The sequence below is a fragment of the Bufo gargarizans genome, chromosome 6, assembly GCF_014858855.1.
Source record: "Bufo gargarizans isolate SCDJY-AF-19 chromosome 6, ASM1485885v1, whole genome shotgun sequence".
Lineage (NCBI taxonomy): Eukaryota > Metazoa > Chordata > Amphibia > Anura > Bufonidae > Bufo > Bufo gargarizans.
Window position 1 is genome coordinate 193115777 of NC_058085.1, and position 55169 is coordinate 193170945.

The 55169-nt window shown below is 43.7% G+C and overlaps 1 protein-coding gene across 2 annotated transcripts; it reads right to left on the reverse strand.

Moving 5' to 3' along the window:
- Positions 1–16815: 16815 nt before the first annotated feature.
- On the reverse strand, positions 16816–42023 carry LOC122941850 (DPY30 domain-containing protein 1-like). Of its 2 annotated transcripts, none has more exons than XM_044299315.1 (5): positions 41801–42023; positions 37218–37386; positions 33430–33552; positions 30725–30829; positions 16816–17488 (listed from the first exon to the last, which is right to left on the reverse strand). In XM_044299315.1, the coding sequence occupies exons 2-5, from the start codon at positions 37362–37364 to the stop codon at positions 17195–17197; spliced, it is 669 nt and encodes a 222-aa protein (XP_044155250.1). In that variant the 5' UTR covers positions 37365–37386; positions 41801–42023; the 3' UTR covers positions 16816–17194. The 2 variants fall into 2 exon arrangements, with proteins under 2 accessions (XP_044155250.1, XP_044155251.1); XM_044299316.1 differs by lacking the exon at positions 41801–42023 and adding an exon at positions 41771–41787.
- Positions 42024–55169: the final 13146 nt, after the last annotated feature.

Below are 55169 nucleotides of genomic sequence, written 5' to 3' on the forward strand. Positions count from 1 at the left end.
GAGCAAAAAGCGCAGCATGCTGCGGTATTTTCTCCGGCCAAAAAACGTTCCGGTCCTGAACTGAAGACATCATTCTCTCCATTCAGAATGCATTAGGATAAAACTGATCAGGATTCTTCCGGCATAGAGCCCCGACGACGGAACTCTATGCCGGAAGAAAAGAACGCAGGTGTGAAAGAGCCCTAATACTTTCTAAATGCTGTTAAAGGGAATCTGTCACTAGCATATTAGCAAAAAAAAAAATGTATGAATCCATGTGTAATAAAGTACCTTATTTTCATATGTCTTGTTCTTTTTATTCTGTGTCTTGTCATTTCTTCAAAAAAACGCTTTTTATGATATTCAAATGAAGCTGTAAGGAGCCCAGAGGGGCGTTATTCTTTGTCCACGGTGCCCAGGAACGCCCCTCTGAAGTGCCGTGCCCGCCTAAATTTGAAAACTAAGAACTCCTCCAAGATTGCCTAAATCTAGGCTAAGTGCTCCCTCTCCCCCCCCCCAGCGCCGCACTCTGCGGCAAACACCCCCGATCCTCCTCTCGCCCGCATCCGAAATCCCGCGCAGGCGCAGTGCCGGCGATTGCCTGCGCGATGATAAGACGACTGAGGGCAACAGTTTCCAGCTGGCTGAGGAAACAGCGAACACGTCACTGGGATCGGCACATGCCCAGTGACGCTGTTGAAGCTGTTGCCCTCAGTCGTCTTATCATAAGGTACTTTATTACACATGGATTCATAAAAAAAATGTTTGCTAATATGCTAGTGACAGATTCCCTTTAAGAAAAGCTCAGGCGAGATGGCCGCCCCCATAATCATGTTCAGGAAATAGAATATATAACTCTGAAATCAGAAAATAAAAACAGATTAGATAAAAAAGGAGAAGAGTCACTATCTGGTTTTAACTTGCAGAAAATATTTTTGGTGACACATTTCCTTTCCATCTCTGGCACTCCAGCTGTTGTGAAACTACAACTCCCAGCATGCATACTTGGTCAGCTGTTCTCAAAACTTCCAAAGAAGCAAATGGGGCATTCTGGGAGTTGTAGGTTCACAACTGCTGAGGTGCCGGAGGGTGCTGACCCCTGGCGTGGATGATGAGGTATTCCTATATTTTTTAGGATTTAGCACCTGCTGCCATCTGCTGGACACTTGATGCATTGCTTTCATTATAGCTCTTATTTGTCTTTTACTGGTAAGTGTGTATATATATATATATTGTAGTAGCCCAGAGGGGAGAATCGTGGATGGTCGGTACGTCTCACTGAGAATGTATGCCTCAGTGATATAATTCCTGGAAATAAGTATACCAGTAACATTAGGTTGCTGGGAGGTTTTCATTAACCCCTTAAGGACACAGCCCTATTTCACCTTAAGGACCAGGCCATTTTTTGCAAATCTGACCCTATAAGTGCTGATAACTTTAAAACGCTTTGACTTATCCAGGCCATTCTGAGATTGTTTTTTCGTCACATATTGTACTTCATGACACTGGTAAAATGAAGTCAAAAAAATTATTTTTTTTGTACCAAAAAATACCAAATTTAACAAAAATTTTGAAAAATTTGCAAATTTCAAAGTTCCAGTTTCTCTACTTCTGTAATACATAGCAATACCCCCAAAAATTTGGATGACTTTACATTCCCCATATGTCTACTTCATGTTTGAATTATTTTGGGAATGATATTTTATTTTTTGGGGATGTTATAAGGCTTAGAAGTTTAGAAGCAAATCTTGAAATTTTTCAGAAATTTACAAAAACTCTATTTTTAGGGACCAGTTCAGGTCTCAAGTCACTTTGCGAGGCTTACATAATAGAAACCACCCAAAAATGACCCCATCTAAGAAACTACACCCCTCAAGGTATTCAAAACTGATTTTGAATACGTTGTTAACCCTTTAGGTGTTGCACAAGAGTTATTGGCAAATGGGGAGGAAATTTGAGAATTTTATTTTTTTGTCTAATTTTTCATTTTAACCCATTTTTTCCACTAACAAAGCAAGGGTTAACAGCCAAACAAGACGGTATTTTTATTGCCCTGACTCTGCCGTTTACAGAAACACCCAATATGTGGCCGTAAACTACTGTACGGCCACACAGCGGGGCGTAGAGTGAAAGGTGCGCCGTTTGGTTTTTGGAAGGCTGATTTTTATGGACTGGTTTATTTACACCATGTCCCATTTGAAGCCCCCTGATGCACCCCTAGAGGAGAAACTCCCTAAAAGTGACCCCATCTAAGAAACTACACCCCTCAAGGTATTCAAAACTGATTTTACATACGTCGTTAACCCTTTAGGTGTTGCACAAGAGTTATTGGCAAATGGCGATGAAATTTGAGAATTTCATTTTTTTGCCTAATTTTCCATTTTAACCCATTTTTTCCACTAACAAAGCAAGGGTTAACAGCCAAACAAGACTGTATCTTTATTGCCCTGACTCTGCTGTTTACAGAAACACCCCATATGTGGCCGTAAACTACTGTACGGCCACACAGCGGGGCGTAGAGGGAAAGGTGCGCCGTTTGTTTTTTGGAGGGCTGATTTTTATGGACCGTTTTTTTGACACCAAGTCCCATTTGAAGCCCCCCTGATGCACCCCCAGATTATAAACTCCATAAAAGTGACCCCATCTAAGAAACTACACCCCTCAAGGTATTCAAAACTGATTTTACAAACTTTGTTAACCCTTTAGGTGTTGCACAAGATTTAATGGAAAATAGAGATACAATTTCAAAATTTCACTTTTTCGGCAGATTTTCCATTTTAATTTTTTTTTTCCAGTTACAAAGCAAGGGTTAACAGCCAAACAAAACTCATTATTTATGGCCCTGATTCTGTAGTTTACAGAAACACCCCATATGTGGTCGTAAACCGCTGTACGGGCACACGGCAGGGCGCAGAAGGAAAGGAATGCCATACGGTTTTTGGAAGGCAGGTTTTGCTGGACTGTTTTTTTTTACACCATGTCCCATTTGAAGCCCCCCTGATGCACCCCTAGAGTAGAAACTCCAAAAAAGTGACCCCATTTTAGAAACTACGGGATAGGGTGGCAGTTTTGTTGGTACTAGTTTAGGGTACATATGATTTTTGGTTGCTCTATATTACACTTTTTGTGCGGCAAGGTAACAAGAAATAGCTTTTTTGGCAGCGTTTTTTTTATTTTTATTTACAACATTCATCTGACAGGTTAGATCATGTGGTAATTTTATAGAGCAGGTTGTCACGGATCATGTGGTAATTTTATAGAGCAGGTTGTCACGGACGCGGCGATACCTAATATGTATACAATTTTTTTTATTTATGTACGTTTTACACAATGATTTTATTTTTAAAACAAAAAAAATGTTTTAGTGTCTCCATAGTCTAAGAGCCATTGTTTTTTCAGTTTTTGGGTGATTATCTTAAGTAGGGTCTCATTTTTTGCGGGATGAGATGACGGTTTGATTGGCACTATTTTGGGGTGCATATGACTTTTTGATCGCTTGCTATTACACTTTTTGTGACGTAAGATGACAAAAAATGGCTTTTTTTACACCGTTTTTATTTTTTTACGGTGGTCACCTGAGGGGTTAGGTCATGTGATATTTTTATAGAGCCGGTCGATACGGACGCGGCGATACCTAATATGTATACTTTTTTTTTATTTATGTAAGTTTTACACAATGATTTCATTTTTGAAACAAAAAAAATTATGTTTTAGTGTTTCCATAGTCTAAGAGCCATAGCTTTTTCAGTTTTTGGGCGATTATCTTAAGTAGGGTCTCATTTTTTGCGGGATGAGATGACGGTTTGATTGGTACAATTTTGGCGTACATGCGACTTTTTTGATCACTTTTATTACCTTTTTTTGGGAAGTAAGGTGGACAAAATTTCAATTTCATCATAGTTTTTTATTTTTTATTTTTATGGCGTTCACCGTTCGGGTAAAGTAACATGACCATTTTATAGATCAGGTCGTTACGGACGCGGCGATACCAAACATGTGTAGGGAATTTAATTTTTTTAATTTTTAATCAGTGATAAATGTGTTTTTTGATTTTTACCTTTTTTTCACTTTTTTTTTGACCCAGACCCACTTGGTTCTTGAAGATCCAGTGGGTCTGATGTCTGTATAATACAGTACTGTACTCTATATAGGGCTCTGTACTGTATTTTACTTACACTGAACAGATCTATGCTTTCAGCACAGATCTGTTCAGCACCATGGACAGCAGGACGCCTGAGCAGGCGTCCTGTTGCCATGGGAACCTTCCCCGTCTGCTCAGTTATGGTCAGAACTGCGCAGACGGGGAAGGGTAAGGACGGGGCTCTGGGGGGCTGTCTGGGGGCTCTCTCCCTCTCCATCGGGGGGCTGCAAAGGCACTGCAGCCCCCCGATCGGAGAGGGAGGGAGCTCCCTCTTACTGTTAACTTTTTCCATACAGCGGTCCGTACGGACCGCTGTATGGAAAGGGTTAAACGGCTGACATCGCATCACCGATGTCAGCCGTTTATACCAGGGTGCCAGCAATGTGCTGGCACCCTGGTATACCCACTGTACACCAACGATTACGCAATAGGAGGCGGGCGGGGGATCGCGATTCCGCCTGCCGCACCGCCCGCCTCCCGCACCGCCCCCACCGCCCGCAACACCCCCCCTGCACCTCCCACCGGGCTAAAATCATTCAGAGGTGCAGGGGGGGGGGGGTGATAAATATATATTTTCGCCACACTAAAGTTTCTGATCGCCGCGGTCAGGGACCGCAGCGATCAGAAACTGCAGAAAGCGCAACAAACCGCAGGTCTGAATTGACCTGCGGTTTGTTGCGATCGCGGACATGGGGGGGGGGGGGTCACGGGACCCCCCCGCGCATTTAGCCGAGGTGCCTGCTCAATGATTTGAGCAGGCACCTTGTTCCGATCACAGCCGGCCGCACGGCAGTGATCGGAACAACACATGACGTACCGGTACGTCATGTGTCCTTAAGGACTCGGGAAACATGCCGTACCGATACGTCATGATGTCCTTAAGGGGTTAAAGTGTATTTTGGGTCTGGGTTTTAGGAGTGACCAGAGAGCTTGAGTGGGACAGGTGTATGTGTGCACAGTGACGGAGTTAAAACCCCCACAATAATAAAAAATAATAATTATAATATATATATATATATATATATATATAATAATTTTTTTCTAGTTTAAACGATATACTGAAACAATTTTTTGTTCTTAATCTTATTTACTGATTGACTCTATTTTCCTTATTTTAGAGGCAATCTTGCATAAGTGTTTGTAACAACAGCTGCCTAGATTCACTTTACAGCAGGCATTACCTGGGCATCAGAAAATGGTTCATTAACTTGTTAGATGGAGGGCTATGAGCATGCTGTGTGACTTGTGCAGTAGTTATGGTGGAGGAAGAAGCAGAGCTGTCTGAATCATCTACTGCAGGGATCAGCAAACGTTGGCACTCCAGCTGCTGTGAAACTACAACTCCCAGCCAGGGGCAGATTGGCCATACACCTTACAGGGAAATTTCCTGGTAGGCCGATGCCCAAGAGGCCACCTGATTCCTCCACAGCTAGCAACTGGACGTTTTGGGGATGTATTTTGTGCTGCTGACTGTTGTATTCGGCTCGGGTGGTATAATGTGCCACAATATGGTATTGCTGGCTCGGCCTTCCAATTGGACCCGACTACAAGACTGGTCCACTTTTATTATTTTTTCCAGGGCCACTTTAACCCTTTCAGGACCGGACCATTTTTTTATTTAGCGTTTTTGTTTTTCACTCCCCTCCTTTCCATAGTCCTAACTTTTTTTTAAAATTTTTCCGTTCGCATAGCCTTATGATGGCTTATTTTTTGCAGGACAAGTTGAACTTTCTAATGGCAGTATTTACGGTTGAATACCATGTAGTGGGAAGCATAAAAAAATTCAAATGGGGTAGAATTGGGAAAAAACGAAATTCTGATAAAGCTTTATATTTTATTTGTTCATTACACTGTACAATATGCGGTAAAATTGACCTGTTAAATTCATTCTTCAGGTCAGTACGGTTTCAACGTTACCACGCTTGTATACTTTTTCTTGTGTTTTTTAATACTGAAAAAAAATTAAAACCTTTTGAGGGGGAAAAAAAAAAAAGTATAACCATATTCTGACCCCCCTATAACTTTTTTTGTAGTTCTGTGTACGGGGCTAAGCGAGGGCTTAGTTTTTGCGGGACGATCTGTTCTTTTCACTGATATCAATTTGAAGTGTGTGCAACTTATTGATCACTTTTAATAAAACAATTATTGGGTGGCAAGTTAGCGTTTTTTTTCCCCCGTTACGCCATTTGCCGTATGCCATTAATATTATTATATTTTAATAGTATGGGTATTTTCGCACGCCCATGATATTTATTTATTTTTTTCTATTGGTTAAGTATTTATATTTTAAGGAAAGGGGGGTGATTTGAACTTTAATTTTTATTTTATTTTTTTAAGTCCCCTTGGGTGACAATAACTGGCGATTATTAGATTGCCCATTGTGTTCACTGATGGCTGAGTAGCCATTATTGAACACTTCATTTGGAATATAGCAATACAATGCTGCCACCTGCTTGAGGCTTCGGTGTATTTCAGCGAAGTAACACGTTCCCTGGACTGGAACCGCGTGACTTCTGCTTCTGGACTGATCAGATGCTGTGGTCACATTTGACCACTGCATCTGAAGGGTAAAATGTGCGCGATCAGCCTCATGGCTGATCGCATACATGTGCCGTGGGTCTATGCTAGCGGGCGCCATGTTTAAAGACCGGACCAATGACGTACATGTACGTCATCGGTTCTTAAGGGGTTAACTTCCCAGTCGGCCCCTGCTCCCAGCATGCAAAGATGCTAGGCACCTCTTTTAACTCCTATAGAAGTTAGTGAAGCATTCTGGGAATTGTAGTTTCTGAACAGCTGGAGTGCCGGAGGTTGCTGATTCCTGACTTACTGTGTGTTATCTGCCTTCAGGTCAGTTCTCATCAGAACCTCTCATTAGTGCATCATCAGGGGTTGGACCTACAACTTCAAGCAATCACATCTCAGGATGTACGATCATAAAATCCAGAATGAGAGGGTTTAACATCTACTTCTGGAGAGTCTTCTTTAATTTAAAGGGGTATTCCGGTAAAGTAACTTAATTTTTGAAAAACTGCATTAAGGCTGCAAGCTGCGACCCAACAAGAACCTATACCTATACATATAACCAGAGCTCTAATTTACCTTGCAATCCATTTGTCTATCTCCTGTGTGAGCCTGCAAACACCCTGAGAGTATCGTGGCGCCTGATCTTCCCTCACAAAACTACAATCCCCACAATCCCTAGCTTTCCTGCTGTGAGTGTTAATGTTTGTTGATTAGCTGCCTGATATCACAGTCCAGTCACGCCCCCTCTAATCAGTAATCACCAGCACACTGACACGCCCTTTGTTTCACAAGACATTTGGCTAGAGCAGGGATGCTCAACCTGCGGCCCTCCAGCTGTTGAAAAACTACAACTCTCACCATGCCTTGCTGTAGGCTGATAGCTGTAGTCTGTCCGACCATGCTGGGAGTTGTAGTTTTGCAACAGCTGGAGGGCCGCAGGTTGAGAATCCCTGAGCTAGAGAATTGATAGCAACACACTGAGCATGCTCGACCTAACAAAGGCTCAGAACTACAGGTCAATGCCATGGTAATTTTTGAGGAAACACAGTGGGGTAGCAGAAGAAGAAAACTACTTTTATAACTATTGAATGGTATATATGTGAAATATACATTATATTAGGAAATTATTGATGATGAATTAGTCTAAAACATAAATTACATTTGGTAACCGGAATACCCCTTTAAGTACGTGACAGAATATATTTTAAGATGTCGTCAACAGATCATCCTACTGTATAAAATAGAGCTGCTCCTGCGCAGAGAATCTAAATGAACGAATGCACTGGACTATGTGAGGCCGGGTCCTCGCAATGAATTATACGTTGTTATGTGAGCCCTTGTAAGTTTGAGACACTTAGTAGATGAGTATCTGTGTACTTATTAACATGCGGTGACGTTTTCCATCACTTTTGAATCGTCCCCACAATACATACTGTATATATACTTCTACTTAGCGTAGCTGGTAACCGGTAAAGACAATTGGGCTGCAGAGCTCCTCATTACACAAAAGTATCGGTGTTCCCATAACTATTTCTCAGGATGGAGGTTACTTTTCTTAGGGCTCATGCACACGGACATATTTTCGTTCCGTTCAATATATTATTTTTTTTTGCGGACCGTATGCAGAACCATTCAGTCCACACAAAAAAAAAGAAGTTACTCCGTGTGCATTCCGTTTCAGACTGTTAAATTAGGGGCCAGCTCTTCCGCGAAATACGGAATGCACACGGATGTCATCCGTATTTTTTGCGGATCCGTTTTTCCCAGACCGCAAAGTACATAAAGTCGTGTGTATGAGCCCTTAGGGTCCATTCACACGTCCGTTTTTTCTTTCCTGATCTGTTCCGTTTTTTGCGGAACAGATCAGGACCAGATCTGGACCCATTCATTTTCAATGGGTCCTGGAAAAAATCGGACAGCACAATGTGTGCTGTCCGTTTCAGTTGTTCCGTTCCGCATGTCCGTTTAAATATAAAACATGTCCTATTCTTTTCCGCAAAATTCGGATCCTGGTACAATACAAAGTCAATGGATTCGCAAAAAACGGAAGACATTCGGATGTCATTCCGTATGTCTTCCGTTTTTTGCGGAATCCGTTCCTGGAAACACATAGCAAATTTTTTTTTCTTATTTTTTTTCAATTTTTTTTCAAAGAAATCCAAACAACTTTATTTGATTATTGAATGTATACATGTTTCCGTTTTTTGCGGATCCGCAAAAAACGGATGACATACGGAAACATTTTCAGGAACAACGGATCCGCAAAAAACGGACCGAAATTCGGATTATAGAAAAATACTGACGTGTGAATGTAGCCTTAGGCCTCATGCACACGACATTTTTTTTTCACGGTCCGCAAAAACGGGGTCCGTGGGTCTGTGATCCGTGACCGTTTTTTCGTCCGTGGGTCTTCCTTGATTTTTGGAGGATCCACGGACATGAAAAAAAAGTCGTTTTGGCGTCCGCCTGGCCGTGCGGAGCCAAACGGATCCGTCCTGAATTACAATGCAAGTCAATGGGGACGGATCCGTTTGACGTTGACACAATATGGTGCCATTGCAAACGGATCCGTCCTCATTGACTTTCAATGTAAAGTCAGGAGTCCCTTTACTTTCACACTTGTGTTCATAATGCAGACGGTGGCTCCGTTCAGAGCGGATCCGTCTGCATTATATTGTTAAAACATTTCTAAAGTGTGAAAATAGCCTCAGACGGATCCGTCCAGACTTTACATTGAAAGTCAATGGGGGACGGATCCGTTTGGAAATTGAGCCACAGTGTGTCATCTTCAAACGGATCCGTCCCCATTGACTTACATTATAAGTCTGGACCGATCCGCTTGCCTCCGCACGCCCAGGCGGACACCAGAACATAACTTGAAGCGTCCCCATCACCATGGGAACTCCTCTATGTTAGAATATACTGTCGGATATGAGCTACATCGTGAAACTCATTTCCGACAGTATATTCTAACACAGAGGCGTTCCCATGGTGATGGGGACGCTTCAGGTTAGAATACACTGAAAAACTGTGTACATGACTGCCCCCTGCTGCCTGGCAGCACCCGATCTCTTACAGGGGGCCGTGATCAGCACAATTAACTCCTCAGGTGCCGCACTGTAAGAGATCAGGGCTGCCAGGCAGCAGGGGGCAGCCCCCCCCTCCCCAGTTTGAATATCGTTGGTGGCACAGTGTGCGCCCACCATCGCCCCCCCCTTCCTCCCTCTATAGTTAAAAATCGTTGGTGGCACAGTGTACGCCCACCATCGCCCCCCCCCTTCCTCCCTGTATAGTTAAAAATCGTTGGTGGCACAGTGTGCGCCCACAATCGGCCCCCCCTCTCCCTATAGTAGTAACAACCATTGGTGGCAGTGACTTGAATGGGTCCGTGAACCGTTGTCCGTCAAAAAAATAGGACAGGTCATATTTTTTTGACGGACAGGATACACGGATCACGGCCTCGGCTGCAAAACGGTGCATTTTCCGATTTTTCCACGGACCCATTGAAAGTCAATGGGTCCGCGAAAAAAAACTGAAAACGGCACAACGGCCACGGATGCACACAACGGTCGTGTGCATGAGGCCTTAGGGTGAGTTCACACTTCAGTTATTTGGTCAGTTGTTTCCATCAGTGAGCCAAAACCAGGTGAGTGTCAAAAAGACAGAGCAAGAGCAAATCCAATCATTACACTTGGTCTCTGATTCAGCTTTACTACTGGTTTTGGCTCACAATAATTGATGGAAATAACTGACCAAATAACTGAAGTGTGAACTCAGCCTAAGGCCTCATGCAAACAACGGTGCCATTTTTTGCGGTCCGCCCGTGTGCCTTCCGCAATTTACATAACGGGCGGCCCATTGTAGACATGCCTATTCTTGTCCGCAAAATGGACAATAATAAGACATGATATATTTTTTTTTGCGGGGCCTCGGAATGGAGCAACTGATGCGGACAGCACATGGAGTGCTGTCGGCATCTTTTGCGGCCCTACTGAAGTGAATAGGTCCGAAGCTGAGCCGCAAAAACTGCGGCTCGGATGCAGACCATAACTATGGTCGTGTGCATGAGGCCTAAGGCCTCATGCACACGGCCTTGCTCAGCTGTTCTGTGCATTGGGGATAGCCATTTGCGGTCCCCAATGCATGGGTAACATCAGTGTGGATTCCGCAGACAGATCCAGACCCATTCAATTTGAAAGGGTCAGTGACTGTCCGTACTGCAACAAAATCCACATCCATGATGCGGTGAGCAAGAGGACGGTGCCCACATATTGCAGGCCGCCATACGTGCATGGCCTTACTCCTTGGTGTGTGCTGCTACTTCACTCAGTCAGTGTCTCACTGAGCAGAGTGTGCATGGAACTCGTCAGTAGCAGTCCACACAGTAGTATCTTCTGTTATATAGCCATTTGTCAGACATCTTAATGTCCACTACATGCAGCATTGTATATGGGATTGGTGCCAAAGACATGGAAGTGTGTGGCTACTTGTTGGTTGCACTCCAACTTACCCATCACACAGGCTGTTTTTAATTAGCGATATATATACACTGTAGCTAAGAGCTCATTTACACGACCGCAACGCACGGGCATCGGTTGTGTGAATCGCATATTGTGGCACAGACTAATTCATCCGCAATATATGGCAAAAGACAGGACATATCCTATCTTCTGCAGTGCAGAGGGACGGACCAAAAAGCCCACGGAAGCCAATTCCCTTTTGCACCAGTTTTGATAAATCGCTCACACTGTATATGAGGGTCCTGCTCTCCTTGAATTTAGATGCCCATATGGCTTAGGGCACATGCACATGAACGTAATCTTCTTCAGTTTCCATTCTATTACAGGTCCATATATGGAACCATTAATTTCAATGGGGCTTGGTGGGGGGGAAAAAAAATAATATATATATATAAAAAACAGCTGCAACACAGACATCATATTTTTGTTTTGCAAATCTGCACATGGGTATTAAAATAGAGTAGATTCCCATCCAGACTCAGGTCTCCTTGCCATGCTGGATGGGCACTGATATTTTTGATCAAAATGCTAAGCACCTCATGTTTATGCGTACAGACAGGGCCGGTTCTAGGTGAAATGGGGCCCTGGGGCGAAAAACAATAAGGGGGCCCCCCCCATGACACTTGATGACTTTTACAGAAGAAACTGTATATTTTGGGGCACAGTGTAGAGGTATACTGTGTGGCACAGTGTAGCGGTATACTGTATATTGTGTGGCACAGTGTAGAGGTATACTGTATATTGTGTGGCACAGTGTAGCGGTATACTGTGTGGCACAGCGTAGCGGTATACTGTATAATGTGTGGCACAGTGTAGAGGTATACTGTATATTGTGTGCACAGTGTAGCGGTATACTGTATATTGTGTGCACAGTGTAGCAGTATACTGTATATTGTGTGGCACAGTGTAGAGGTATACTGTATATTGTGTGGCACAGTGTAGCGGTATACTGTATATTGTGTGGCACAGTGTAGCGGTATACTGTATATTGTGTGGCACAGTGTAGAGGTATACTGTATATTGTGTGGCACAGTGTAGCGGTATACTGTATATTGTGGGGCACAGTGTAGCGGTATACTTTATATTGTGTGGCACAGTGTAGAGGTATACTGTATATTGTGTGGCACAGTGTAGCGGTATACTGTATATTGTGTGGTATAGTGTATGTTATATGTGTATAACAAACATATTTCATATGAAAACTTACAGTTACTTGGCTTGGCCCTTGGGGATCTCAGTCGCCACTTCCACACTTTGGCCGGGGGCTCGGCGGAGCTGATGTTGTGTTTTATCCTAATGAGAAAGATTTCATAATAAGGATTTGGAGAAGGGGCAGAGGGATAGCAGAGCAGGGAGAGGCTGGTGCTGCTACTAGGGGGTCATACCATGGGGGAGTAATAAAGCCCACCATAATGTTCCCCCCAGTAGAAATAATTCTCCTTATAATGTGTCAGTGCAAAAAATACCCCCCTGTAATGCCCCCAGTTGAGCTAATGTCCCCATAATGTGCCAGTATAAAATACCCCTATATAGTGACCCCAGTAAATGCCCCCATAGTGCTCCTCTCCCCCCTAGTGCCCCCCAAAATGTACCAGTATAAAATGCCCGATATATAGTGCGCCAGTAGATGCCCTCAGTGTCCCCCATAATTTGTAAGCATAAAATACCCCTTCTCAGTGCCCCCGTAGTAGTCCTCTCCCCCCTTCCCCATAGTACCCACCACAATGTGTCCCAGTATAAAATGCCCCTATACAGAGCCCCCATATAAAATAACCGTCCTTTGTGGCCTCAGTAGATGCGCCTATAGTTCCACCAATAATGTGCCAGTAAGAAGTGCCCCCATAGATGTCCCCCAATAATGTGCCAGTGAAATGTGCCCTCATAGATGCCCCTTAATCATGTGCCAGTAGCCTCAGCCCCCCATTAACACGTGCCAGTAGCCATAGGCACCCCCCTATCATGTGCCAGTAGCCATAGGCGCCCACCTATCATGTGCCAGTAGCCATAGGGCCCCCCTATCATGTGCCAGTAGCCATAGGGCCCCCCTATCATGTGCCAGTAGCCATAGGCGGCCGCCCATGAACATGTGCCAGTAGCCATAGGCGGCCCCCCCCTATCATGTGCCACTAGCCATAGGGCCCCCCTTATCATGTGCCACTAGCCATAGGGCCCCCCCTATCATTTGCCAGTAGCCATCAGTATTGTACAGAAAAAAAAAAAAAGGAAAAAACCCCTATACTTACCTCCTTGGCAGCGATGCGATGCAGGCCTCTTCTGGCCTGTGCCCTGCGCTGTGCACGGCTCAGGGCTCAGGCGGCGCGATGACGTCATCGCGCCGCCTGCGCCGGCCTCTGATAGCAGGGCTCCAGACTAAAAAAAATACCTAGTAGCCATTGGCTCCTGAACTGAAAAATTTAGGAGCCAAATAAAATTTTTAGTCGCCAAATCGAAACCGAATGAAAATTTTGGTATCGTGACAACGCTACGCCGATCAGATCGGCGTAGGGTTGTTTCAATACCAAAATTTTGATTCGCTTTCGTCACCATAAAAAAGTTTTGCGATACTCAATACCACGCAAAAAAGCCACGTGCATTTAGCATTTTATGAAATGTTCGGCCCATAATTGAACAGTCCTATCCTATTTTTTGGGGTGACAAGGTGACTAAAAAATGGCGAATGCTCACCGCATAGGAGATATTTTTTTAATAATTTAATAGTTTGGACTTTTCGGACGCAGCGCTATGTAATATGTTTATTTATTGTATATATTTTTTATGAGTAAAATTGGGAAAGGGGGGATTTAAACTTAATATTTTAGAGTACTTTCACACTAGCGGTTTTCTTTTTCGGCATAGAGTTCCGTCACAGGGGCTCTATACCGGAAAAGAACTGATCAGGCATATCTCCATGCATTCTGAATGGAGAGTAATCCGTTCAGGATGCATCAGGAAGTCTTCAGTTCAGTCTTTTTGATTGATCAGGCAAAAGATAAAACCGCAGCATGCTACGGTTTTATCTCCGGCGAAAAAAACTGAAGACTTGCCTGAATGCCGGATCCGGCATTTTTTCCATAGGAATGTATTAAGAAAAAGAAGTAAATCCAGCTCTCTCCTGTGAAAAAATGAAAAACTTTAATCCAGCAAGTTTAAAATCCATACAGGTGTACAAATAGCAGTCAACGCGTTTCAGACCTCAGAGAAATATGGGTCCTTCCTCATGACAAACGAATGTATTATTAGGAATGTATTAGTGCCAGATCCGGCATTCAAAATACTGGAATGCAGGATCCGTCCTTCCGGTCTGCGCATGCCGGTAAAAATGTGTAAAAAGATACAAGACGGATCCGTCTGTCCGCATGACAAGCGGAGACATGGATTCATTCTTGCAATGCATTTGTGAGACGGATCCGCATCCGGATGCATCTCATAAATGCTTTCAGTCACATCAAGATCGGCGGATCTGGCAGGCAGTTCCGACGATGGAACTGCTTGCCGGATCACACTACCGCAAGTGTGAAAGTAGCCTTAGTGTTTGTGTTTTATTTTTACTTACTATTAGCCCCCTTAGGGGCTGGAACCCTTGTCCTATTCACAGTTAGGCCCCTTTCACAGTGCACCCCCCCAGTATAATAAACATTGAGTGCGCCCCCCCCAGTATAATAAACATTGAGTGCACCCCCCAGTATAATAAACATTGAGTGCGCCCCCCCCAGTATAATAAACATTGAGTGCCCCCCCCAGTATAATAAACATTGAGTCCCCCCCCCAGTATAATAAACATTGAGTGCCCCCCCCAGTATAATAAACATTGAGTGCGCCCCCCAGCATAATAAACATTGGTGGCACAGTGGGCAGTGCCAATGAGGGTTAAAAAAATAAATAAAAAATTAACTCACCTCCACCAACTGATCGCGCAGCTGCCGGTCTCCTGTTCTTTCTTTAGGACCTGTCAAAGGACCTGTGGTGACATCACTGTGGTCATCACATGGTACATCATATGATCCATCACCATGGTAATGGACCATGTGATTAGCTCAGTGACGTCACCACAGGTCCTGAAGCAAGAACAGGAGACCGGCAGCTGCGCGATCAATTGGTGGAGGTGAGTTAATTTTTTATTTATTTTTTTAACCCTCATTGGCACTGCCCACTGCGCCACCAATGTTTATTATACTGGGGGGGGCCGCACTCAATGTTTATTATACTGGGGGGGGCCTCACTCAATGTTTATTATACTGGGGGGGGGCGCACTCAATGTTTATTATACTGGGGGGGGGGGCGCACTCAATGTTTATTATACTGGGGTGTTGGGGGGGGGGGCACTGCGCCACCAATGTTAATACAAATGCAGGAGGCAGGTGCCGGAGTGAAATAGCCGGCACCCGACCTCTATGATAGGGGGCTGCGATCAGCGGCAGTTAACCCCTAAGGTGCCGCTCCCTGTCATAGAGGTCGGGTGCCGGCTATTTGATTCCGGCACCCGTCTCCTGTATTTGTATTACAGGTCAGTTTTCATCATTGGTGGCGCAGTGGCCACAGCCCCTCCCCTCCTCCTCCCATGTCTCTTCTTATTGGCGGAGGCGGCAGCAGCACAGGGAGGGAGGGAGGGAGGAGGAGGGAGAGAGCCCCCCCCTGCCTCTATGGAAGCGCCGACGCCGTCCCTGCCTATAGTTAGTTGCAGGCCGGCGCGGGGGGCCCCTAAGGACTTGGGGGCCTGGGGGCAATTGCCCCCCTTGCCTCTATGGAAGCGCCGGTCCTGCGTACAGAAAACGTTTTAGTTCATATATAGATCAGACACTGTAGGTTTATGGAGTCAGACAGTTTCATAGGTACAAATCTGCAGACTGATACCCCTAAAGGGCAGTTTCTGACCAGGCAGATTCCCTTTAAAGAAGCCCTCTAGTGAAAAATTGTATTCTATTCACAGACACCTCCTAAGACAATACAGATACACACGTAGGTCTTACTTTATTATTTCTTTGACCTTGAAAAAACCTACCTTGCTTCCTTTCCATTGGGCCATGTAACAATATAGTGAACCCCTGTGCTATCCTGTTTCTGTAGCAGATCATCTGCCTACATGATCTACTTCCTGCAGACTATAAACTACAAGATGCCTGTAGATGTGAAAACACAGTAGGCACATGGACTGCTGGAGCTGTGCCTAATTTAGGACAAGACATGAGTCCTCGACGTAAATTAGGCACAGCCTCTGGCAATGCACGGGGCTACCATAGAGCGGCATAAATGCTGGTCTATGATGTTTATAGCCCCCATGTGTTTATCACCATTTTAAATCATTTTTGCTTCCATGTGTCCTCCTTGCTGCTGCTAATCTGCACCACCAGGGCTTGGCTCTGGCTTAAAACATGTCTCCTTCCACCTCTGGAAGCTGACAATAAACTGGCTTCTTACTTTCCCTATAGACAGAGTTCTCTCACTATACTGGCATGTTGCTACAAGGCAGAAAGCTATTTCTATTGGCTGCTCACTATGCAGAGACCCAGCTGAGGGGGGGACAGAACATTTGTGACTCAGCTCAGTAGATGATGTCTACATTGATATACACTTTTGAACACCAAGTGATGCATACTATGTAACGGTTTACATAATTATTTTTTTAATAGCATGTAAATGACACGTAATTAATAATTTATAAGATATCTAATGGTGGGACAAACTCTTTAAAGTACTGTATCTAAAATAAAGGCTAAGGATGCCCACCAATGGAAAGGTTAGTCTTTCTGAGTGCTATTGAAGACAAATAGACATTGTGAATAAGACATAGGACCATAATATAACAACCCATGCACCAAAAATAAAAGGATTTTAATAGAGATCCTATTACTACACTTGACTTGCAAACTGGTCTTATAGTCCTGCATTTTGTGGCTTTGTGTATAATTATCCATGATCCAATTCACATTTAAGAAACTATTGCTGCAATAGTTGGAAGCCCAACCACGCACTGAGAAAGAACACTCGTGATTTTCATGAAGACAGAAGATAGACAATTCCCAGAGAAGTTTCATGCATCTTGTTTTCCAGCATCAATCTCAGGTTCCTTTTCTTCAGATGCTTCCAACCCAGTGTCATTCTGCTCTGTATTTGTGATTGCTGTATCCACAGAGGGGACATGGTCATCTACTAGCACACCGTCATTTGTAGGATCTTCCAAAGGCTGTCTTTCCACAATGTCAGGTTTTTCATGATTCTCTACTGAATCTAAATTCAACTGATTTTCATTTGTTTTTTCAATGTCTTGGGTCACTACTGTGTCCTCGGTCTCAGGAGGAATATCTGGGCTCTTCTGTTTACTGCCCTTTTGTGTGGAATTAAAGAAGTTTAGTAATTGATTGTCAATGGAAAATTACAGAACAGCAAATTTGGTTCCTCAAAGCATTGTGTAGGGACAAGAGTGTATAATTTTTAGCCTACTATTGAACTGAGTGTACCTTGTTATATTTCTAAAACATAACGTTTATTTTACTTAATTAAGATAATGAGACACTTTGTATAAAACAATGCTGGTGATGCACTGCTTTACTGGAAGGATGTCAGGTATTTATTGCAGCTATAGATACCTGTGTTTGGTGCGGCTCTTTGTTGAAGGGGACGCTTTAAATTTACCTATCGTGGTGGGGATGCTCGGCCTAGGTTCTATCCCTATATACGCTAATTCTGAACGCTGGGAAAACCCTGACAGGCTGTGATCGGAGCACCCGCCTGAAAAGGGCGACCCCCAGCCGATGTCCCCTCCAACAAAGAGCCGCACCAAACACAGGGATCTATAGCTGCAATAAATACCCGACATCCTTCCAGTAAAGCAGTGCATCACCAGCATTGTTTTATACAAAGTGTCTCATTATATTAATGAAGTAAAATAAACGTTATGTTTTAGAAATATAACCAGGTACACTCAGTTCAATAGTAGACAATTTTAGACACCACTGAGTTTTCAAATAGCTGGTCACAGCTACCCCTGACCTCTATTAAATGTGCATATGTATAATTTTATAACCTCCATTACAAACCACTGTATAAACTGGTTTTCAAATTTCATTATACAAAGCAGCACGGATGTTGCCAGTAAGGCGATGCAGGCAACAAATGGTATGATGGGTGGAGTGTGACAACGAATGGTTAAATATTCTCGGTCTGGTTGTAAGAGAAGTATAGGCACAGTTGTAAAGTACTAGGTTATTCATTTTTGGTTTGCAGACTGCAGTCCTCAGTAAACCTATTATGCATTTAGAGCTACTTCTTAAAATATTGGGGGAGATTTATTAAACTGGTGTAAAGTAGAACTGGCTTAGTTGTCCAAAGCAACCAATCAGATTCCACCTTTTATTTCCCAAAAGAAGCTGTCAAAAATGAAAGGTGGAATCTGATTGGTTGCAATGGGCAACTAGGCTAATTCCACTTTACACCAGTTTAAAAAATCCCCCCAAGCATTACCTTCAAGGGGAGATTGACAAAGAGCAATTTGTGGCACTGAATACTCAAAATGAATGTCCCCTGGGAAATGTAATATTACACGGTAGCCACTCAAAAGATTGTGCAACCATGGCTGCACAGTGTCCTTTATACTCCAATAGGGACTGTTAAAGGGGTTGCCAGAGTTTAAAGGGAGTCTGTCACCAGCGACCTAGACCCAGTCCCTTCTTGGCTGCTTTGCCACTGCCTGGTCCTGTCAATCAAAGCAGCCAGGGAAGGGTTGGCCACATTAATGTCACGGTCCGGCCTGTGACAGGGACTAGAAGATCAATGAAACTGGCTGCACATGATTGACAGCCTATTTGGTTTCACCTTTCTGTGTTGTTGCTGGGGATGACCACACCTCTTGTCTCAGGTGTAGCTTAAGTGGTCATTCCTTCTACTCTTTTTAGTCCGGCCTCACCCATCATGCTATGCGGCCAATAGCTCCTTGTTTGTGGAAGTCCTGGTGTCGGTTCTCTCTGAGTTCCCGCTCGTCCGCATACTTCTGGAACTTTATTTTATCTTTGTTGTTTTCCCTGACCTGCTGATATTAGGCCTGAGGGGGTCTCCTATTCCTTCATCTGAACTGACACTATCTGCAGGCCCCTGTTAGGGTTAGAAAGGGCTTAGGTTCCTGCGTATGGACATTCCAACCATCAAGGTCTCTTCACACCGATAGCAGTCAGGGCTCGGTGTAGGGACTCGCTAAGTGTGACCATTTCCCTTTCTCTAGGTTCCAGGCCTAATACCTTTTCCCTTCCCTTCTGTGTTCAGTGTGGAGGGTATTTACCACACGCAGTGACAATAAATGAGCTGAGCTTGTGTGCTATGAGAGCAATAGTGATGCCCTCATTGCACCACAGGTCTAATTTGCATATTCAAGGGGTTGTGTCATCTTAAGCATCGTTAGGATATCACATATGCAGAACACTTTGATTAAAGTGCATTTACTTTATAATTCCAATTGTTCAGCACAAAGTCATATGTATAATTGCATCCATGACCTATGGCACAAAAGCAGCATCTGAATACAATCAAGGGGGTTTTTCAGAAATGAGACATGGTGTTTCTGAATTAAGATGGAGGGCATTGAATGAACTCATGAGCAAACAATCTGAATTGGATTACTTCAGAGAGAAGTGTTTTGGACACACTCTCTGGACAGTCTGAACCCGAAGATTAAATGAAGCTTGTAATTGGAAGGTGTTCTTATAAGTATTTGTTTTTGCATTTTTCTATAAGATAATGGTGTTATAATTATATATTTTCGTGGTAGCCTTGACTATTTAAATCCACAGGATCAATACAGAGCATGATGAAGGGGGCGTGATGCTTGAAACGTTGAAATTGGTGAGTAGAGATGTCAGGCGAATGATTAATTTTTGGGGCCTATACTGGCTGACCGTTACATATTTATCCTGTGACCGCCTAATGTACCTCCAGCCACAGAATCCAAAGTTCTTTGCTGTCAGGTGAATGCCTATTGGCTAATTTTTGGGGCCTGTACTGGCCGACGGTTACATATTTATCCTGTGACCGCCTAATGTACCTCCAGCCACTGAATCCAAAGTTCTTTGCTGTCAGGTGAATGCCTATTGCCTAATTTTTGGGGCCTGTACTGGCCGACGGTTACATTTTTTTTTATCTCTAGCCACATAATCACATCCCTGTCTCACTCCTCTGCCTCTCATTATGGTGGTGTATGAACCGCATTCACCACAAGGACCTTCTAATTTCACAGGGTCATGTCACTGTGCCCTCTGATACCCTTTTACCACAGTATGGCGGGGTTATCCAGTCATAACTGTATCCCGTTCCCTGCCCACGCCATTCTTTTTTAGACCTGGCATGAGCGGGAAAAATATGCAGACTGCGGTGCTAAGGATCTTTGCGCCACAATCTGTGTCAGAAATTCGCCTAACATAGACGTATTTATAAATAATAAATGACCCCCTAATTGTATTATTATTCGGGGGTAGGGATAATATCTTTATAGTATATAGATTCTAGTGTATTATACTGTGCCCTGTATTTCCCAGTAGAAAATGATCCTTGGGAAACACAGTCCTCATCCCTGACCACCAGGACCAGTTAGCGCTCTGTCAGTACATGGCGACTTCCCCTCTCCGCCACGCTGCTCCGCTGTGTACTGGTGCTTATTCTGATACTAGGGATGGGTTCACATCCTATTTTTGCCATCCATTTAATGCATACCAAAAATGTATGCATTAACAGATGCCTCAGACTGATGCCGTACAGTGGCGTCTGTTCACCATACAGTTCCATGGTAGAAAAAAAATACGTTAACGTATGCATTTTTTTTAAATGGACTCTGCAGGAAACAAAAACGTGGAGAGCTGCACATTCAAACCGATAGGAAATAAAAAATTTCTAGACTCCAGCAGGGCACATTTTTGAGAGTTTCCCTTTAAGACACATAAGACTCTGGTATATCACTGTCCATGTTGTGGGACTATTTTTGTACTTCTAGTGTTTGCTGGCGGCCATTAAAGTGAAAGGGGCACGCCGCAAACATTTGATCGCAAAAGCGCGTTAGTGAATCATCTCGGTCGATGTTCGTCCATCACTATAGTCCGAACATGCTATCTCTCCATGCGAACTGAACGTTCTCCATGAATTGATAAGTATCTATGGACTACCTGCTGCATTCGTGCTAAATGTGTATGTCATGGATGTGAAATTGGAATTATGAAGTACAGTAAATCCACTTTCACTGAAGTCAGTGTCCTGTCCTGATGGATTTGTGAGTATCCTCGGACATATTAACATGCAGCTGTCTGTCTGAGCTCACACCTATAGAACATATAGAAGGGAGCCCATATGCACAGCCACCTTCCATTTATTTCTATGGGAGTGCTGCTCAGCTATTTTCAGAAGTCCCACAGAAACAGTGTTTTAATCAGATGAACCACAGCTATGTGTCTTTGCAACTGGGTAGGGAGGTTGCTGCTGACAGATTGTAAAATAACATACTAACACTTTTTAGTAGGATAGGGTATGTCAAGGACCATGAAAGGTCAGCACTTGTGTGAAGTGTCAATTTTGACAGTTCTTGAGACAACAATAGTATTTGGAAAGGCTGAGCATATCATTATTAGCTTTACAAATAAGGAATACTTAGAAAATCATGATGTAAGGGGTTTTACTTGTTAACCATATATGTTTGTATCCTAAATTTAACATTCTAACAATGTAACTGCATGGAGAGTCAACCTATAAAAAGGCTTTGTCTCATGACATTGGCCGAGCATTCTTTGACAGACACCTATTGCTCTCTACACACACAGATTCACACATACACATTACTTTAAGGGAATCACTTTTTCACTCATTTTAAATTGTTTGCTTGTTACTTTTTGAGATTCATCTGCTGTGTTTTATTTTTTTTATTCCTAAACTTTGTAACCTGCTAAGGCTACTTTCACACTTGCGCTTGATCGGATCCGTTCTGAACGGATCCGATCATATTAATGCAGACGGAGGCTCCGTTCAGTACGGATCCGTCTGCATTAATAACTTAGAAAAATTTCGCAAGTGCGCAAGTAGCCTGAGCGGATCCGTTCAGACTTTCAATGTAAAGTCAATGGGGGACGGATCCGCTTGAAGATTGAGCCATATGGTGACATCTTCAAGCGGATCCGTTCCCATTGACTTACATTGTAAGTCTGAACGGATCCGCTCGCCTCCGCACGGCCAGGCGGACACCCGAACGCTGCAAGCAGCGTTCAGCTGTCCGCCTGTCCGTGCAGAGGCGAGCGGAGCGGAGGCTGAACGCCGCCAGACTGATGCAGTCTGAGCGGATCCGCGTCCATTCAGACTGCATCAGGGCTGGACGGAGGCGTTTGGGTCCGCTCGTGAGCTCCTTCAAACGGAGCTCACGAACGGACCCATGAACGCTAGTGTGAAAGTAGCCTAACATAGTTCCCCAGCAGATTGATTGAGGCAACTACTTTTATTTACTACTGGAAAATCGACTGCTACATTTGAAATCCTTGACATGTTAAAGCCAACTTTACAGGATGATCCATTTGCATTCTTAATAAAAATTTGAACAGGCTTATAGAATGGTCATGGAAACTGAGGATGATTCTGAACCCACCTCAATGATAGTCATTTGTAAAAAGATTTAAATGCCTTGATCCAGTCTCCAGGGAGTTGCAATTAGGAAAGCTAAGTTTACAAGAGGCAGCGACATTTATTGATCAGATTAGGAGATCGATGAAACAAAACAAAGTAGTGTTAAGGCCAAAGTTGTTGCTGTCCAAAAAAAGATGGAAAAACAGGTAACTAATTCAAGTCATCTTAAACCAAACCCTCCCATGAAAGGAGAATATTCCAAACAGCAAGGAAAGGTGTCATTTCACAGAGGACAAGTTATCATCGTGGGAAAATAGGACATTTAAAATGGCAATGTAGGAAACTCTTTAGTGAGACACAAAATTCAGGGAAAGAAAATGGTTTTGTGCCAACAGCTCGTTCTCCACAGCAGTATCAGTCACAGTCACCGTATGCACCTCTAATACAACAAATTAGAGAATTAACATTGAATAACACAATGTACAAGGGGAAATCTTATGGTGATAAGATTGAGGGGACAACTGGTTTGTTACCTTCCCCATGACTAGGAAGAACTATGACCTCTCGTCCTTTGGAACTAGTAGCTAACTAATCAGGATTTGCCTCTAATTCCAAATGCACCTGTTTTGTACAATTGTTGGTTTTAGTGGAAAGAGCGGTACTAAAGTGACTTTAGCTCAGAATGTTGGTTTGGCAATACCTGCCTATCTGAAAACTGAAATTGACATTTGGCATAGTACTAACTCTGAAAACATCATAGGAACTGACATCATGAAAAAATGGGGTTGGGTCATTGACTTAGGTAATAAGGTGATCTGGAAAGATGTTGATGGATCTAAACCTGTAGTCATTGATCCCACGGAATACAGACATGTTGGGACTGTTTGCTTAACAGAAGTTGTTTCTTCAGAACATTTGTGGCCAGACACTGGTGATGATGAAGTTTTAAAAGGAATTGTACAATGTTCTCCTTCTTTGTGGGCACAATTCAGAAATGAGGTAGGCACAATGAAGGAAGTGCTTGTAAATGTGGAGGGGAGAGATCCTCCTCCCCAAAAGCAGTACAAATTGCAACCAATTGGTCCCATGTCTAAAATCATACAGGAACTGCTTGATCAGGGTGTAATTAGAAAAGCTAATTCAGTAACGAACAATCCCCTGTGGTGTATCGTGAAGCCTGATGGTTCATACCGAATGTTATTGGACCTAAGACTGCTGAATAAGTATACCCAAAATGTGGCACGATTGAATGCTAAGGCAAAGTTTTTTTTTTCTGTTTTAGACATCAGTAATGTTTTTTTTTCAGCATTCCTCTTGCAAAGAGTTATCAATACAAGTTTGCATTTTCTTTCATGGATGAGCAATATGTATTTTGCAGATTGCCTCAAGGAACTCATTTATCACCTAGCATATTTCATCAGGCAGTTGCAAAAGTATTGTCCAAATTTTCAAGACCCGATTGTCTGTTGCAATATGTTGATGACATTCTTCTAGCCACTGAGGTTAGAGTTGCATTTGTCTCTCTTTTAGCAGAATTGTTTTCATTGTTGCACGAAGCAGGTTTGAAATTGAATACCCAAAAAGTCAAGTTGATGCAAACTAAAGTGAGATATCTTGGAGTGTTAATCAGTCCAGGAAAGAGGCAGCCTCTTCAAGAAAGGATTGAAGCTATTGCTTCTCTTCCCATTCCAACATCACACAAGGCTCTAAGACATTTCTTGGGTCTGGTAAATTTTTCCAGAGAATTCAGAGAAGGGTTTGCAGAAAAAGCTAAGCCTCTTTATGATCTCTTAAAAGATAATGATGATGACTCTTTTGGACCATGGAAAGATAACAACAGAAGGCATTTTAACTTTTAAAGCGAAATGTGCAAAACTCTCCAGCATTGTCAACAGCTATGCCTCTAGCACCTTTTGCTTTGCCGCTTCATACCTCAGACACGGCTGTGTCAGCTGTTCTCTTGCAGTTGCAAGGGGGAGAATGGTGGATTTTGGGCTATTTCGCCAAGCTTCTCACACCTGTGGAAAAAGGGTTTGAAACTTGTGCAAAACATTTGGTGGGTGTTCATTTTGCTGTCAAGGCAACAGTACACATAGTTGGATTTAACAAAATCATTCTGCAGACTCCTCACTCCACATTAAAACTTCTCCTTGAGATAAACATCCCAGGTGAGTAGCATCAAAGATTTGCACATTGGTTGTTGTCTTTATCATCAAAGCAAATTGAGATTGATCACAAAGCCAAGTATGTACTTCCTCAACTAATGCAGTATGAAAGGAAAGTGCATGAATGCTTAGAGACATTTTGTGAACCAAATTCATCTCTTTTTAGGAGAGATGCAGAGAACATTGATGAACCAGTGTTCGTTGATAGCTCCAGATTCTGTTCAGAGGGAAAATACTATTCAGGTTATGCTCTCTGGTATCCTCAGAGGGGATATGCAGTTCAGCATAGGCTACCAGGACACTATTCAGCTCAGAGAGCAGAGTTAGAAGCTGTCAAGACAGTACTGACAATTGATGAGAAAGAAAACAAGAGTCCCTTGGCTATTTATAGTGACAGCTCATATGTCGTGAGATCACTGACAGACTATTTACCAGTGTGGGAGAAGAGGTTTTGTTGATTCCTCTAACAAGGTCCTGGTTCATAGTGATACACTCCAGGAAGTATTCAAGTTGGCTAAAAAAATCAAAATGGTTATGCTACAGTGAAAGTCCAAGCATATAAGAAAGGCAAACATGAGCTAGTTATTGTAAACAACACAGTAGATGCATTGGCTAAGGAAGCAGCTATGACGGGAGAGTTGCAGGGATAAACTGAATCTTTGAAAGCTTTACCAGTTAGGGAAAATCACAAGCAAAGGATTCGTCCATTGCTACTTCTCAGGTTGATCCAAAACCTCCCTTTGTGAAAACAGTGTTTTGTGTCATGACTATAAGGGGGAATTGCGTCCTGTTGTCCCAAAACACTTACAAATTGAATTCACCAAATACAATCATGAGAGTTTAGGTCGTTTGGGTCAGGAAAAATTGTTAGGAGTTTTCAAAGAGAAATTTTACTGGGACAAAATGTAGAAGACTGTCCAAGATGTTGTTCAGTCATGTCTCATTTGTGCTCAAGTCAACCCGCGACCTAAAGGACAAAAGCCTCCACTTTTACGAATTGCAGATGGTCCTTGGTGTACATTACAGATAGACTACATAGGTCCTCTACCTACAGGTAAACACGGACTGAGGTATGCATTAGTGGTGGTGGATGTATTTTCAAAATGGGTAGAGATCTTACCTGTCAGGAAAGATGATGCTCTGTCTACAGCGAGGGCATTGATGAATCATGTGTTTTGTACTTGGGGGATCCCAAGAATGATTACCTCTGACAGAGGAGTTCATTTTACAGGTAAAATCATGCAAACAGTTTGTGCTATTCTAGGCGTAAAACAACAGTTCCATGTATTGCATCACCCACAATCTGCAGGCATTGTGGAAAGAATGAACAGAACTATTAAGACAAGAATTGCAAAAATGTTATTAGACAAAGGTAATACATGGGTTGATGCAGTACACTTTGTACTGATGAGTATAAGAGTAACTGTTTCCTCCACGACACAATATACTCCATTTGAATTGATGACTGGAAGAACAATGCCATTAATTTTCCCAAACGAACCATTCTTGTCTACTCCTCAAAAAGATGCAGTAGCAAGGTCCAGGTGGTTAGTTATTACAGGAGAATTTAAGTACAATTCTTCCATATACTGCATCCAAAATGCAATGCGTGATACCACCGCACTCTTCTAAATTTGTGAAAGGTGCTTTTGTAATGATTAAGAGTGGAAGGTCCCTTTGAAATCATTGACACTATGGGACAAGTAATGATTTTGGTTCAAAGAGCACCAAATGCTTTAAAGAATATTCACAGACAACAAAAATTGTGGGTACATGTTGATCAATGTAAATTGTATGTACCAAAATAATGATACTGCTTTTCTCCATAGGGAATGAAATTCTTCATGGAAAATGCATTCTACAACGGAAAAAGATGTCTTCAGAAAAACTGTTTCATGATGAGAATGTCATTGTTGATGATGATGTTCACAACAACGTTTTCAGAATTCTTTCATGATAAAAAGAGTGACCATGGTACAGAGACTTCAATCCTTGCATGAAGAAGAAGAGGATTTCATCTTGAGGATGCTCTGGAAGAACAAATTCTGGATAATTCCAGAGACATTTCCGGAAGTCTTTGTATGGGTTATGGCGTTAACTGTTGTATTGAATTACACTTCAGACATAATACACACATTGAATTACATGCAACAGCAGGACCCAAACCAAAGTTCACTCAATTACAAGGAACAGTCACACATAACAATAGAACAGGTACATGGGAGTGTACATCGATAGATGTATACTGAATTTGCATATGATGGTTCTCATATAGAACAATTGGATCTTTCTTCATGTCTACACTGTTTCTAAAATAATCTGTTTACCGGAGCAAGATAAGACTATTTATCATTCTTGTTTCCATAATCAAACTTCTTGCCATGCACGGATTGAGACTGTATACTCAATTCATGATTTGGTAACTCAAGTTGGTCTAAACAAAGTTTGTGTACAAGTGATGTCTGAGAAAGAAAAGGTCGTAGCATTCTTTTCTTTTTGTATACATTACGAGAATTTGACGAGGTCTATATTGTTTGGAAGGAGATTTGAGAGCTATTTCTATGAATTTAGGAAGACTTAATATTTCTTCCATAAATACAAATCAATTGAAAACCCTTCCAATGCAATTCAATCTCACTCAAATTGACAAATTTCCGTGGGATGAGTGGACAGAAGAAATTAAAAAGGATAAAGGTCTTTTAAAAATATTAAACAAACAAGTAAAAGAAGCTGAAATTGCATTTAATCACCATCAAGGACAATTATCAGAAATAGAACATTAATGGAATACTATGTCTGGAACATCTTGGTGGGGAAAATTGAATAAATCTGTAAATATGTGGACAAAATCTTCTGCATAAACAGCAGTTGGGAATACTTTGTCCCATCTTATTATTATTATTATATTTATTGTGATATTTTTGTGTTATCTATCAAATTTTTTATTATGTATAGGATTAGGAAAACATATCGGAATATAAAAGAAATTAATAAGGGAGACATTTTAAAAGAAATGTTAAAAAGAACCCAGTATTTCAATTATATATTGAATACTGAATCAAAAAAGTATCAATCAACCAAGTGTTATAACATGGTCAATGAATGAATGTGATACGAATGATGAATAATTGCGTTAAATTAGAAGGTTATGATTGAAAATTTTGATTTCAAATCATAATCAGGGGAAATGTAAAATAACATACTAACACTTTTTAGTAGGATAGGGTATGTCAAGGACCATGAAAGGTCAGCACTTTTGTGAAGTGTCAATTTTGACAGTTCTTGAGACAACAATAGTATTTGGAAAGGTTAGGAATCCTCCTAACTCAGCATATCATTATTAGCTTTACAAAAAAGGAATACTTAGAAAATTATGATGTAAGGGGTTTTACTTGTTAACCATACAGTCATGTGAAAAAATTAGGACACCCTTTGAAAGCATGTGGTTTTTTGTAACATTTTTAATAAAAGGTTATTTCATCTCCGTTTCAACAATACAGAGAGATTAAAGTAATCCAACTAAACAAAGAAAACTGAAGAAAAGTATTTTCAAGATCTTCTGTAAATGTCATTCTACAAAAATGCCTATTCTAACTGAGGAAAAAGATAGGACACCCTCACATGTATTCCCTCTTAAATTGGCTCAGATCTCACACAGGTATATCACACCAGGTGCACATAATTAGTAGATCGTTACTCTGCATGTTGAATGAGGCTTGCCCTATTTAAACCTCAGACATTTAGTTTGGTGTGCTCCTGACTGTTGAAGTGAGAGTGAGCACCATGGTGAGAGCAAAAGAGCTGTCAGAGGACTTCAGAAAAAAGATTGTAGCAGCCTATGAGTCTGGGAAGGGATTTAAAAAGATCTCAAAAGATTTTGAAATCAGCCATTCCACTGTCCGGAAGATAGTCTACAAGTGGAGGGCTTTCAAAACAACTGCCAACATGCCCAGGACTGGTCGCCCCAGCAAGTTCACCCCAAGAGCAGACCGCAAGATGCTAAAAGAGGTCTCCAAAAACCCTAAAGTGTCATCTCGAGAACTACAGCAGGCTCTGGCTACTGTTGATGTAGAAGTACATGCCTCTACAATCAGAAAGAGACTGTACAAGTTTAACTTGCATGGGAGGTGTGCAAGGAGGAAACCTTTGCTTTCCAAGAGAAACATCGAGGCCAGACTGACATTTGCCAGAGATAAAGTTGACAAAGACCAGGACTTCTGGAATAATGTTCTTTGGACAGATGAGTCCAAAATTGAATTATTTGGACACAACAGCAGAGGACATGTTTGGCGTAAACCAAACACAGCATTCCAAGAAAAGAACCTCATACCAACTGTGAAGCATGGAGGTGGAAGTGTCATGGTTTGGGGCTGCTTTGCTGCAGCAGGACCTGGTCAGCTCACCATCATAGAATCCACGATGAATTCTACTGTGTATCAGAAGGTGCTTGAAGAACATGTGAGACCATCAGTTAGAAAATTAAAGCTGAAGCGGAACTGGACCATGCAACATGACAATGACCCAAAACATACTAGTAAATCAACCAAAGATTGGCTGAAAAAGAAGAAATGGAGAGTCCTGGAATGGCCAAGTCAAAGTCCAGATTTGAATCCCATTGAGATGCTGTGGGGTGACTTGAAAAGGGCTGTACGTGCAAGAAACCCCTCAAACATCTCACAGCTGAAAAAGTTCTGCATTGAGGAGTGGGGTAAAATTTCCTCAGACCGATGTCGAAGACTGGTAGATGGCTACAAGAACCGTCTCACTGCAGTTATTTCAGCCAAAGGAGGTAACACTCGCTATTAGGGGCAAGGGTGTCCTATCTTTTTCCTCAGTTAGAATAGGCATTTTTGTAGAATGACATTTACAGAAGATCTTGAAAAGACTTTTCTTCAGTTTTCTTTGTTTAGTCGGATTACTTTAATCTCTCTGTATTGTTGAAACGGAGATGAAATAACCTTTTATTAAAAATGTTACAAAAAACCACATGCTTTCAAAGGGTGTCCTAATTTTTTCACATGACTGTATATGTTTGTTAGAATGTAAAATTTAGGATACAATGTAACTCTATGGAGAGCCCACCTATAAAAGGCTTTGTCTCATGACATTGGGAGAGCATTCTTTGACAAGACACCTGTTGCTCTCTACACACACAGATTCACACATACGTGTTACTTTAAGGGAATTACTTGTTCACTCATTTTAAATAGTTTGCTTGTTACTTTTTGAGATTCATCTGCTGTGCTTATTTTTCTCTTCCTAAACTTTGTAACCTTTTCTTTTGTGAATTAAATCCTGAACTCTCCATATTTTGTTGGCTCCTTCTGAAGCATTTCTTACAAAATTAAGAAATGCTGGACTATATTTAACACAGATTCCCTTTAAAAATGGTAAATGGCTGGTGTTACAATAATGAAAGAACCCCCCCTCCACTCCCAGCTGGTTTTGTTTTCATGACCACTGCAGTATTCACTGGCCTCAGTGGTCTTGTGCATATACCACGGAGGCCAGTGATGCAGTAGTCACATGCAGTATATGGGCATGTCATTGCTGCAGCCAAAAAAAAAAGTGAAAATCAGTAAGAAGTGAGTACCGATCCTGACACTGCAGATGCACTTCTGTGGTCACTCACCACCAAAACAGTTTACGATTCTGTAAAACTCCTGTTATTTCCAATGGAGAGTGATAGTAGTGATTAAGATAACGAAATGAAACTAAATCTAAAGTTAAAAAAAAATCTTATAACAACTAGATGATTTCTTAAGGAAGGAGCAAGGAAGGATGCCAGAAACACGTCTAGTCTGAAGAATACTTACAACCACATTTTCATCAGTCTCTTCCACAGTAGGTAAGTGAGGTGCACCAAACTTTTCAGTAAGTTCTGCTATAGTTTTGGGGGGATATTCCTCTAAAACTTTTTTCTGAAAAAAACACAAAACTGTTTGTTTTAAAAACTGCTTACACAAACATGTTCTTCTCTTTAGCCCTATTATTAATTAACCCCTATAGGTCTGATCAATTTTGGGCCTCTAGGACAAAGCAATTGTTTATTTTTACATTGACATGAATGTATGAAGACTGTGGTGAAGTGAACTGTAGATGTGTTATGGGGATGTATATCTTCGTTCACACCCCTAGTCCACCACAGGTGTTCACCTGGCCTGAGGCGAGGTCAGGTGCAATAATCACTTGGGGATAAAGCAAACCACAGAGTGTGTGGAAGGGGGAATTGAAAAGGAAGCCTGCAGAGGCTCTGTATGGTTCCAGCCAGGAGGGTTGGTCACAAGGCTGAGGAGGTATGAGTATTGGGGAGCCCAGAAACGCCTGAAAAAAAAAAGAGGTGTCACACTGTCAGAGTCGGGAGGACTGCTGAACCATATCTCCCAAGGTATTGCATAGTCAACATCAGGAGGACTGGTGGAACGAGACCCCAATGGGTTGCAGTGGTCAAGCTGTCGGACTGAATGGCTGAGTGAAGTCGAATACCACAGTGTGAACACTGAGCTAGAGGCTAGTTAGGGTAAGCCTTGTTTTGTGTTGATGTGACACGTTGTGCTGTGATGCTGTGCCTTCATTGTGACCAAGTGATGCCAAACTTGGAAGCTTGATGTGCTGTGTGACAAATAAAGCAACGTCTGAGCTTGATAACCCCTGTCACTGCTGACCCTGTATGAGAGAGAGCGATCCTTTACAGGACCAATTTTTGTGGGATGAGTTGTATTTTTATGCATATAAGCTATTGACATTAATTTTGCCATTGTTTTTTTTCACATTTTAAACTTTACGGGGTCCACCATGCAGCATAAATAACGTTATTTGTATGCTTCGTGACAATATGAATATGGCAATACCAAATTTATCAGACTAAGACCTGATGATGTACACAGTGCGGCGCTGGCTCTAAAAAGATTGGGAAGTGTGACTGGAGGAAAACCCACGAGACCTGCAGAGTAGAGACGGAGAAGGAGAGGTAGGTATTTTTCTTGTTCTTTAGTCCTAGAAGGGTACTTAATCCTGGAATCTTAAAGGGGTTGTGCAAGAATGGGGTTATTTTTTTGGCAACCCCCCTCCCCCATTCTGCCAGAATTGCAAAGGGAAGAAGACTTGCTTGCTTCAGGTGCTGGCTACCCAGTCCTTCTGTAGAGCTATGATGCTTCTCTTGGCTCCATCGATGTAAACATCCGTTTTGAGATCGACACAGCTAATCATTAGCTGCTGTGGTGTCCGGCTCCCTTTGTGTAATGACAAATGGTCACATGACGCAAAGGGAACTGGACATCGCCACGGCCAGTGATTGGCTGCGGTGATTAGGGATGAGCAAATAGACTTTGGATGAAACATCCGAAGTTGATTTGCATAAAACTTTATTAGAATACTGTATGGAGCGAGCGTTCCATACAGTATTAGAATGTATTGGCTCCTGTGAGATTGGCTTCCTGTGAGACTTTGGGTAATAACTTCAGAAATGAATTTCTACTGTTAAAAACCTTTTACTGAACTCTGTTTCGTTCCAAGTGGTACCTTGAAACCGAACCAGAGTTTGGCAAAAGGTATTTTACTGTAGAATTTAATTTCTGAAGTTATTAGCCGAAGTCTCGCTAAGTAACTTCGGCTCATAAAGGCCAATACTTTCTAATACTGTACAGAGCGCTTGATAAATACAGTATTCTAACAAAGTTTCATGCAAATCGACTTTGGATGTTTTATCCAAAGTCGATTTGCTCATCCCTAGCGGTAATGTCAAACCAGATGTTGATATTGATGGAATCCAGCGGAGCATCTCAGGCCTGCAGGAGAAAGAACGTGGAGCCAGTGCCGGGAAGCAGGGAAATCATCTCTTTCCAGTTCTGGCAGAATGGGGGGGGGGGGGGAAGGTTGCCAACTCCCCCCCCATTCTTGCAGAACCCCTTTTAATTAATTAGTGTGGCTTTAATGTCTCTGGGTTTTATTGGCTACCATATTTGAAAGACCCAGAGCCAGCTGCCATAGGATCCATGTGATCATGTTAAGAATAAGGTTTTCTAAGTGCTCAGCTATCTTCAACTCACCCACAGATACTGAGGGGAGCTGTGATCATGTATGCATGCATGCTACCACTCCAATCACATTGGAGATGTCTGTTCTCAGGACAGAGGGGGTCCAAGCGATCATATCCTCAGTGATCATACAGTTTTCGCTTAGCCTCTGGATAGATGCTAGACGTTGTTTAAGAAAACCCAGTTAAGTACCATCTTGTTTAAACTGATGATCTATCCTCTGGATAGATCATCAGCATCTGACCTGCGGGGGTCCGACACCTGGGACCCCCACCGATCAGCTGTTTGAAAAGGCAGCGGCGCTCAAGTGAACTGAGCTTAGCAGCACCAAGAACAGTTGATACTAGTCGTGAAGTCACTGGGCCAGCGGTAAACAGTGAGAAGGAGCGCAGCTGATCTCGGTTGTCGGAGGATAGATCATCAGTTCAAAAAAAGCTGCAGAACCCCTTTAACTTCAGTATCTGCGATGCATTGGCAGCTCTCACCTTTTGTTGCTCTTCCATTTTATGCTGAATCAAAAGTTCTTCTTGCTTAAGCTTTTCAATTGTCTCAAGCTCTTGTCTTGCCTCTTCTTTTTCTGTTTCCAGTTGCTCCATCTCCAGTTTCCTCTTTAAAGTAAAATAAATGGAAAAAATAACTAACTGTAAAATAATCATATCCAGATAAGATTATTATTAAAACCACAAAATTTGGTTTTCCAGGAGTTAAATAGCGATGACTCTTTCTCAGGATGAGTCACCAGTTTATCATCAGTAGGGGTCTGACTCCTGGGACACCCACAAAGCAGCTCTTTGAAGTGACTAGGGCTTCTTCATTGTATACCAACCACAGCATCAAAAATTGTATAGTGGCTGTACTTGATCCAATTCCTGGACCTCCACAGAGCAGCTGTCTAAATAGGCAGTGGTTCCTTCATTGTATACCAAGCACAGCACCATATACGTGAATGAGATTGAGCAACTTAACCGTTAGACGTGACATCACAGGTATAGGAACAGGCTGCAGCACTCATCGAGCACCTCAGCCCATTCCAGTAGCTAACTGGACCCCACCTGAAGTTAGGTCATCAATATTTAAGTCTAGGAACACAACTTTAAGAAAATTATATGCAATGAGGCTTTCTATTTTCTCAAAATCTACCCTGCAACTTTAACACACTGATTTTTTATTTTTTGGGGGGGGGGGGGGGGGGGGATTTTTTTTTTAGTACAGCATCCTTCTGTCATATCATTTGACAACACAGTTTAAGCTTGCCACTTGTTGCAGCCACACAGATCTGGTGGTGCAGTTAATTGCCAACTGCTTAAGAAATATCTGATGAGAAGAATATGAAAAATGTGTGCTGGGATGAAAGCACTTAGTTTATGTTTATTAAACGGATCTTACCCTTTTCAGCATTTACGGCATACAGATGTGTGCTTCCTTACCTTTCTCGTAGCTTAACATAATCTGGAATATGTGGCATGATATGACCAGCTTTTAGAAAAAACTATGATAGTGTCACAAGATGTCTATCCTGTATATGTCTAAGGTTCCATTCACACGTCCACAGTGTTTTGCAGATCCACAAAACACTGGGCTGATAGAAATGCAGCTGCGGACAAGAATAGGACATGTTCTTTTTTTTGGGGCGGAGCTGCATGACAGCACACTGTGTGCTGTCCGCATCATTTCCGTCCCCATTGAAAATTAATGGGTCCGCATAATTGAAGGACGGATCCGGACCCTAAGTGTGGACGTCTGAATGGAGCCTAAATGTGCCAAGCCATGGGCTGTGCTGCGAACTGCATGTTGAGATATTGTAATACATTTGCATCATGAGAAAGTGGAGTCTTTAAAGGGGTTCTTCATTAATGACTTAAAATGGCTGCCAGCAACTTGTCCTAAAATGTGAGCAGGACTGGTTGTCACCACTTGCAGAGATGGTTGGGGGAGGGGTGGGGCTTTACTACACACTACGCTCTGGCACTTGCATATAATACATGTTTGTGACTTTTCCTTTTCGGCCGGTCAGCCATCATCTCATAGTGATAGGCTGGATCACATCATTACCATCTATTGTAAAGCAGTGCAATGTGTAGTGAGGCCACACCATTCACCCCCCTAGATAGCTGTACAATTGGTTGCAACCAGTCCTGGCTACCAGTGGCAGACTGGGAAGTTAAAGTGACCCTAGAAAAAAAAAATACTAAAAGTGGCCCTGTTTTGTAGTTGAATCCAAATTGATGGGTAGCAGGGTCAGCAATACCATATTGTGGCACATTATACCACCCCAACAGGGACAAATTCCACAGCCCATCACAAAATACTGCCAGCAACACAAAATACATATCCAAAAACTTCCACTGGCCGGCTGTGAGGAGGACTCGGGTGGCCTCCTGGACATCAGCCCACCAGAAAATTTCCCTGTAAGGTCTATGGCCAATCCTCCTCTGCTGGCTACATACTAGGGCAAGGTACTGTTGGTCACCTTAAATCATTCCTGGAAAACTCCTTTAACCAAGTTTGAGCTAAAGTAAGTATGCAAACATCTGTATCTACTGGTGCACTGAACAATAAGTTGTTATACCAGAAATACTAGCTCCAGTGACTAGAGAAACATCTGTCTATATCTCCAGAGATTTGGCAGTGAAAATGGTGTGTAACTACCACATACTGAGCATAGTATATGCAGCTGGCCTACCAGGAACTGGGCAGTATATATTCTACAGGGTCTCTAGAGACTGGACAATGCGTGCATGGATTTGGTTATGTGTTTATGTTTTGGATACACTTATAGTTGGACATGTGGCCATAGACACCACGCCTTGTGGAGGGGTGGATTTAGTCAGGCTGCCTCTAGAATATGAGAAACATACAGATGTAGTAAAGTTAACACACATGGCTTTATGAGATGTGTTATCTAAACTAAATGCGTTAAGCAAGCACCTTCAATTGCTTTTCAATGGCTTTTGTTTGAAGATGACGCAATGAGTTAAGAAATTTTAGTTAAGAGTTTGTGTGTTAACCCTGCTACATCTGTATGAATGATTTTCGTTTGACACATTCATTTCATGGAATAATGAGTCATACCATGCATACCATGGTCTTCAGACCCTTTCACTTTTTTCACATTTTGTTATGTTGTGGCCATCTGCTGAAATAAAATAAAAAATTAAGTTTTTCCCATCATTCTGCACTCCGTATCCTATAATGAGAATGTAAAAAATCTTTGCGCATTTATTGAAACGGAAAAACTAAAATCTTGCATTTTGATAAGTATTCAGATCCTTTACTCAGGACTTACTTGAAACATCTTTGGCAGCAATTTCAGCCTCCAGTCGTCTTCCGTATGATGCCACAAGGTTGGCACATCCAGATTTGGGGATTTTCTTCCATTCTGCAGATCCTCTTAAGCTCTGTCAGGTTGGGTGGGGACCATTGGTAGACATTTTTAGGTCTCTTCAGAGATATTTGATTGGGTTCTAGTCAGTGCTCTGGCTGGGCCACTTAAAGACATTCACAGAGTTGTCCCTAAGCCACTGCTGTATTGTCTTGCCTGTGTTCTAAGGGTCATTGTATTGTTGGAAGGAAGACCTTTCATAAACCGCAGAGTGTTGCAGTGACAGTTGACCATTTGTCCCATCTGCACACAGGATATTTGGGGCTCTGCCAGAATGACTATTGGGTTCTTGGTCAGCTCTCCCATCAAGGCCATTACTTAGTTATGTGGGTGGCCATTTCTTCCATTTCAGAATTATGGAGGCTTTCAGTACAATTTTTTTCTTTTTTTGTACTCTACTCCAGATCTGTGCCTCCACAAAATCGTGTCTCAGAGCTCTACAGGCTGTTCTTTCCTCATCACGGCTTGGTTTTTCCTCAGATATGGTTTGTCAGCTATGAGATCTTATATAGACAGGGGTTTGTCCTTCCATATTATGTCCAATCAACTGTATTTACTACAGGTAGACTCAAATCAAGGTGTTAAAACATCTCAAAGATGGGCAAGAGAAATGGGGGGGGGGGTCCCCAGAGCTACTGTACATTCAAAGTTTCATAGCAAAGGATCTGAATACTTATGTCCAGGTGAAACTTTAGTTCTCCCTTTTCAGGTTCTGTTTTCACTTTTTCATTATGGGGTAATGATGGCTGATTGATGGGGGAAACATTATTTTTTCTTATTTTAACACAAGGCCGCAACATGACAAAATGTGAAAGAAGTGTCTGAAGAGGTAAAGGAAGTTGGGTCTAAAGACCTTCCAAATGCATTCTACATAGACATGGCTTACATTACCTTCTCGTGTTCATCTAGATTGCTTCTGTACTTGTAAATAAAGTGTGCAAGATACTCAATAGGGTCCACTGGTCTTTTCTCTATTATTTCTGCCAGTCCCTCTGCGAGGCATTTCCCTAAGGTCCTCGATATATATTCAGAATCCATTCTCGACCCAAAAATTCTAAATCTATTTTCAGAAAATAAAATAAAAAGTATCACTGAATGGGCTCACTCATCGCCAGTCTTCATTCTGTAGCCAAGTAAGTGAACCGTTGAAATTACCTGGATTTTTGCATTGATTACTAAAAAGATGTTTGATAGCTAGGTTACAATTAGGGATGAGCGAATCGACTTCGGAAGAAATATCCAAAGTCTTTTGCATAAAACTTTGTTCCAATACTATACGGAGCAGGAGCTCTGTACAGTATTAGAATGTATTGGCTCCAATGAGCCGAAGTTATTCGCGAATCCCTAGTTACAATTCTAGACAAACGCCATCTAACTAAACTAGTAACACACAAACAGTTGTGCCATTCTTGTCTTCTATTGAGCACATGGGGGGGGATTATCATCTCCCTTGTGCCTGAAAAGTGCTGTTAAAAAGTCTCATCTCCCGTTTTTTATGCCGTCCTCACCACTTTTCCTCAAGGGGCATGGTAGGGCTGGGAAGGGGACGTGGTCGGCAACTGCAACAAATTTATCTTCATTTACACCAGTTTTCTGACTCACATGAAGCCAGAAATCTACGGCAGCTTTGAACTGTCGTAGATTTCTGTTTAGGCACATGGGCTCTTGGAGGATGAGCCTAATCTATAAGGAGACGTGCACCTCATCATAAATTAGGCGCACAGGGGCTATCAAGCCCCGGAGCTTTCTTTATAAATTTCCCCATTGAGTAAATGTCCACAGTGCGGGGAGAAAAGTTAGTGAACCTCTGTGTTAATAACCTCCAAGGGCTAAGTGACAAATGTATGGGGTATTCCTATCTGGGGCATTGATGGCATATCGCTAGGCTATGTCTTCAATGTCAAATAGATGCAGGTTCCACCTCTTAGGAGTGGGTCAGGGATCTCCGAAGGGAACAGAGAGCATCTGCACATGCACGGCCATCCGCTGTTCAGCGCTATCGGAGCTCAGAGAACAACCGAGCGCTGGCTCGGCTATTTCCGGAAGTCCCATAGCGGCAAATTGAGATGTGGCCATACTTAAAGGGAGTCTGTCACCACATTTGAGCATATTAGACTGATCAAATAGCGTTATATGTGCCACCGAGAACTTAAAAACGGTACCTTTGTTGTATCTAATGGAGTTTTCTTTCAGCCAAAAATTAACTTTTAAGATTCTGTAAATGCGCCCTCTCAAGTGCCCAGGGCGGCGTCTCAATCGTCCGAGCCCCAGGCAGCACCTCCTCAATGGCTCATAACCCCGCCCTCCGTGTGCCTCTGCCTGCCCGTTTACTCTCCTCCTCTCTAATTTTCCACTGCGGCTGCGCGGTCAAATTCGTAGCGGGCGCAGTGGAAAAGGAGAGAGGAGGAGAGTAAACGGGCGGGCAGAGGCACACGGAAGGCGGGGTTATGAGCCGTTGAGGAGGTGCTGCCTGGGGCTCGGACGATTGAGACGCCGCCCTGGGCACTTGAGAGGGCGCATTTACAGAATCTTAAAAGTTAATTTTTGGCTGAAAGAAAACTCCATTAGATACAACAAAGGTACTGTTTTTAAGTTCTTGATGGCACATATAACACTATTTGATCAGTCTAATATGCTCAAATGTGGTGACAGACTCCCTTTAAGTGGTGCAATCTCTATTCACCTTATGAGACTTCCGAAAATAGCTGAACATGCTCACTTGGCTATTTTCAGAACTCTCATAGCAATGAATGGAGTGCACACTGCACACGCGCAGCATCATCATCTTCAATTCTCGGGCCCTGTTCTCTTGACAGGAGCGTGTCCCTACTCGCACCTTTCTGGCATTGATAGTAGGGTTGTCACGATACCAAAATTTAGATTCGATTTCGATACCATAAAAAAAGTATTGCGATTACAAGATACCATTTGATAACTCAGGAAAAAAATAAAACACCAAAAAAGCTGCGTGCATTCCGCATTTTATGGAATGCCAGACCCATAATAGAACAGTCCTATTTTTGGGGGGTACAAGGTGAAAATGGTGAATCGCGCAGTTTTATTTTGTTTTCTGTTACAGCGTTCACCGCATGGGAGATATAATTTTTTTTTATATTTTAATAGTTTGCACTTTTTCCGGCATGGCAATATGTAATACAGTTATTTCTTTATTGTTTATATATTTTATATGTAAAATTGGGAAAGGGGGCGATTTAAAATTTTAGTATTTTGGTGTTTATTTTTTTTACTTTTGACTTACTACCTGCAATCTTTTCATCCATTATCCTATTCCGCCTAATAGAGCTCTATCAGGGTGAATAGGACTTCACACTGTCCCTGCTGCCTCTGCATAGTACACACAGCAGCAGGGAGGTTACCATGGCAGCCAGGGCTTCAGTAGCGTCCCGGCTGCCATGGTAACCAATCAGAGCCCCGCGATTACACTGCTGTGGCTCCGATCAGAAGCTGCTACTGCACCACCAATAAGGAGGAGGGAAGGGGACCCTGTGGCCACTGCCACCAATGAATATAACAATGAGAAGGGGGGAGCCTGTGGCCACTGTGCCACCAATGATTATAATAGTTATAATACTGAGAGAGTTGGGGGGGGGGGGGGGGAACACTGCGCCACCAATGAATATAATTAGCACATTAATTTAAATGCAGGCAGCGAGTGCCGGCAGCTATATCACATATCCGGCAACCGTCCTCTATCACATGGCGCTGCGATCCAGGGCAATTAACCTTTCAGGTGCAGCACCTGAGGGGTTAATTGCCGGGGATTGCAACGCCATGTAATGGAGGTTGGGTGCTGGGTGTGTGATACCCTCTGCCTACACTTAAATTAATGTGTTAATTATATTCTTGATATGAAAGCACAATGAAATTCCAGCACTCACGATTTTGGTAGCTAAAATCTTCGTCTTTTATTCAGGCAGTAGACATATAGACAGGACATCCACCCACAAGTGTAGCAACTTTGACGCGTTTCGAACAGTAGTTCTTAGTCGTAACAATGAGCAGTGTCTCCTCTGGTACCTTTATACTAGTCTGAAAAGTGATTACTCTCCCCTCACCTGAAGGGCGGGGGAACAGAGGAGGCAGGGAACACTTTAACCTCTTGTTTTCCAGGTGAGGCACTGCTCATATGTTTTACAATAGAAAATTCATGCATCTATATAAAGTCACTGATTATTACATGAATCTGAAGTGAAAAATAACCATAAGTAAAAACAGTGAATATATTAAAATTGTCATAGAATATCAATTGTCAGGATAACAATAGAACACCACATTAATTATATATAACCAACTTAATATTAATTATATTCATTGGTGGTGCAGTGTTCCCCCCCAACCCCAATATTATAACTATTATAATCATTGGTGGCGCACTGGCCACAGTCCCTCCCCCTCCTCCGCAGTACTAAGCTCCCATTGGTGGCAGCGCCACAGGGGGGAGGAACTTCTTCTCCTCTGTGCTGCTGAGGAGAACATGGCACGCGCTGAGAGCGGCGCATGTTATGTTCTCTAACAGATACTAGGCTGCGCAGTCTGTCACGACCATATGGCCATATACAGCGCTTACATTGTCCTATCGCTCACCTATACATGAATGTAATGGTACCTTTTGTTATTTTCTTTACACTTGCAGAAGCTGGAAAACGACGTTTAATTCATATGCAAATGAGCACTCGCAAGTGCTCAGGGGCGGGCTCCTACACAGTGAACGCCACCCCTGAGCACTTACGAGTGCTCATTTGCATATAAATTAAACGTCGTTCCCACTACATCATATGCAATATTAAATGCTGGCATTGGAAAACACAACTTGACTCGCAAAAAAAAAAAAAAAAAAAGGCCCTTATACGGCTACGTGAACGAAAAAAATAAATAAATATGGGTCTGGGAAGGCAAGGAGGGCAAAATAAAACGGAAAAAAACTAAAAAAAAACCTCCAGGGTAGAAAGGGTTAATTAGGAAAATCTGCAGTAAATGTCAACAGAAATTGACATTTCTAAATGCACACCTCAGACCAATTTTTGCGCAGAAAATTCCTGCATGGTGTAGATGAGATTTTTACGTTCTTTTCTATTTATCTGGTCTGTGCATATAACTAACAGGAAAACGGTCTTAGTTACCCATAGCAACCAATCAGAGCTCCCCTTTTATTTCTTAAAATTATCTGAAAAAAATGAAAGGTGACCCCTGATTGGTTGCTATGGGCAACTAAGCCAGTTTTCCTGTTAGACAGTTTGGATAAATGATGCCCAATGTGTGCATTTACCATAGTGGGGGGAACATTGCCTAGCACCAATTCTACTGACTGTTCTGGGGCACAGAGTATGGGTGCACCCGTGAGAACAGTGCGCTGGTTAACATGTCTAGCTCCAAGGACCGCACCATTCAGTGTGTCGGGGGAACCTCACAATAAAACCACTCACCCGCCGCTCTCCCTGAGATCCCGTACTCACCAGCAGCCAAATGCGTCTCCAGTCTCCTAGCAACCGGGGAGGAGCGTCCCAGCATCACGTCAAGGCTTTGCGCGGCTACATAGTGAGCGGTGGCCATTTTGTGTTGGGTCGCTAGTTTATTACACGGCTGCCCGTAACAATTTCTATATTGAATTTGACCTACATTCATTAATCCAGTAATATTAACACTTCCAGCTCGTTTATCAAATAAAACTATCGAAAAGCAAACTGCTTGCGGCCATTTTGTTGGAGACCAGTAAAAAGTCTATATCGCGTTTGTTTCGCTCTGTGTTGTATAGTGCTGCCCTCTAGTGGACATGTATAATATTGCAATACATAGGAATAACACTATACAGTATATTGTGTACAGTGTATTACTGTATAGTCAATTGAAATCTGCACAACTGGCATTATTAACATTTATGTATGTTCATAATACTATAGCAACTTTAAGTGTAAGTCATTTAGGATCATGCTAAATATTAAAGATAGAAAACTCTGATAATCCTTTGACTGAAATCTTACTGAATGACAGGTTTCCCTTTTTCTAGATTCAATAAAGTTCCTGCAGGTCTTTCTGGAATTCCCATGATTTTTATTTTACCAGCATGTACTATAAACTATGGGGGTCATTAACTATCAGATTTACACCAGATGTTGCAGATTGCCGTGCAAAGGTTATTTGCACTGCAATCTGCGACTTTTCCCTGCTCATTCCAGGTCTAAAAAATGGGGAATGGAAGGGGGTTGGGCTGGCAGGCCCGTCTCATTTATAATTTTCTACAGCTGTTTTAGGCATAAAAAATGGTCTAAATTTAAGACGAGACCTATATATAGCCCAAAATCAAAGTCCAGGACCCACACCTAACTATATCATGAGAGCCAACAAAAGGTAATGCGTCAATTAGGTACAAAAACACATATAGTACTGAGGTAATCACAAAATAGCATAATTTTATTGAGAATCACAAAAAGATAATTGGCACAAGTCACAAAAAACATTTAACACAGGTCACAATACATTAAAATATTAAAAACCAAGAGGACTGATGGTGGGCTGTTGGTATATATTTGAAAAGTGCAAGTGCAATAATTATGATTGGTCACTAGTAAAAAGGTTTGTTCAACCAAACCACTATGGCTCAAAAGTACATTGCAACAGAAACTCATATGCATATACAGTACGTACAGCAGACACCTAAACATGTAGGTGATAATGCACACCACAAGAGGTGACTGAAGCAAAAAAGCAGCAAAATGTAGTAGGCATATAGAAAATACTGACCAACCAGCCTTGTATACCACACACGACCTCCACCAGTAAATTTAAGACAGCAAGGGCTGTTTCACAGGAGTGAGTCCATTGCGGGAATCACGCTCCGTGTGTGTGTGATCCTCCGCTTTGGACTTGCAGGAGCGCACGGCATTATACTGATTTATAATGCTATGTGTCTCTGCATGGCCTTTTTTCCACAGAATCATAGTGACATAAAGCTGCAAGATTTAAAGGGCTTTTCCGGTAATAACAATCTAACAGATTTTCATATCTGGAGCAGTTTACGGCAAATCTATATAGTTTAGGGCAGGCATGGCCAACCTGCGGCTCTCCAGCTGTTGTAAAACTACAACTCCCACCATGCCCTGCTGTAGGCTGATAGCTGTAGGTAGTCTGGACATGCTGGAAGTTGTAGTTTTGCAACAGCTGGAGAGATTTGCATGTGGTAAGTCCAGCATTTAACAATACCAGCAAAGTGAATGAGATTTTAAGAAATCCAGTGTAAATTGACCAGTGGTGTGGCTTTTAAAACAACGTTCATGTCAATTTTTCACGTTTTGCAAGGCACAAGGTGAAATCTGTGGCAATGCCGCAGCAAAATCCATGACAAATGAAATCTTGCATTAGATTTGTTGCAGATTTAACTGTGGAAATGTGACAAACTCCGCAATGGAAATTCTGCTGAAATTCTGCCCCGACTGGCTGTACCTGAAGCTTCTGGAGCAATTCAAATACAAATTCAGTATTTCAGCCCCTAATGCTACATGCACAGGACAGTCAAAAAAAAAGTCTGTAAAAAATGGACACTGTCAGTTTTTTATAGCCCTTTTCTTCCATTTGTGCATCTATTTTCTTTGCGCGGCTTGCCGTTTTCAATGGCCGTTTTGCATTTTATTTCTATGGCCATGAAAATGATGATTACACCTACCCCAGGACAGCACCACAGAGAGAGATTACAGACAAAACCCCCTTACTTAAAGGGGTTGTCCGGGTTCAGAGCTGAACCCGGACATCCCTCCATTTTCACCCCGGCAGCCCCCCTGACTTGAGCATCGGAGCAGTTCATGCTCCGATGCTCTCCTTTGCCCTGCGCTAAATTGCACAGGGCAAAGGCATTTTTAGGAGTTCCGGTTACGTACCGGGGCTCTCCATGGGGCTGACAGGAACCCCGGTGATGTCACCGCCACTGATGGGCGGGATTTAGCTCTGGCCTAGCCAGTAAAACAGCTAGGGCAGAGCTAAAGCCCGCCCCTCAGAGCCGGTGACGTCACCGAACACACTGCCGGGCGGAAGTTACCGCCCGGCAGTGTGCTATTGAAAACAAAAGAGCCCGTGCCCTGCGCGGTTTAGTGCAGGGCACAGGAGCGCATCGGAGCATGAGATGCTCCGATGCTAGGCTCAGGGGGGCTGCCGGGGTGAAAATAAGGGTATGTCCGGGTTCAGCTCTGAACCCGGACAACCCCTTTAAGGGTGGGTAACCACTTCTAGACTTTTTTCCCAAATAGAAGATCAGAGACAGTTGAAGCCAATAGCGATGGTAGAAGGAAGAAGGAAAAGACCACGTGGAAACCTTACAGATTTGTTCAATAGAAACATTAGCCCTTTCAGCCCAAGAGGAAGAGACTGCATGAGTAGCATGTGCTCTCAGAAAAACTTCCATAAGAGATGTAAGCCAGGAAAATAACGGTCCTAATCCATCTGGCTAGTGAACTCGTTGAGGCCACCTTAACTTTATTTATGCCAAAAGCTCATAGAGGACTTACTTCAATCCTAGGTTACCCCTACATAACGTATAAGGCATCTGCTGACATCCAGACAGTGGCCAAACTCTTTTCTTCTGAAGGCTTATCAAAAGAACCTAAAAGGTATTCTTAAACTAAGAATACCTAGATGGAAGCATAGGGAACCCCCAAACTTAGGAAATTTTAATATTGAACTCTATACTTAAAACCAGCATAAACTTATAAAAGAAATCTCATATGCGTTTCTCATCAAGTATTTTAACAAAGTAAACATAATAGATTTAACAAACATTTTAGAGAAGTACTTATCTTGACAAGAATGATCAAACTGAAGGTGATTGCTGAACACCGATGACATTGGTGCAAAATATATTGCAAGACAGATGCTTTGATCCAATATCCACTTGAGGCCTTTTGTTACATCACCAGAAGAACTTTAGGTGTCCAAATTTCCTCACAATCTGGCATCCATAATGGAGCTGTACCGTGGCACAGACCTAGTTCACCTTGCCTGCATTGCCCCCAAGGTAGACCGCCACCGAGGCATTGCAGCACCTCAGGCACAACTAGACACATAGACATCCACTTAGAGCCAAGAATAGTCATCCAGACCCTGCTGCATGAGTGGTCAGGAGACATGGCAAAAGAAGAGACCAGCCCTGTAGACACGGCCGCAGAAGCCGTCAACCCTGCAGACACGGACGCGGAAGCTGTCAACCCTGCAGACACGGCTGGGGAAGCCGTCAACCCTGCAGACACGGCCGCGGAAGCCGTCAACCCTGCAGACACGGCCGCGGAAGCCGTCAACCCTGCAGATACGACCGCGGAAGCCGTCAACCCTGCAGATACGACCGCGGAAGCCGTCAACCCTGCAGACACGGCCGCGGAAGCCGTCAACCATGCAGACACGGACGCGGAAGATGCAGACAACTAGGCATTGAAGCCAAGCAGGCCCTGAGGCCAAGAGGCAGAAAACCAGGCCCTGTAGATAGCCAGGCCGTGAATCCCCTGACGCAGACAGCCAGGCCCTGAAGCCCTGAGACAGACAGCCAGGCCTCGAAGCCATGAGGCAGACAGCCAGGCCCTGAAGCCATGAGGCAGACAGCCAGGCCCTGAAGCCATGAGTTAGACAGCCAGGCCCTGAAGCCATGAGTTAGACAGCCAGGCCCTGAAGCCATGAGTTAGACAGCCAGGCCCTGAAGCCATGAGTCAGACAGCCAGGCCCTAAAGACATGAGGCAGACAACCAGGCCCTGAAGCCATGAGGCAGACAACCTTCAGGCTTCAGGGCCATGAGGCAGACAACCAGGCCCTGAAGCCATGAGGCAGACAACAAGGCCCTGAAGCCATGAGGCAGACAACAAGGCCCTGAACCCATGAGGCAGACAACCAGGCCCTTAAGCCATGAGGCAGACAGCCAGGCCCTAAAGCCATGAGGCAGACAACCAAAAATTTGCTGTAAAACCTACGCCTCTTAGCGCAAGGCGTGGACGTCACTTCTAGCTCCTCCTCTGGACCACATGCATAGGAAAAAGCCGCTCCAGAAGACCCAAATCCCTGTTGGGTCCCAGCCGCATGCGGAGGAATACAACACCCCACATGGGGCTGCTTCCATTTCCTTAATGTTTCAGCGTGGACTCACTGCCATTGAGGAGCGCACACGCACCTGTCGCAAAAGCCAGGTGGAAGCCCCAGACCATCACTGGCTCCTAGGGTCCTGCTAGCCCAACATATGGGCGATAGACCCCAGCAGGTATGTACCTCATAGCCCTCCAGAGCATCTCTGGGACTTCCTTGCTTATGGGTAAGAAATAACCTGAAAGAGAAACTGCAGGTCTCCCACTCCAGGGACAGGAAACCTCACTGAGGTAGGAGAGAGGCTCCACCTTTTTATGCTGCAGGTTTCCTGTCCTGGGAGGCTGTGCCATCTCTCTCTGTGGTGCTGTCGTGGGGGAAGGGAAAAAACGGATGAATTTCATTGGTGTTTATTTATAAAGATCCCAACCCCTGCAGTGCCCTCAATACACATAATGTTCCCCATAATGTCCACTAGCAGTAATAATGCCACCCATAGGGGCCCCCATCTGTGATAGTCGCCCCCACCTTTGATAGTCCCCCATAATGGCCTCCATCTGTAATAATGTCCCCCATGGTTGCCCCCATCTATATTAATGCCTCCCATAGTGGCCCCCATCTGTAATAATGCCCCCCAGATGTAATGTTTTGTTTTAGCCAACATAAAAAAAATATTTCTCACCTCATCCACTTGCACGTGCAGATGCAGTCACACTTCTCTTCATTAAAAAGGACCTGCCGAAGGATCTGCGCTAATTTACCCGTTTTTAACAGCAGTTAGACGGGTTCACTCCTGTCTAAGCGGCCGCCAAAAACGGTCCCATTGATTTCGATGGGGTCTGTCTGGCAGTAGCCTAAAATAAGACCTGGCCTATTTTTTATGGCCACTATTCACTGGCTGCTAAAAAAAAAACAGCCATATGCATAGCTCCACAGACTTTCATTGGTGCTAAAAATGGGCGTGTGTCAGCCGTTACTTAAAAGGCTATCACACAGGCATTTTCCACTGTGGTGTGATTGTAGCCTAACAGTCACATCATACTGTACCGGATCTATGTCAGTTTATACTACTGTTCTACTATGCAGCAGTGAGACCTTTGGTTCTAACAGACTTCAATGCCAGGATTGACTGCAAATCTTGTATCTCTCATAGCTATAGCAGCACTAGCATAATACTGTCATATCGTGAAATTTTTCTTGCGTAACTGTTTACATGTCCTGTTTGTCAAATATCTCCACGCACTTCCATCTCCAATCAATAAGCTGCCCATTCCATGATGTCTTGTCATTGACTATTTTCTTTCTACTAAAATTGCCAGAAGAGTGACACTGACTTTGTCTGCTTCTGTCTATTTGGAGTCCATTTCAGGCTTCAATTAAAAAGTCAGTAGATAATTTCAAGAAGGAGTCCTAGAGTGCTAGGTGAAGGGATAATCCCTCCCCCATCACCATCGTTTGATTCCGCTACCAGCAACTGCAATATTACATTGACTGTCAGAAACCTACCTAGCCACGATCCTGCAGTGTATTCCTCTTTGCCAAGTAGCCACCGCTCAGCCATTCCAGGAGGGTTACCTTGCTCATGAGCAGGGCTGGCGTCAGCACCCGGCACACCTAGGCAAGTGCCTGGCATACTGCTCCTGGGGGGGCCCACTGTGTCCGCTCACTCCTGCAGCTATGTCCTGGTTTTTATTAAACTGCCTGTTCTGAATTCTAGGGCAGCTTACCCCAGCAATGCAGACAATTTTCACCATGTGGACTCAGAACAGGGTAGATGGAGTTTCCTACCAGGCTAAAGGACCTTTCTGAAGTCAACCGCCGATGTTACCAGTGGGAGAGGAGCCGAAGGAGCAGAGAGCTGTGTTCCTTTACAGAGAAGAGCAAGGCTGGAATGCTGTGAGTCCTAGCTATGTGTGTCTGTCCCTGTGTGTGTGTGTCTGTCCCTGTGTGTGTGTCTAAGGCATTGCTTAGACTCCATACCACAGTCTAGCTAGTGCCTAATGGGTTAGAGTTTAGACCACCTTCTGGTACATGTTGATAATTCCCTTTTAAACTCCAGTCCATGTCCCCTTTGTACTAGGAATCAGTGGGAGTCATATTAGAAGATAACAAAAGGTTGGAGCATAACTAAAGGTGGAATTCCCTTTTAATGCCCCCTTAAAGGCGTTCTCCGGGAATCAAGAAAATGAAACTACCAAATACCTTTCATTAGTTATAATGGCTCGTTATGTCTAGGGAGAAATGATTAGGAGAAACAAAATGGCCTCTGGCGTATTAGTGCACACAAAGCCTGTCCTAATCACACAGGAGCACAAGTTACTTCATAACACTGAGGTAAAGAGCTGCCTCATCCTCCTCTCCTACTTATGCAGCAAGCCAGAACCACAGGGGCAACACGTGAGGTGCACTGTGGGCTGATGAGGGGCCAAATAATAATACAGTTCATCGGTTTACTCACGGTTAGCAGAAAGTCTCCCTGGGCTGGCAGCACAGTGTTGAGGAAGACAGCACAAAATCCTCTGGGGCACACTCTGTGGTAGGGAAGCACCAGCCTAGATGGAGGTTGAGGTGCCCTTGATGGCAGTGGTGTTTAGGGTGTTTGTGGTGGCTGGGTCCCTTGGTGTTATTTGTCGTGACACCAGTACCGTTAATCGTGGTACAACCAGTGGTAAGAATGAAGTAGACAGTGGTAGGATACAACTCACAACTTTTACTGATGTTGGTTCCGGTTGTGGCATATACATCCAGACAGAATACAGTCTTTTGCAATTTAGAGGAATTCTGTAGATCCACTGTTAATAGGTTTGGCTGGGTTTAGCTTAGCTTGAAGGTTCTGTATCAGTGCTTCTGGTAGGTGACTCTGCTTCAGGTCCCTAGTAAACCAGAGTTATTTGGTGAGGTTGCCTGTAATGCTTTTTTGGTATGCTTAGTCCTTTTGTTTATGTATCTTCCAAGCCCTTGAACAGGTAGCTAATCTGTATTCTTCAATATATGGTGAGGCTGCCTGTAGCTAGATTGTCCTCCACTAAGCCTTAAGTAATAGCTGTTATCACCGATGTCTCTCTTTAGCTTGGTTAACTTCTTCCAGGGACAAAAACGCTATCCTCTGGCTTCAGGATCTAGGATCTAAGAGGGTCACAAGAGGAAAACGCTTTCCTGCGCCTCATACCTTGGCTCTACCTCATTTCTGCATCTGGCTTCACCCACTAATCTGTGGTGTGTAGCCTCAGTGTAACCACTGACTCTGCTTCTCACTAATCTCCTTCTTCCTACTACTACAACCAACTACTAGGCCTGACCTAAGTATTTATATGACCTAAGTGCTATCCCCATCTAGTGGTGGGATGTATAAATTACACCAGACCAGTCTATGAACAGGGATACAACAGGTGTTATTATACAAAATGACATGCAATGTGTTAATGCCGTTTCACAGTAATTTGGCAGTTCCCACGTGTCCTGAGTGGGACGCTGCACTTGTGCGGAATGATGATCCTGAATACGTTGAGAAGATCTTCAGCTGAATCTCTGTATGAATGGAGTTCATAAGGACACATGGAGTACAGAGGGGAAGGACAGGACAGACTGTGGTAATGGAGACTGCATACAAGTGCTGCTGCTCATGAACTCCATTTCTACAGAGATTCAGCTGATAACCATATTAAACTGTATTCAGGATGATAATTCCTAACAAGCAGAGCAGAGAGGAGGATGAGGCAGCTCTTTACCTCAGTGTTGTGAAGTAATTTGCCCTGCTGTGTGATTAGGACAGGTTGTCCTGCTGAAGTGATATTTAGGTATTTTAATTTTCTTAATTCCTGGAGAACCCCTTTAAGGTGGGCATACACATTAGATAGAAGTTGGTTGACGATCTTACCATAGCATAGGTGTCGGTTCCTGTGTGTGTGTCTGTTTCTGTGTGTGTGTCTGTCCCTGTGTGTGTATCTGTCCTGTGTGTGTATCTGTCCCTGTGTGTGTATTTCACCATCCCTGTGTGTGTCTGTCCCTGTTTGTGGAAGAGGAGGCAACGCTGCCAGCATGGAGTCCATGGGAGAGACACAGGGAGACACACTAAGGGCGTAGGTAACACTACCACATGATCTTCACTAGTGTTATCTGTGGTTTTACATAGGACTGCAGATAACACTACCACGTTATCAGCACTAGTGTTATCTGTGGTTTTACATGACTGCAGGTAACACTACCACATTATCAGCACTAGTGTTATCTGTGGTTTTACATAGGACTGCAGGTGACACTACTACATTTTCTGTACTCAGAGAGTTATCTGTAATGACCGGCAACACGCACAGGGAGGAAAAAGGGAAAGCCCTGCCCAAGGGAGAGGGAAAGGTGGTGACCCCTAACTCTCCTTGCGGCTGGCACCTGACTGCCCTGACGTCCCTAGACGGGTTCCTCACCCGTTTCGGCGATCACGTGCCTAAACCCTGGCTTTAACTGAGATGAACCCTAGATAATGAACGGGCCGGTGGGATCGCTAGTCCTCACCACTGCACTAAGAGGGAAACACCAGGGAGAGGACAGACAAACACAGACAAACACAAACACCCAGGTGGACGACAACAACTGTCCACAAAGGTCCAACAGGGATCCGGAGGGTAGCGTTCTAAAGCAACAATCATAGAACGCAGCAACACAGCTCCAGTGGGTCAGAATAGATGTCCAGGCAGGAAGCTCTATATCTGGCAACCAGAGAAGTGTGAGAGGGGAATATAAGGAGGATTGGGAGTGCTGGACAAGGAACAGCTGAGAGAAGGAGCTACGGATCCCTGAGTGAGCCAAAAGGGTTTGCAAAGCAAACCCAGAAAGCTACAATAAGGAAACATCCCTATCTTACATAGAGCGTGCAGCCAACCGCTGCGACCTCCTGACCCCGGGTACAACGGAGTCAGGCGTGGCTCTTGACACCCTTGTGACATTATCACTGTGTTATCTGTTGTTACAACGGACTACAGGTAATATCTACTATATTATCTGTACTGTGAGAGTTATCACTGTGTAAGGGGGCCCACTGAGACTTTATCGCCCAAGGGCCCACATGAACCCAGCTTGCCAAGGACTCTTAGTACCTCCCTGGTCATTCTGGTAGGTTTGCAACTAGTGAGCCTGCAACAGTTTTCTGCTACCTTACTCCACAGAGTTAGGCCGAATGTTCCGCGGCAGTGAGTGGTCCGTGGTATGCCGACCTGGATTTCTGCTGACAGCAGGAATCCAGGCCGGCATACCATGGACCGTTCATGGCTGCTGAACACGGCCGTGTGCATTCGGCCTTAACCTGGGTCCGTAGCAGTCAAGTCCATCCGGCCTCATGGAATTCTCTGGTGAAGAACCTAGAGGTAACTTTAGCTTCCTACTGACTGTAGTGGTTAAAGGGACTCTGTCACCACTTTCTAACCCCCACTTTTAAAACTATAGTTCTGTCCATGGAGCCCCTGTGATTTCAATGGTGTTGTTATATGCGAAATCCGCAGGCTCGTTTTGATAAAAAAAGCTTTTATCTAACCTGTCAGTCATGAGGATAAGGTGCCCAGGGCGTTTCTCCTGGTCTGAACATGCCGCCGCCGCCGTTGGTGCCCAGCTCCTCCTCTGCCTTGAATTTGCGCCGCCTGAATGTCAAGAAATACGCCTCCGGCTCTCCCTCAGTCCCCCCTCCTTCTTTTCTAAGATCCCGCACGTGCGGCAGTGTTCGCGTTATCGGGAGGTTGAGCGAAGTGCGCATGCGCATGCGCATGCGCACTTCGCTTAATGAGGCTGAATCGTAAAGTCTGCACGGGCGCATCAGGCACAGGCCTGTGCGCACGCGCGAAATTTTGGAAAAGGAGGGGGGACTGAGGGAGAGCCGGAGGCGTATTTCTTGACATTCAGGCGGCGCAAATTCAAGGCAGAGGAGGAGCTGGGCACCAACGGCGGCGGCGGCGGCGGCATGTTCAGACCAGGAGAAACGCCCTGGGCACCTTATCCTCATGACTGACAGGTTAGATAAAAGGTTTTTTTTATCAAAACGAGCCTGCGGATTTCGCATATAACAACACCATTGAAATCACAGGGGCTCCATGGACAGAACTATAGTTTTAAAAGTGGGGGTTAGAAAGTGGTGACAGAGTCCCTTTAAGAAAGACTTGTAGCAGTTTTTGAGTTTGCTGGCTGTGGTTCCAGATGGTGACCGTAGTATTTACATGCATTCAGCGTATGCACCACTCATTAATTGCACCTTACATATAGGCAAGCACCAAAAATCTGGAGGTTAGCGAGCCATCCCACCAGTGTAACTCAATAACAACTTTAAGCTTTTGAAGCCTTGCACATAGTTAAACTAAGCCAGCGCAATAAGCTAGTGCAATCATAATAATAAGCTCTGTGCGGAGGCGTGGACGTCCGGGGCCCGCTCGCGTCATCATATAATGATAACCGCAATAGAGCTGAGCGCCGAGCGGCTCACTCGGCGCTCGGCCACATTAGAACTCAGGAGTCATGTGACGCTATTTAAACAGGCAATCTGCTGGCCACAGATTGCCTGTTATTGAGGTCCTTTCTGCGAGATACTCACCTAGTTTATTGTTCCTGCTTGGCTTCTGATTTCCCGTCCGTCTCATCCTCTGGTCTTGGCATTCCCCCCTGGTTTTGACTTCGGCTTGTCCTGACAATTCTCTGCCTGCTCCTCCGGTACCTTTCTGCTCTCTTGGTTATTGATGTGGCTTGTTTGACTTTTCTGTTACATGTGTTGTTTGTCTACCCTGCACTATCCTAGATAAGAGTTTGTCGACCAGTTGTCCCTTGTCATTAGGACTTGCGAGGCAAGTAGTCAGGGACAGGGGTGCAGGTGGAGTTCAGTGGTCACTTCCCCACCCCCTGTGTGTGTGACAGAATAACAGGCCAAAATTACCACTGTTATCATGAATCCTTTGGTTACCCCGACGTAGCATGTTTCTAATCTGACTCAGATGGTTCAGGAATTAGGGGAGAAACTCCATTTGCATGAGTGCCTCCACTCCGCATTTATCTAGTCATCATATGGAGCCTCAGATTAAGCTTCCTGAACCGTTTGCAGGTGACCTTAAAAAGTTTCTTTCTTTCAAAGAGAATTGTAAACTTTATTTTACATTATGCCGCTTGTCATCAGGTTCTGAGAGCCAGCGCGTGGGCATAGTAATCTCCCGCCTCCAGGGACATCTCCAGGATTGGGCTTTTTCCTTGCCTGCTGATGTTGGTTGTCTCAGCTCTGTCAAGGGGTTCTTCCAGGCCCAGGGAACCTTGTATGACGAACCTGACAGGGCCATGGTAGCTGAAACCGATCTTAAGGCTTTGGTACAGGGAGACCAACCTGCCAAAGAATATTGTACCCAGTTCAGGAGATGGTGTGTTCCTTCTAGCTGGAATGAACCAGCCCTTAAAAGCCAGTTCAGGTCAGGGTTGTCTGAATATCTTCCAGAGACATTAGAGGAGACTATGACACTCGCTGTTCGACTTGACAGACGTGTTAGGGAGAGACGGCAGGAACGTTTGCTTTTTTCCCAGGAGGTGCTTCAGTCAGAAGTCTGTCCTGTGAGCAGGGCCGATTTCTCTTCTGAGGAACCCATGCAGGTCGGGATGACTCGTAGATATCAACGTCGCTGACAAGGGGCTTATTTCTACTGTGGTGAGTCAGGCCATTGGATTAACCAATGCTCTAAGAAACCTTCTTCCAGCAAATATACCAAGACAGGAGAGCTTAAGAACTAAGTATTTCCTAATGTGATCAAGAATAAGTTACTAGTACCTATTACTGTTTCCATGGGTATTAACAAATGTTCTGGTAATACGTTCATTGACTCAGGTTCTGCTGCCAATTTTATTGATATGAGATTTGCATTAAAGTTGGGTATTCTGATTTTGACACTACCCACTCCCATCCACATCATGGCTATCGATTCCACCCCCCTGGTTGGTGGTACTGTGAAGTATTCTACCCCTGAGATATCCTTGACTGTGGGGGTGTGTCACTCTGAAATTTGCTCTCTGTTGGTTCTAGAAAACGTACCAGTAGACGTGGTACTGGGAATGCCTTGGCTTCAGTTACATAACTCCATTATTGACTGGACCAAGGGGGAATTGGTGAAGTGGGGGGTTGAATGCGAATCGTGCTTGTCTGTAGTGCAAGTGGGGGTTTCAGCAGAATCCAATACATTGCCTTTGTGGTCAGGACCTGGCGAGTGGAGGATGCCCAACCACCACCCCCCTGCCTAATTGGCCTGCGGTGTGCCTTGGCCTCACTAGGTCGGTATGCCTGAAAAAGGGGGCATACTCTGAAAGTAATGGTTGAATGAATGAATGAAGAATGGGAATGGGTGGGCAGGGGACATCCGAATGTCGACGTGCTGCCTGTGGGATGCGGACCGCTTAAACAGGTACTGGTCCCTCCCACAAATCCAGGCTAGCCTGCGGCCAGCCTTAACACTTGTGGTCAGGACCTGGCGAGTGGAGGATGCCCAACCACCACCCCCCTGCCTAATTGGCCTGCGGTGTGCCTTGGCCTCACTAGGTCGGTATGCCTGAAAAAGGGGGCAAAACCCACCAGTGAGGGAAGGATGGCCTGACGTGCTATTCCGCCAATGTGCTGAATGCTTGGACCAGCTCTGCTAGTGGCTCCGGGATATACCGTACAAAGCACCCCGAGCGCCAGCGCCCTAAGTGTTTAATGATGTGCGCAGGAACTCCGTGCTTGGACGCTGCGGATGCCGCACCGATGCGGAAAGAATGCCCCGAGAATTGAGCCGGAT

Excerpts from the sequence above, each read along its gene's own strand:
- LOC122941850 (XM_044299315.1), bottom strand. The coding sequence starts at position 37,364 with ATGGATTCTGAATATATATCGAGGACCTTAGGGAAATGCCTCGCAGAG. Across the intron at positions 33,553-37,217 it reads ATCTAGATGAACACGAGAAG|AGGAAACTGGAGATGGAGCA; the intron begins GTAATGTAAGCC and ends TTTACTTTAAAG. Across the intron at positions 30,830-33,429 it reads AAATGGAAGAGCAACAAAAG|AAAAAAGTTTTAGAGGAATA; the intron begins GTGAGAGCTGCC and ends TGTTTTTTTCAG.